Here is a 69,416-nt window from a genome sequence, read left to right as displayed (position 1 = left end):
GGGCCCCTGTGTGAGGCCCTTAACTGCATAGAGGCTCAGTTGTATGAATGAGAAAAGTGTAAGTCGCTCTGGAAAAGGGCGTCTGCCAACTGGCATAAATGTAAAGGTAAATCTATCGAACTGGAAAATCAGAAACATTCGCATCCTCGTTAATGACTGCTCTCTCAAAGCTTTTAACCGAATCATTTATTAGAACTGAATCAAAACATTGAAGTCACCAGGGCAAAAGAAAACTGACCACCGCTGAATGTATTCTCCATAAACGTTGCGTATCACGTTGTTCCCAGTCCCCATTACCTCCTAATAGCCCTTTCTGTATTTCCCCCCGAGTCCTATTTTAATGTAAATGACTTCTTAACTCTCCCGTGGGCTACAAAAACTCACCCAGGCTTTACTCTGCTCTGGTCCGGTGCGGCCATTACACAAAACATCAGTTCGCTAATGAGGCTTGTGCAGGTGCGTGTTTTTCTTTACGTTCAGAGAGTTTGTAGCCCGGAGGTCCGTGCTGTCACATGACTCGAGCAGGATTATGATTGTAAAAGCATTTAATAATGTTCTGCTGTTGCCATTAAGTTGGCGGAACTTAATATCCGTGAAACCGCTCTGGGTGAAGCTAAATGGCCTTTTGATTGGACACTATTACGTTTAAAAGCATTGCGTTTGTGACCCAGAGAAATTTGATTGGAAATGTTCATCTGCATTTCATCCAATAAACAAAATTGCTCCGGGAAATACAAGTGATCCGGTCCCTTTCGTCTTTCTGGACCTTCTTGAGGGAGGTGTTTTCAGACTGGAGAACGCTCACTGCTGCTGCTGCTGAACATCCTGTAGATCCATGAAGTGGAAGGTTAAACTCAAGTCTCTTTTATTGTGTGTAAGTGCACGTGTGTTTATGTGGAATTGCTCAAGTAGTAGTTGGTAGACTGTGATTTGCCATGTGTTTCGGCCATATTGGAAGGCTGTGGTGGCGGCTGAGAAGTAAACTGTTTGATTGTTCTCATTTCATCAGCTTGGATTCAACTTTAGATTTAAAGGTCCTGCTACAATAAGCTGCTACTTTCTTTAGCACTTTTCCTTTGGCCCCTTGAGCAAGGACTTTAACCCAATTGATGCTGATTTATATGAATGGAATAAATGTAAGTCTCTCTGGATAAGGTCGTCTGTCAAATGCCTTGAATGTTAGAGGTCGTAGCTCAGTGGTTATGGCATTGAAAGGTCACAAGTTACAATCCCACCACCAATCTGCCACTTGTGAGCTCTTGAGCAAAGCTTTTAACCTGTCAACTGCCTCAACTGCTCAGTTGTAATGGCATAAATATAAACCTTACAATACACTGTTATAAGTTTATAGCCTGCTTATGTCCTCCAGACCACCAGGGGGGGGCCTAGATCTATGAAAAAAGATACTGTTACTAATAATAATAATAATAATAATAATAATACACAGTCAGTATCATTTGGAAAAAGGTTTTATGGCGTATCAGCCAATCACAGGGGGCCACCTTGTGGTGTGAAAAGAGAACAAAAAGAAAAGAGTGATGTCAGATCATGATGTAGTCTGTCTTTTTCTCTTTCTCGTTCTCTCAAAATGCAGCTTCGTATATTTTTGTTCTGCATGAAAGAATAAAGCTCTCTACCCTGAAGATTCGATACTCAAACACGTCCGATCGAAAAAGAAATGACACCCTAAGAACCTTCAGCAATGATTAACCGTAGCATGAATCCTTCACCTCACCCACATTAACCTTTTCCAGCGAATTCATTTATTATCTACTACAACTTCAGGAGTGACCTTGTCTCTGGAACTTTTCTTCGTCTCTGGCTTTAAATAAAAACACATCAGACTATATATATGTATATATGTGCTTTTTTTTAAACATCCCATTCCACATTTAGTCATCATTTGCTGTTCCACGGTTCGCGGAGGAACCACATGTGAGAGGAAATTCGGGCGTCCCAATACTTTTGAACATCCACTATATATGTGTATCGAGACTTTTCCTGCAAAATATGTCCAAAAAATGTCCAACCTTTTCAATACAGCTGTATATGGAATGCCGCGGCCTGTGTCTCATTCGTCCTTTACGTGTCTGTTTTTTGCTTTTAGGTCAAATTAAACCTTAACCACTCACTGACACAGAACAAATCTTCTCTCCTGCTTTTCTTTCTCGCTCACGCGTTAAGGAAAAAAAAACGTCCGTAGTCATATGCCGAGCGTGATGTAACCTTTGTTCTCGTCTTGTGGAACGGGAAAACATTTTGAAAGACGTTCTTGGGTCTTTGGTAAACGTTTGACGAAAAGCTTGTAATAACACTGGCGTTTGCCTGAGAGAGAGAGAAAGAGTGTGTGTGTGTGTGTGTGTGTGTGTGTGTGTGTGTGTGTGTTTTACTGTTTATTTAAAAAAATTGATAAGTTTTAATTTCTTCATTTATATGTATTTATGTATCTATATGAACTAGTAAGAAGCTTGTGGACTCTCAACCATAAGATCCACTTGTGATTTTTTGAGCATATGCAGTTCCTTTTTGCTCCTCAGGAGGATGTTCTAGATGTCAGAAGGTGTTAGTAAAGTCAGGGACTGATGTAGGTGAGGAAGTCAGGAGGCCTGGGGTGCAGTCAGCGTTTACATTCATCCCAAAAGATGTTCAGTAGGGTTGGAGCTCCATAGCAGACCACTCAAGATCTTTCACACACATCCAACCAACATTCACATGTCCTGCTACTGCACCCGAAGACGTCCTGTACAAGTGTGTGCCTCCAACTGTGTGTTAACAGTTTGGGAAAGAAGAAGATCCAGGTGGAAATGTGGGGTGTCCCAATACTTTTGGTCACACCGTGTGCGTGTTCTTCCAAAATTGTATTTATTTATTTATTTTAAAAAAATTTTTTTTATCCATTTGCGGTTCCCTTTAACGCTGTCCTTCTCTCAACCTTCTTTTTCCAAAACTGGAGACTCCTTCCGAACATAAACATGTCCCTCCAGAGACCTGGACTCTACATACATTCATATAAACCTACGATTCGTATCCACTTTCCGCCCAATCACAATCGAGCACCAGAACAGTCTCGGTTTTAAAGATGCTTTAGAATCTGAAAGCTCTAGAAACACACTTCTAGAATCGTTTATCGGGTTTCCGTGTTCCTTCGATGGAGCAGTAGCAGAAACCAACATCCTGATTTGATCAAGGTGATACGTCTCACCTTGAATGCCCTGCAACCCCACCCTTTTTAGTGTCTCTCCTCCCTCTTGGACACACTTGGCATGTTTTTAGGGAGTAGCGCAGGTGAAAGCTCACACACTCCTTCACACAGTCGATACGCTGCAGCTTCTAAGCTTCCAGAATGGGCCACGGTAAGTTCTCCACGCTCTACACATGCGCGCTGATTAATGTTTTTTTCATCGAAATCTTTGCCCATTTTACTGCTTTTAGCTGAATTTTGGAAAGAAGAAAAGGGACGTTTTTGACGTTTCTTCCTGGTTGAAAGCGTCTGAGATCTTGTTTAATTCTTACACTCGCAATCAAACAGTTTGTAGATTTGTAGAACAATGATGACATGAACTAAGTGGTACACCAGGTAGCATTTCTGTCTCACAGGTCACACATGTCTATCGGGTTTCCTCTGGGTTCTCGGGTTTCCTCTAGCCTCCAAATAAATGCTGGTTGAAGAACTGGATACACTAGATTACCTCCTGGTCTGAATGTGTGTATGTGTGTGTGTGTATGTGTGTATGTGTGTGTGTGTATATGTGTTTGTATGTGGACTCTATATTCTCGCCTTCTACCCATAGTTACCAGGATCAAATTCACATTTCTCTTTCCTTTTTTATTTCTTTTTTCTTTTTTTTTCTTTTTTGCACATAAGTAGATGCACTACATGTCCATTATATGGCCAAAAGTTTACGGACACCAGAGAATAATCATCTCCAACCAATGTAAAGCAGATCTTCAAAGAGCTGTGCGCAGGAGCTTTGTCGTGCTGAAACAGGTCTGGATCTCAAAGTTCAAGTGAAAGGAAAAGTTCATATTTGAAGACATTTAATACAATTGTGTGGAAAAGGCGGGTGTCCCAATACTTTTGGCCATATAATAGCTATACATAAGGACACTAAATATTCAGTTTGATATTTGCCCTGTGTGTGTGTGTGTGTGTGTGTGTGTGTGTGTGTGTGTGTGTGTGTATATATTTATATATAAAACTGGTTATTGTTATAATTTCCTGTACAATTTTGTCTCCAATAATAAAACCAGTGCATGTAATTTCATACATTTCCAGCAGTTTGAGCAGAAACACGTTGTTTGAGTTCTGCAACAGTGACCAGGAGTTAATAGGTGATTTGAAGTTTCCCCTCGGGGACTGTTTTCTCATATACCTGCCTTTCGCATTCACGCTACATGATTTTGGTGCTACAACTTTAACATTCTTCAGTGTAAACCTGTGGAAAGGGGGCGTGGCCAAATAAACACCAGCCTGTAACAGGTGGTTTGTGGGACGTGAGGATGCAGCGACGTCGTTACATTTAACTCAATATTAGGAGTCGACACTGAGCCGCTCAGAGCCGCTTTTATAAACCAGGCAAAGCTCAAGATGTTCCAGATGTTCCAGATGTTCCAGATGTTTTCAGTAACTGATGTTGATATTGTTTCAGGAAATAATTTTTATTGGGAAAAAAGTCGTGTCACAGTCTAAATATTTATTATAGAAGAAAAAGAGCTCATGTTCATATTGTGTGCTGTTGTGTAATGGTGTTGTGTAGTATTATCTACATTTTTGTGTACTGTTGTTTGTTTAATGTTGTTGTGTAATGTGTAATGTTATTGTGTCATTTTGTGTAGTGTTGCATAATGTTGTGTGGTGTTATTGTGTTATGTTGTGTAGTTTTGTTGTGTAATATTGTTGTTTAGTGTTGTTTAATGGGAGAAGTCAAATAAAGTGTTGTGTAGTGTTGTGTAATGTTATTGTGTGGTGTTGTGTAGTGTTGTGTAATGATGTTGTGTAGTGTTGTGTAGTGTTGTGTAATGTTATTGTGTGGTGTTGTGTAGTGTTGTGTAATGATATTGTGTGGTGTAGTCTTGTGTAGTCTTGTGTAATGTTATTGTGTGGTGTTGTGTAGTGTTGTGTAATGTTATTGTGTGGTGTAGTGTTGTGTAATGTTATTGTGTAGTGTTGTGTAGTGTTGTGTAATGATATTATGTAGTGTTGTGTAGTGTTGTGTGATGTTATTGTGTGGTGTTGTGTAATGATGTTGTGTAGTGTTGTGTAATGGTATTGTGTAGTGTAATGTTATTGTGTGGTGTTTTGTAGTGTGCAATTATATTGTGTAGTGTTGTGTAGTGTTGTGTAGTGTTGTGTAATGATATTGTGTAGTGTTGTGTAATAGTGTATAGTGTTGTGTAATGATATTGTGTAGTGTTGCGTAATTATATTGTGTAGTGTTGTGTAGTGTTGTGTAATGTAACTAAACGTCTTTTTTCTGGTTCTGTTGCCGTAGAAACCGCTGAGAACCCGGATCAGGACTTTGTTTATGGTAAGAGCTCACAGATGAACTCCGACACAGAGTCCGATCGCACCAATACCAACGCCGCTGCTCAGTTCTGGATTCTGATTGGTTGGAAGGTGACGATACGTTTTCTAGCTCGTACAAACGACAGCAACTCGCTCCTGTAACGCAAACGTTCCGTGATGCGTAACAATAAACAGATAAAAACTACTTTTGAATTTCATTGTAAAATGAATGTAAAAAGTAGATTTTAATCTTTTTACTGGTTTTATATATTGTCATAGTTATTATAAGAAATGTAGTAATAATAATAACTAGCAAGAAAGAAAGAAAGAAAGAAAGAAAGAAGAAGAAGAAGAAGAATAGGATGAGGAAAATCAGCTCCTGATCACGTGACACAAAACAGCGCAGTGTCAGAGACAGTAGACTGAAACAGTCACAGCGAATCACATCAATGATTATGGGACTGATGTTCTGTTGTACAGTGTGGGTTACAATATGTTTAATCATGTGTGTGTGTGTGTGTGTGTGTGTGTGTGTGTGTGTGTGTGTGTGTGAGACTACGAGCTGGTCAGAAGAGGTGGCTTGATCTTCGCTGCAGTTGTGTTCTGTTTGGGCATGGCCATCATATTCAGTGAGTAAATCACACCTTTTTATTTCTTTACACCACTGATGCCCAAATTAGGGGCATGTGCCATTTATAACACAGAGAGAAGAAATATGAAAAAGAAAAAAAATGCCATTCACTTTGTGCATCAGGCTCTCAAACATTTGATAAAAATGAGTTTGGGTGCCTGTGATTTACAAATATAAAATATAAAATAACATCAATCAATAAAAATAATTCTAGAATGAATAGAACATGAATAATCACTAAAGTTGGTAACAAGTAATGATTAGAAAAGTTAATAAACATGATCAGTTACTAGTGAAAAGAAACAACTAATAATTATAAAAAGTAATAATTATAATAATGTACATTATCATATAAAACACACATTATAATAAACATAAATAGTTATTTTACTATTATAATTAATCAATTTAAACTATAAATAAATATGATAATTACATATTATTTAGATATCATTTATATTTCTAGAAAGTTTGTACATATATTACTCATTTGTAAGCGGCTGTTATCTTGTAATATATAATCTATAGCGCCACCTATGACAACAAATTATAATTTTTTATTGATTTTATCTGAATGTCAAAATTGTGTGCCACCAAGTTTGTGGTAACAGTTTGGGGAAGAACCACATATGGCTGAAAAAGTCATATACTCATATTAAGTCATAAAAAGCCAAAACTTTTGGCACCCAGAATTATATTATTATTATGATTATTATTATTATTATTATTTATATTCTTTATTTTTAATAAATGTGTTCATCATATGCAATAATATATTCGTCCTGTTTTTCTTTTGACAGGCAAAAGGCTCACTTGTGGCAGAAAACCAAACAAAAAGTAATGCACCCCAACACACACACACACACACACACACACACACACACACACACACACACACACACACACACACACACATTCACTCACATCACTTTTCTCTCCTCTCACAGGCCTGTGAATCTGGACGAAATTTAAATCCAGGGTTGGTACGTAACAATCTCATGATACTATTGGTTGTCGAAAGATTCTAAAAAAAAAAAGCAGCTTTTTATAGAAAATACACAATTTTTTAAAGTTTGTTTTGTATAAATTACTTTGTGGAATATGATTTTTAAAAAAACATTTTTTTTTTCTTTTTTCCTTTTACTTTCTGAAGAATATTTGACAGAAATGTGAATAAATGACAAGTTAATAAAAAACATAAAAATTGAAAGAAAAAAAAAAGAAAAAAAACACTGACACATGCTACACTATATGGGCAAAAGTATTGGGACATCTGTTTGTTTGGTTTTTTTTGTTTTTTTTTTGCAGACGTGTTTATTTCCCAAACTGTTCCCACATGGTTGGAGACACACAATTGCATAAGATGTCTTCAGATACATTAACATGAAATTTTACCTTCAACGAGATCCAAACCTGTTCCACCATGACAATTCCCCTGTGCACAAATCCAGCTCCATGGAGATCTGCTTTACATGGTTTAGAAGTGTGTGGAAGATCTCCTGATATAGAGCTCCAAACCTATTGAACATTTTTGGGAGGATTTTTTTTTAATGCTGACTGCACCCCAGGCCTCCTCACTGGATCTTCTGGAAAATCTAGTGGAACATCTTCCCAGAAGATTGGAGGTCATTATAACAGGAAATGGGGATGTGGAATTGATCTTATTGTCAGATGTTCACATATTTTTGTCCGTATAGTGCAGTTGTAATTGCTCAGAAGCTTTGATTAGAAGTTACAAATCAAGAAATCTGACCGAATGTGCTGTTGAGACAGTGATTGTGCTCTTACAAGATGTTCTCTTCACAGGTCTTCCTTCATCCAACCCTGTCACTAACAAGGACCAAATCTGCATCGATGGAAATCTTTTATTTTTTTATTGATTTGATTGAGTGATTTTTATTGGCAGCTGCTGTGTTTAATAAAGAATGTACAACATGACCATATTTTCGAATGTATAACTTGAAGGCGCACACACTACAGGACCGAAACTATCCGGACACCTCACCATTTCACCCACATGCCGACTTTTTCATTCCACCTTCATTCTCTCTTTGTTACTATAATAAGCATCACACTTCTGGAAAAGGCTCTGCACGAGATTTTGGGGCGTGGCTCTGTGGATGTGGGGTTATTTTAAGATACAAGAGCTTTAGTGAGTGTCAGGAGGTCAAGGAGGATACATTTTCAGTTCGGGGGTTGAGGAGATCAGGATTCTGTGGGTAGAGTTCACTGTGTGTACAGGAGCATCATCAAGTGTGTGCTTCAGACTCTGTATATGTATATGTGGGGGAGATAGACAGGGGGTGCACATACTTTTGGTCATATAGTGTAACTTTTGCTTTTCTTCTCATGACTGATAAATGGTAACTAGTGCACAAGCTGGTGTTAGAGTGAGACAGACAGACAGACAGACAGACAGACAATCAGACAGACAGACAATCAGACAGACAGACAGGTATACAGACAGACAGACAGACAGACAGACAGACAGACAGACAGACAGTAGATAGACAGACAATCAGACAGACAGATAGATGGACAGACAGACAGATAGACAGACAGACAGTAGATAGACAGATAATCAGACAGACAGATAGACAGACAGTAGATAGACAGACAATCAGACAGACAGACAGACAGACAGACAGACAGACAGATAGATAGATAGATAGATAGATAGATAGATAGATAGATAGATAGATAGATAGATGGATGTTCTGGTGTAACTGTGATTGGAACCTGTGGAAATCAAACACGTCACCCATGTGCCAAAAAAAAGAAGAACAGATACTTCGAAGTACTTTACGCCACACAACTCCGTGTGTGTGTGTGTGTGTGTGTGTGTGTGTGTGTGTGTGTGTTGCTGGATTGTGAAGTGTTGTTCCTGCGCCACAGGGCGAGTCTGTCTGTAACTCTGCGTGTGAAAGAAGGAGGAAGAGGGAGGGAGAGGAGGAGTGGAGAGGAGGAGAGCGGATCCGGTGGAGGGCCGCCATTACCGCGAAAGCAAGAAAATCCCACTTTCACCCACCAACCCACCCACTTGCGCGCGCGCACACACGCGCACACACACACGCTCGCGCGCGCGCACCCCTGCGCTCGTTCACGCCACGCTGCCGCACGTTTCTCTACGGGCTTTTTTAGGATATTTCCGCGGTCGTTTTTTTTTTCGCACGGAGACTCTCTCTCTCTTTCTGTCTCTCCGTCTTCATGTCCCCGGGATTAATCTGGATGTCATGCCGACAGTAGCAGCAGAAGGGCCGACGCCGATACCGACGACGGGCGCGCGCGCGCCTGCTCGCCCCCGCGCCGCATAGGATGGAGCCTCGGCGCATATTTATTACAGCTACAACAACAAAGGAGCACATCCTCATGATCCATCAGGAGAAACGTGGGCCAGCCTGAGGACGCGTCCGAGCCGAGGATTTATATCCGTTTCTACATTTATATCCCTTCTTCCTCTTCTTCTTTTTCAGCATTAATCCTCAATCCGGGTTCACCCTTCATGGATTTTTCTTTCTTTTTTTTTTTTTTTTCCAGCCGGAAATCTAAAATATATTTATAATATTTCCCATTTCATTTAATATCCATGAATCACATTTAATACGGTTTATACCCCCGAAAAAGAACACATTTATATTATTAAAAGTGTGAAGAATTTAATAGAGAAATAAAAGCGGCCTGGAGAAGCACGAAGAGCGGATACGGGCGAAATAATGGTATTTATTTTATATTAAATATCACATCTAAACCCATTGAAATGACTTAATGAGGGTATTTATATTAACGTGTTTGTATAAACTGCTCACAATAAGAAAAAGAAGCTGTGAAAGAAAGAAAGAAAAGCTGAAATTGTTGTGATGGAGCTTTTTCCCGGACACTCAGACTGAATGGGGGCTGAAGGTGTGTCACTCCGGGTGGCTCCGGTTTTTTCCTTCTCTCTCTTTTTTGCTTTCTTTCTTCCAGTTTTCTTTAACACACGACATTAAATCCTATACGAGTCAACCTTTAATGTCTGTCTTGATTAATATATATTTAATATTAATTTTAGTGAAGAAAAAAAGAGAGTCAGACACAGAACTAGCATGCTAGCATACAGTGATTGTTCACAGCCCATGCATTAGCCTATGACAAAACAGGGACATGGGAATAAATACCACAAAATAAATGCGTTTATTTTCTTATTTTCTTGTCGTAAGATATTCCTGAGACTGTTAGTTGTTTATAAGTGCATAAAGTATACATTTTGGGGATTTATTTATTTTAATTTTCTTTCAGAGGTTCACAGATGCCACTTCTTCCAGCCATATATATATATACACAATATAATATATAATATAATATAATATATAATATAATATATAATATTTACAGTCCTGCTACTGACAATTTTCTCTGAGGAACCACATGGTAAAAGTAGACATGGCTTGTATAGCCTATTAATTATTATTATTATTATTATTATTTGTGTTATTAAAGTTGTGTTACTGTTACTGCTATATTTGGTTTGTGATTTGCAGAGCTGCGGACACACCATCCGTGCATTCGACAAGCAGTGCCGTGTAAATGTCTGCGAAAGCTATTTTTGCGACCTAGAAGGAGAACCGAAACTCCGACCGCAAGGAAATTAAACCTTCAGGACGGACAAAAAAACAACAACTAAATTTCTTGTTCTTGTGAACATCAGTGAAAGTTGCTCCACGATCACAGGATATTAGTTACACTGTTACGATCAACCAGTTGAAAATACGTTGGTATTTTCCATCATACGTTGAAATCAGTGACGACTCGAAATGCTGAGTGATGCTCGTATTCATTAGTTGGTCAGGGCTGTAGTTTTGTTATTTCGGTAAGAAATTGTTCTAACCCTAACTCTTATTCATAGGAGACCTCATGTAACTTTTTCCTTGTGATTGACTCTAATGGACGTATGAAATTTCCATCTGCTGTAATCCAAAGTCCATGGATGCTTCGATTCAACTGCAAATAGTTTGCAAAGATATAATTTTTCATGTAATGATCCATCGAATGCATCCTGGACATGAAACTGGATTCTAGGGAACTGATAGGCGTTATATATAGAGCTATCTATTTCTATCTCATCTGGATTTTTCCAGCAGGAATGCATGACTTATTACTTAAAAAAGTGGCGTGTATGTATGTATATAAATATATATTATGGTTATTCAATTGCTCTGGTTTTCCGGATTATATTTTTTTACACTGGACCAGTCCTTGTGGTGTCATCGCTTTAAGAGTAAATGATCTGATTAGCTTAAGAAAAACCTCCAACAGGCTAAGCAGTACTGCGTGACCTCACGGGTCATGATTGAGAAACAGTGTTCCAGACTTACATTGTCCATCTGTGCAGTTTTGCTGTTTTTATAGCTGACTGTGCGTTATGTACGGTTACTTTCGATGTTGCATTGCACACTTTTTTGCATACTCTTTCACTTTTTGGTTAAATCCTGCCTGAGATCACTGGGTATAAATATATAAAAAAGGAACAGCGTTTTGGTGTGGTTAGGTAGTGCCTGTAAGGCCTAAATTTCTCACAGTTGTTTGAATTGATATTATGGGTTGATTGCTCAAGGTTGATGGGAAAAGTCAGCTAGGCACTTTACTGTCAAACCAGTCGCTTAGTTGATATTTTGTTTTTGTTTTTTGTTAATTTTGGAAAACAAAGTGAATTTAGTTTTCTTTCTTTTCTTTCTTTCAGAATGGACATCTGTAAAGAGCAACTCTGAAAACCCTGATATTTGCGATCAAGCCACGCCCACACGGTTATCAAGGTTGCTTCTGTATCCTAGGTTCTTTAATATGGGCAAGAAACACACCATCAATATTGGTCTGCTTTGAAGCCAGAGAAAACACTGTGCAGCAGAGATGATCGAATAAATTTGTGCTTATAAACAAGTCCACGAGTGAAGCCTGTGTTACCCCTTACTGCATGGCAAGATGAGTGCCTGCAAACGATGATGGCTAAAAAGCAAGATTCCCGGGTGCCTACCTACAACCTGGTTGTAGTTGGTCTGTCAGGCACTGAGAAAGAGAAGGGCCCATGTGGAGTCGGCAAGTCTTGCCTTTGTAATCGCTTTGTCCGCTCGAGTGCCGATGACTTTCACCTCGATCACACATCTGTTTTGAGTACCAGTGATTTTGGTGGCCGAGTTGTCAACAATGACCATTTCCTGTTCTGGGGGGAGGTGGAGCGAGTATTGGAGGATGGCAGCGAGTGTCGGATGCATGTCGTGGAGCAGACCGAGTTTATTGATGACCAGACATTTCAGCCACATCGTAGCACAGCTTTACAGCCTTACATCAAAAGAGCTGCCTCCACCAAACTGGCCTCTGCGGAAAAACTCATGTACTTTTGTACAGACCAGTTGGGCCTGGAACAGGACTTTGAGCAAAAACAAATGCCAGAGGGAAAGCTGCAGGTCGACGGATTCTTACTCTGCGTTGATGTAAGTCGAGGGATGAACCGCAGCTTCGACGATCAAATGAAGTTTGTTACCAACCTGTATAATCATCTAGGTAAAACTAAAAAGCCCGTTGTGCTGGTTCTCACGAAATGCGATGAAGGAGTTGAGCGATACATCAAGGATTCGCATACGTTCGCCATCAACAAAAAGAACTTGCAAGTTGTCGAGACGTCGGCTCGATCCAATGTCAATGTGGACTTGGCTTTCCTTACCCTGATTCAGCTCATCGATAAGGGAAGGGGCAAGCATAAAATAATCCCTTATTTTGAGGCTTTAAAACATCAAAGTCAAATAATTGCGACTGCAAAGGACCGGTATGAATGGTTAGTGAACCACATGGTTAAGAGTCACAGTGAGACGTGGCCCATCATAAGCCGCCGTATGCAGCCAGCACCTGAATACAAGGAATATGTGTTTTTAGAAGGTACAGCTAAAGCAAAAAAGCTTTTTCAGCAGCATGTTCACCGACTCAAACAGGAGCACATTGAGAGACGCCGTAAGGCATATTTAAATGCTCTCCGACTGGCCTTGGGTTCCTTAGTGTCAGAACTGTCTGAAATTGAACATTTAAGCTGGGCCGGGGTTCAGAAAGTACTTGAGTCCAAAAAGGACTTCGACCATTGGTTTGTGGTGCTCGAGGATGCACCATGGGAGGACACCCCACACCTTGACAATATGGAAGATGAACGTATACCCTTTGATGTGCTGGATACCACGGCTGCAGAAATCATATTCGATGCACATCTCGAGCATTTGCGTAACGAGTGCAAGCGTGCGGAGATGCGGCATGAATTCAAGATGAAGCTGGCGTCCTCACCTTTTGTCACCCCTGGTAAGCCATGGGAAGAGGCCCGGAGCTTCATAATGAACGAAGACTTTTATCAGTGGTTGGAGGAGCCGGAATATTTGGACATCTATAACAGGCACCAAAAGGTGATCATAGACCGGGCGAAAGAGGATTTCCAAGAACTTTTGCTGGAGTACTCCGAGCTTTTCTATGAGCTTGAAGTAGATGCTAAACCGAGTAAAGAAAAGATGGGCGCAATTCAGGAAGCACTGGGAGAAGAGCAACGCTTCAAGGCATTACAGAAACTGCAGGCAGAACGAGATGCCTTAGTATTAAAGCACATCCATTTTGTTTACCACCCAACCAAGGACACTTGCCCGAGTTGCCCGTACTGCATTGACAACAAGATTGAGCAAATATTAGCCTCGTGCTTCCCTATGCGCTATCCTTCCTTCGGAAAGTCTCAAATGCACGAAAGCAAAGCAGAAAGGATTAACCTAGTGATTCTTGGCAAAGATGGTTTAGCGAGAGAGTTGGCTAACGAGATTCGGGCGATGTGTGCTAACGACGACTATTACGTGCTAGAAGGCAAAATATATGAGCTAATACTCAGGCCTATTGAGGGTAATGTTAGGCTTCCTGTTAACTCTTTCCATACCGCTACATTTACCCCACATGGGTGCCTGTGTTTGTACAATTCCAAGGAATCCTTGTCTTATGTTTTAGAAAGTATCGAGAAGTTGCGCGAGTCCACACTCAGCAGAAGGGAAAACCACATAGCTCAGCTTCCTTTGTCGCTCTTGTTAGTCACTAAGAGAGGTGTAGGAGCTTTGAGTGACCTTGGTGGGGAGACGGCCCAACTCCTAATCGCACAGGGTCAGCAGGTAGCCATGAAACTGCAGTGTGAATTTTTGGAGCCGGCATCCCCTGGCTCGGGCTATGGGCGGAATGTGAACGAGAAACAGATAAACCAAGTATTAAAGGGTTTGCTAGACACAAGAAGGAATGCTATGTATCGTAGCGGTTCCCCGTCTTCACCCCCTTTACCTCCCAGTGTCAGAGACATGCAGCAGGATCAGAATCCAGAGGCAGACTTACGTATTGTCATGTGTCTTATGTGCGGAGATTCCTATGATGTAGACCAACTTCTCTCACCCTTCTTACTGCCTCGGCATTGCAGGCCAACCAATTCCAGTGGTAACTCAGTGGTGCTCGAGCAGACGATTGGGGACAACAGGCTAACGATAGAGCTGTCCCTGCTGTCATATCATGCTGCTTTTACCATGCGCAAGAGTCGACTTGTACATGGGTACGTCGGTGTTTACTCTGCTCGCCGCAAAGCCTCGTTGGAAACCTTGTGTGCCTTACTCTGTGAGGTTCCGGACATTGTTCCTGTCCAGCTCCTAGCTGTGGGAGAAACAGAGACAGAACTTACTGACTCGGAATCTGCTCGAGAGCTATTGGTCCAGGGTGAAGAACTGGCCCATGAAATCGAGGGTCGGTTTGCTAGTGTGGTCTGTGGACCGGGTGGAGTTGTGGGAGGACTGCACAGAATAGACCTTTTACAATCGTTTTTTATGGAAGTAGCAGAGAAGAAGTCTCTTGTTGAGGCAACTCATGTATACGATAATGCAGGAGAGGCCTGTAGCACAAATGAGAATGTGTATTCACCCCATTGTGGGTCGCCTAGCCCTGTAACTATGCTGTTAGATTACGAGGAGGACATGGAAGCTTCTCCGCCTTACTTCGATAGCACCCTCACCTCTCATAGCGGCTTCAAGCTCCCTGACTTGGACTCGGGTGACACGTTCTCTGTCATCTCTGAACTCAGTTCATTTGAAAACAAGTTGAACAACAAAGTCCCTTTACATACGAGACCCAAACCAAGTGTCACTTTTGATATCAGAAAGCACAACTTCAACCCCTACATGGACACTAGCCATCGGCGGTCTCTTACCTCCAACGTCACCTGGCCTCCCTGCGGGGACGGAGTGTACGATCCGTCTGACTATGCCGAGCCGATAGATGCTGTTTCCAAGCCTCGAACCAGTCACGAGGAGAACATATACTCGGTGCCCCACGACAGCACGCAAGGTAAAATCATCACCATACGAAACTCCAACAGAATGCACTCTAACGGAGGTGTGAATGGCTCGGATAGCGAAGGGGATGGCAGCTCTTTGGAGCGACACAGGAAGTTCTCGTCTGCAGGAGTAAAACCACGATTGTACCGAGATCGATCCAAGCGCCTAGGCAAGTTCAGCAGCTTCCGCACCAGTTTTTCCATCGGCAGTGATGATGAGTTTGGTGGTCTTCCAAAAACAAAGGAGGATGACGTGACGGTTTTGAAAGGAGAATCGCTGATCGAGGAGGGGGATGATAAGAAAAGGAACATTTTGAGGAGCCTTCGTCGACCAGGCAAAGTAATTACAATACATGCTTCTTATTTTTAATTTTTTTTGTATTCTAGATGCTGTAATGTACTCAAGTGTCTCTTTATACTCACTTTCAACAGAAAACCAGACTAAAGCCTCGACACTCTATCTCCAAACCTCTGGAGAGCACTTACTTTGGGGTACCATTAGTTAATGTTGTGTCACCTGACAGACCCATCCCATTGTTCATCGACAAATGTATCCGCTTCATTGAGGCCACAGGTAACACTGCATTTTCCTGATATGCAATCCTTCTTGTAATCCTTTATGTTCTTAGTTAGACTGATGTTGGGTGTGGGGTACTGAGGCACAGGAGGTGTTCCCCAGTACCCTCATCCAACATCAGTCCCTGATCTCACTAATGCTTTAGTGCCCTACGACATCAGCATATTCAGAAAGCATATTTGCGTGTTATGGTCAGCGTGTCTGCAAGCCTGCAGCCATACAGTCTATTTTTGTATAGTCTTTGCATCAAGACAAGTTGAGTCACTACATAATGCTGTGTGCACTGAGACTGAACTTGAGAAGATTTGAGTCACTGATCTGGAGGTCGGTAGTGTTGCCTTTCTGGCAAAGCGTCGGTGCGATTTCTTTAAAAAAATTCATCAGACTGGAAAGTTGCTGCTGTTGAGTAAAAGTAGTTGCAGTACTTACTTCCTTTTTTCTTTTTCTGTCTTCCACTCGCACATACTTTTGCTAAAAGTTCATATTTTAAAATTGATATTTACATTAAATTTTATATATAAAAAGCACATATTCTCTGGTAAATGGTTTCTTTTGACTAGATATATTTTTGTGTGTGTAAAATATATATATTACCGTAATTTCCGGATTATTAAGCGCACCCTTTTATAAGCCGCACTCACTGAATTTTACAAAGATTTTTATTTTGAACATAAATAAGCCGCACCTGTCTATAAGCTGCAGGTGTCTACACTGAAACTAATGAACTTTACACAGGTTTTAACGAAAGACAGTGTCTGTTACACGGCTTGAATCTAAACAGTAGCCTACTAAAGTCATTGTTCACTGTCTTCCTCCTTCCTTTCACAACTATTTCTCTCGAGAGTTTATCTTTTGGAATCCTCGTGCGTTTAAAAATCACCACCGGTGAATCTTTTCTCCCGATGCCGTGCAGCTCAGAACACAGGTGAAGTGTGTTTTCATGCCCGGTTGTTATCAGCGTGACGAATGATTCACATTTCCTGTAGACAGTCCGAGTGAGCGGCAGGTCAAACGTCAGAGGAACATCATCCATATTTATGATGTGGTGCGGCCCGATTCAGTGGGACCGCATCTGATTTAAATATAAAGAGTTTCATTGGTTCACCTGAACCCGTTTCGCAATTTCATTGGTCTAATGTTATGGGGTTCAGGTTTTTGGTAAAAGTTCGTGAAACCGGAAAAAAACCCAGGAGAAATCCATAAATTCAAAGCGTCGGAAAAAAGTAGCGGCTTATAGTCCGGACAATACGGTATACATTTGTTAGATGTCATTTGGATAAAACAGGTGTGTATATTTGTGTGTGTTTTACATTTAATATTTAATAAAGGTATGTTGTACTGATGATTTCAGAAAACCTTACCAAACGTCTGCATTTAAAAAAACGAGCAAATGATAGTATTTATTCATAAACTAATTCATTTATTCACTTCCTCGACATGCAGAATTGTCAGGAATTTCTAGTTTTATGGGAAATTCTCGAAGCGGTACATAAAACGCGATGATTTTCTATATAACGCTGTGATCTAAAAGCCTGAGACTGAAGAAATGTTTCTCTGTTTCAGGAATAACCACAGAGGGTTTATACAGAGTGAGTGGAAACAAGTCAGAGATGGAGAGCATGCAGCGCCAGTTTGAGCAAGGTCAATCTATTCCCACATGTCTGTTAGAGTTGTTTGGTGAGGTGGTGCTCACATGCAAGTCGGTTAACACCACATTTATTTCGCCTTCATACATTTTCGGTTTGAAGATTATTTCAGTCCACTTCTGAACGTGCATCAAGCCTGTCTGGTTTTATTGCACTCATGTTTTCGTTTGTTTCCAACTTTTTTCCTCTTCCCCTCCACAGACCACGGTCTGGACCTGGTAGAGAAGGACTTTCCAGTGAACACAGTAGCTGGAGCTTTAAAGAGCTTTTTCTCTGAGCTGCCTGATCCGTTGGTCCCATACAGTCTACAAGTAGAGCTGGTGGAAGCTTTCAGTAAGATTTTAAAACCTTTTCTCCAAGTTGTATAAAAAAATACAATATTATCGCCACAAGTCTGTTGTATGAGTAATCAGGAATCCCACACAATAACAACGCGAATAACGCAACTAAGGCTTTTTTTATTGTACACCACCAAATTTGTATCTGGTGATGATCACAAACAGTAAGAATAAAAAAATCTAGAATTTTCCTTTACAGTCAATTATAATGATTTCTAATCAGGAGATGAGCTGATTCGAATGATGTCTTGTGTGTTCTGCAGAGATAAATGACCGAGAGCAGAGACTCCAAACCATGAAGGATGTTCTGAGGAGATTTCCTCGAGAGAATTATGAAGTTTTCAAACATGTCATGGGCCACCTGAACAAGTCAGTTCCTCTGAGCTGTTATAGCTTCTGTCTTCACTGAATGATTACTTAGAAATGTATAGATTATTTCGTTATATGTCATACAGGAGATATGTGTATATATATATATATATATATTAATTGGCTTTTAATTGTTTTCTCTGCACAACCCATAGCTGTATAGAGTTAAAATTGTTAAGAGTGACAGTAATAGAAACCAGTAGTGAAGATAATTTAGCGGTTCAAGATCATTTTATAACTGTGCTTCTCACTATGGATTATCTGCAAGTCTCAACAAAGAATTGAGCAAAATTTTTTACTTTTTATTTATTTCTTTATTTAAAAGCGCTTTTCCTCTTAAACTAAAGTTCATTTGCATCCCCACTGTAAATCACAGCACATCTTCTCCTCATGTCTTCCAGAGTTAGCCAGTGGAACAGGGTCAATCTGATGACCAGCGAGAACCTGTCCATCTGCTTCTGGCCCACGCTGATGCGTCCTGACTTCACCACCATGGACGCGCTCACGGCCACACGCACCTACCAGACCATCATCGAGACGTTCATCCACCAGTGCGCCTTTTTCTTCTACAACCAAGGTCCCATCGAGTCTCCCACAGGCCTCTACGGCACCCCGGCGCCCTCTGCCCTGCCCCCTTCGCCCAGCACAGCCTCATCGTGCACCCCTCCGCCACCCCACTTCAGCCCGGCGCTGCATTCGCCCCCTAGCTCGCCCCCTCAGAGCCCCCTCACTATCCCGGCAGAGACACACACACTGTGAGACAGGGAGAACACACACACACACACACACACACACACACACACACACACACACACACACACACATACTAAAGCTAATGAATGCTCGTATCTGCTCACATATGCTGCAGTCTTTACATATACACTTAGCGCATAAACACGCCGAAACGTGCGTATTTAAATTTGCATGTAGCGACTGGAACCGGTGGCGTCTGAGAACCCGTGAATGATTTCCGTTCCGCACACACTCGAAACTGTACTGTGCCGACTACACACTTAGACACACTTGCACGCACACACACACACACACACACTCCTCCAGTCTCATTGGGGCCCAGGATTAAACCAAGTTTACGTCCTGAGTGTGCCGTTTTCCTGTTCTTGTCTTGTCTCTCCATTTAAAAAAAAAAAAATAATAATAATTCTTTCGCTCCCTCGTTTAACTCTATCCAGCCATTCGTCCTTTTCTGCTTTCCTGATCTCGGACTGTAGCTGATTTTATTTTTTTTCCTCGTTTTCAGACACATATGAAGGAAACCCAGTAGGGAGACGCACTACAAATGGAGATCCGTCCAAGCACTTATTCGAAACACTCTTTCATTAAGTTAAACAGACACTTGGAGAGAGTGCTGAGTTACGGTTAAAATAAAGAAATAAATAAAAAAAAAAATGTGGGAGGAAAAAGAGAAAAATTACTTTCGTTGCATGCTTTCGCAAAAGATGAACTTCTTTTTTTAGTTCCCGTGTTGATTAAATCTACCTGATCCCTTGTTAAAAGACGGCATGGATTTGAAGAAGAAGAAGAAAAAAAAAGGACATCCAAGATGTATGAAATTTCAGCTTCTTCTGCCCCCACACCCAATCTCCCCATCCCCCTCTGTAATAGTATGAAGCTTTGACCATTCTGCTTTTATCGGTTCCTGTGGATCTGTGCTCCTTTTTTTTTGATGGGATGTGATTGGAGGAATCTGGAACCACAGGGTTTTGATCGCTCCGAGACTTTTAATGACTTTTCACATTTAACTTCTAAACCTTTAACCTTTTAGTCAAGAACCCTCTAAACTTTAAAAATGGGATATGAGAGGAAGAAAAAAAAAACCACACGCATACACAAGGGCCTCTGTTTTTGTCACTAATATAAAGCACTTTGATTTGTTTTTTGTTTTTTTTTATTTAGGCCTGAATTTGTAAAAAGAGTAACACTGAATTGCATTTGGTGTAGCCTGTGTAGACGGGGAAAGTCGGTGATCCTCATCAAGCATTTGTTCATCTCTGTACTGGATTTTCCATGTATGTCTGTGACATTAAGACTAAACTGCAACTAACGTAGACACAATCTTCTAATGTTATCATTTTGAGCGGAGTCGCAGCGCGTGCACTCGAAGCTACGCTGCGGTGCCGTCACCCTGGTTCTCCAGTCCTCCGACTCGTCTCGCCGCATTCTATCAATCCGTAAGGTGTATAAGGTTCTGTTAACTGGTTTTGTGTAGAATGTAAATGACGTCTCTTTTGATAACACGAAGCCTTTCTAAAACGGACAAGGTGTCATTTTGTCTTAAATCCTAAACGTGTTCTGGTTTGGCAGGAGATTAAATAGGTGAATTCTACAAGTAAAAGCACTGGGATGCGATAATACTGAAGATACGGCGAGGAGAAGAATTCAACATCTATTCATGTTCACGAGGCGGCATCAAAAACGTTTCGAGACTCGCTCTGTTTACAAGAAATGCTTTGTTTATCTACGTTTACACACTTGTCACCTTCAAAATAGTCCCCTTGCACGGCAATACAGCGCCCCCTCTGGACAGCGAACGGTTCTTAAAAACGACTCGCATGTCAAAGGTCTCTGGCATATTTGCTCAGTTTCATGCTGGATTTCATGTTTGCTCTTTGTTCCATCTTGCTGTACATGACAGACGTGGAAACGCACGTGATCAGAACAGCGCCGTTAGTCTCGAAACTTTTTGACACCACCTCGTATACATACTAGGTAGAGGTCGACCTAAAAAAAAAAAGTAAATCATTACTGAACTTCCTAAAAATTTAAAAACGCAGTACATCATGAAAATGTGCTGAAGGAAATAAATATATTATACTGCGCAGGAGATCCCATTGTTTTCAGGTGTTCATATTTAACAATAGATTAAATGAAAAGGGACAATAGTAACCCTGAAAAACTATATCATATTAAAAATCTAAGCCTCAAGCATCGATTTAAGATCACGTTTTTTTAATGGAAAACATAACGAATGTATTTGCGGAACGTGTGTAAGCAGAACACACAAACAACATGCATTAAAAAAAAAATGCAGTATTTAAACAATTATTGTAATAACAAGTCACAAACACGTCCACTGCCGTAAAGCATTACTGCTCCAACCAAACATTAATCTGTTTCGAATGAACTTTAATCAAAAACAAACATGACTGGTAGAATATAGTGTTAAAAACAAATGAGCCCACCAAAGTGAAAGACATGCAGAAGCATCCACTCACTCTGCAGGTGTGGTGGTGGTGACGTTTCTTCTGCACCACCTATCATTTCAAACCGTTTATTTCCAGCAAGTAGCAGTGTGGAAACGTGATTGATGGAAAATGTAGCCAATAAAAGTGCAGGATTCTAATGATATATGGGAGATTTTTCTTCCCCACTCTCCAATGCTTGAAAAGTGTGTGTGTGTGTGTGTGTGTGTGTGTGTGTGTGTGTGTGTTGTTGGACACACTCCTGTCCATTTGAATGACCAGACATCAATATGAATGCAGTCTTTATAAATGGCTATAACTGTATAATAATAGCTTGTCTGGCAACCTGGCCATAAATATGAATGCAGTCTGTATAAATGGTCACCTGAGTCCAACAGGTGGCTCCTAAACTGGGGGACGGAGAAAAGGACCAACCACTGTCTCAATTTGTAGGCATCTCATCTTTCAACTTTTCTGTATTGCTCCAGGACTGATTTCATGTATTTATATATGAAATAAAATGTTCAATGAAGAAAATTTAAATTCAAGGCAGTTCAGCATCTATAACGTTTTTAAAGCAGAATCCACTCTGGATTATGAATTGTAAAGCCCAGTGTTTTTTTTTCTTCTAAAGATATCTAAATTGTGTATGTAGCACACTGTTGTGGGGTGTTCGTGCATCCTAACCTTTTGATTAAATTAATAAATATGAAGGAAAATAAAAGACATGCATTCAAACTGAAACAAAAAGTAACACTCCAAATGTATTAAAAGTGGAGACATCTAAAATGAATTTAAAGACACTTTAAATAACTGCAAGATTTGAAATGGTGGAACCTCCTAGTCCTGTTAAAGAACCTCAAGCGATTCAAATATATAACGTGGTCCAGTTCTAGTTCTAAGTTCAGAAAGACTCAAATTATAACAGAGAAATCAGTTGGTCCTCTTGGCATCATTAAGCATGCCCAACAAACAGCACGTAGTGACAGTGATTTGCCTCTAGAGGCCGCTCTTGCACTGTATAAATACAGCAGACCTTCTCAGCCTCTTACATACAGCATACAATGTATACAATGGATGATGTGATGAAGTCGATGAAGTGATGAAGTCGATTACAAGGTAAAACCAGGGGTGGGTATGGGCATACTTTTCCCTGCTGGTAAGTTTCAAGAAACCTTGACTTGTCCGCATAATGCATTGAACGGCATACCAATGCATGGAAGTTAACGTGTTGGGTCACTAGAACTTTCCCCACAATAGTTCTGTGTATACTGAAGTGACCCACAGACACTCGACACATTGAAAGAAAACAACTTGAACTCTTTGTAATGTTCCTCAAACTATTCCTGAACAAAGTGTGGCTGTTCAGGGAGCATTATCCTGCTGAAAAGGGCCACTGCAATTAGCAGGTACTTTTGATATGAAGAGGTGTACTTGGTCTGCAGAAATGCCTGTCCAAGTAACATCCACATGAAAGTCAGGAGCCAAGCTTTCCCAATAGCCCAGAGCATCACAATGCCTCCACCAGGTCCTCATGCCCCCTTTTTTCCAACAGGTCAGCAACACACACACCTGGTCCTCCAGATAATGTAATAGAAATTGTGATTTTTCAGACCAGATCATCTTCTTCCAATGATTCATGGGCCGGTTCTAATGCTTATATGCCAGATCAGCAATGTTTACCTTTGTGTCCAGTGTTTATTTATGTCACCTATATATAACATTATGGCTTTTTGTTGTATATAAAACTATCACTACTCAAACAGTAGATGGCGCTGCACTTGATTGTAAAGAAAAAAGAAAGTAGAAAAGAATTTGAATACCTTAAACTCACCTTCCATTTCCTTATCAGCAGCGAGAGACTCGGGTAGGAATGACTTGTCTTATCATTTTTTATCATTTTACAGTAAATTCTGCTTGTATTCTATTCAAAGACTTTCGTTTACATTATCCTTAGCAAATGTTTTTGCAACTTTAATGGCTATTCTACATAAACTATTAATTTGAATGCGATTTTAAAGTCAAAATTTATTCAGGCTATTTATCCCAACCCTCGTCATCTGCATTGCGCCTGTCAGCTTGTCACTTGACGTTTCTAACTTTTCCTTGCGTCATAAAACTGGTTTGTTCTGTCTGGTTTCTTTCGTCTTCAGCTTCACCTGGTGTCATTAAAGGAATTTGATGGGCATGATAGCACATTTCCTGGTTTCAACTTATTCATGACATTACACTCCGGTCCAGGTTATTTGTTGTTTTGTTTTTTTAGCAGTCTCTGGCAACCCTTATGTAATTTTTTTTTATTATCCTGATTTGCTATATAACTAGAGTACACTGTAGTTGTGTGAACGTAACGTGGTCAGTCATGTTATGAATTAATTCCAACTGTAGCTATATACAAAAAAAATGGATATGCAATGTCAATTCAGAGGTAGGTTGGGTCCATGTTGGTATTAGTTATTAGCATTGTGGTATGTGTGTGTGTGTGTGAGAAGGAGGGATTGGGGTAGTAGACAAGTTGAGTGTGAAAAGTGTGTAGAGCATTGGGCTCAGCACACAGCCCTGTGGAATTCCTGTGTTTGATTATTGACCTGGATGTGTAATTTCCAGTTCTAACTATCCGGGGTCTGTCCATTCGAAAGCCCAGAACCCAGTTGCAGAAAACAGCACTTAATCATACCTGTCCTAGTTTTCCATGTGTTTGAGCGCAGTGTGTGTTGTAGTGCTGACTGCATCCTGTGTGGATCTGTTCAGTCTGTATGCAAACTGTAAAGGTTACAGATTGTCTGAAATGATAGTCTGAATGTGACTCATTACAATTCCAATGTCGAGGTATGCAGTAATAGGTGCTTAAATGCAGAACTGTTCATGCAACTTGTGGTCCTGATTTCATTTTCCCAAAGATGTTTTCCACAACTCCAGATGAGTTTGGAAAAGGTGGGTTCATTGAGCTCCCTGCCAGCCATCTTAATATCTAGTGGTTTATTGTTGGGAACCTCAAAATGGTCAAAGAATTAATTGAATTCATCATTATAGTTGATAACATTATAAAATGGTATTAGCTGAGTCCTTCCTCCTGGGATCATTATGCTCCTATATAAAGACCCATGCTAATCAAATGTTGTAACTAGTACATTTCTGTTTTTCATTGCAGATCTGAAAAAGAAGTGGTGTAAAGATGTCCTCCAGGGACTCGAATTCTAAATCTGGTGAGTTTTGACCATGTGTAATTTATAAAAAAATTTAATTATGAATAAATTCTACATAACAAGTATGAGTTTGGATTAAGTCTTGGACTTCATGCATTTCCTCTTGCTGTAATTCTAAGGCTGTGTTTGATGACTGTGGTGAAATAAAGTTTTGATGTACACTTTGACCTGACAAACCCCTTTATGGTGTTACTTTTCAGACGCATTTCCTGTTCGTCGGCCTGCTAGGATTGTTGCCCCTACTCAGACTACAATTCCATACAATCCTGGTGAGTTAGTAAAGTGTTGAGTGGGGTGGAGAAGATGCTTTAAAAGTGATGTTGCTGAGGTGCCAACAACAAATTACTGCAAACAGAAAAAAAACAGTGAATGAAAATGGTTTCATCCAGGTTTTGTTTTTTGGACTTATGTGTTTTCGGAGTTGTGCTGAGGTAGATCTGTGTATTAATGGAAAGTTAAAGTTAATAAATAGCAGGGATCCGAGTACTGACTCTTGAGGAATGACATAAGTAAGAGCTAGACAGGAAGTTTTGATCTATTTTCTTTGTGATATGAGCTGAACCAGTCTATATTGAATCCCTCAGTGGCAACTAACCAAAGAAGAAGATACTCTAAATACATCTTGACACGCATTTAATGGATTATCCTCTTGGTTTATCTACCTCAAAAAATTCTGCTTTTGCCCCTGGGTTGCACCAATTTTTATACCACAGTACGATGAGCCAATTTCGCCCCCTGTAATACCCCTACAAATCAACAATTTGAATGAATTTTGCTTCATTCACACTTAAAACCTGCTGCAGTCTTTACTGTTCAAGGTACCAACAAAAAAACTGCAACAGTCAAAGACCAAAGTAGGCATAATGTTTTGAAAGGATACTATAGCACAAGAACTGTTGGGTCTCAAAAATCAGTGGTCTCTGCTTTTCCTCCGACGTGAACATCGCTTTAAATTTACATACACTTCGAGATGTTCTCTTATTAACTCAGCACCAAAATGTTGAAAAAGCATCGTGATTTTTCACACCCAGTTAGAATTGTACACATTGTAATGTGTTAAAAGTTTGTCTAAAAGTTGTTTTTATGTGTATATAGGATTGCCACTTAAAGGAGGAGGCATGTGCAAAACTGACCCTATAGAAGTCTTCCAAGTAAAAAGTGCTCTCACCTCCAAAAAACATGTCAGTAGGTTATCTGGCAGTGTTTAATAATAAGTTTGTCATTTTGTTTTTGTTGTTCTTCACACAAAAATAACATTTTATTGACCACAACATGAATTAAAGGGCACTACGTTTTACAGACATCATTTTATTTGATTCATTTAATACCATCAATGGACACTAACGTGACTATTTACATTTGTCCTTATGTTCAGCACCCAACAGACATTCAATTATTTACTCCAGAATTAGTTAAAAAGTGCACTGAGGAGAAGAACAGCGAAGAATACAGGTAATATACCTGTTTACTGAGGTAATGTTATGGCTGATCATTATGATAGTGGTTTATCTACAATATATAGTGTTGTATATACATTTTTATCAATATAATGATTAATTCAGTTGTATTTTTGTTCAAGTCCCATTTTTTTACCTCAGGTATTAGCGGGATGTGTACCACCAATAAGTGTTTGCAGTAGTAGTTTACTAATGATAATGTATTTCAATATTTAACATTCATACAGATGTTTGATCTCTGATGTGTTTTTTTCTGTTCTTCAGGTTTCTCTGCCCTCATGCTGGTCAGTTTAAGTGCAAGTTAACCAACCTTGTGTTTGAGATGGAAGCTAAAAGTGTAGTGAAATACAGAATAGTGTCCTGGGACAAACATCTGTTGGATGTAGTAAGCCAAATGGATCCAGCAGGACCTCTGTATGATATTGACTGCCTTGAAGGTTCAATCCGTCACCTGAGCCTTCCACACTGTGAGACTCGTAAGTAAAATGAATCTGAAGTCAAATGTGTACATTAAAGTACCCAACTTAAATAGTGAGCCTTTAATGGTGTCTTTGTCAAATTTTCGTACCAAGTGAAACCAATAGCAAGGATTTTATTTTGAAATTTGGGTACGTCTTTAGAAAATAAAAAACATTTAATAAAATCTAATTTTAAAATAGAATCCCAAAACAAACTTTCAACTGAGCATGTCAGGCTCCTCCCCCAGTCCCAAGACTGTCAGCGTATTATTATTATAGTGCATAAGTGTGTGTACATGTGTGTGTCCACTGATTTGAGTCTTTGTGGCTGGCTTAAAGGTTCCAGAGTGTCCAATGCCTTGTGCCCTAAGTCTCCCTGGGACCATGTGTAGGTTACACGTTATAAAAAAAAATGGGTAAATGAATCATTTTGTTTATTGTTTATATGTTACAGATAAAAAACTGGCCGTGGCACACGTAACTGATGGTAACATGGAAATCATTCAGCCACTGAATGTAACAAACACACATGTGATCATAAACATTCCAAGTTTCTCCCTCTTTGGTCTCATAAAATCACTGGTATTTAAAACGTATCCCATCTTAGCTCAAGTTCTACTATTCCATGATAAAATGGTGAATAAACTACACATCCATCTGATGCCAGAGAACGTCCCAGTTGAAGAGGTAATCGGCAACAATGTCTTCAGATTAATTTGGTTTTTATACTATTGATTTTAAAGTTGGGAACTGCACAATTTTTTGCCCTCGAAGGTTCAGAAAAGACACGAGAGCAACACATATATTACAACAACCTCCAAATGTCAGCTGAAACCTGGTGAAATCTACAGACCTTGCTGTAAAACTCCTGACTCCTGTAATAACATTGAATGCCAACCAGAGGTGAAGTAAATTGCTCATATTTTTATACAAAAGGTTGAACAACTTTTCAAAGACACATGGTTGACTGGAATGTTCTTTCTATCTACTGTTTTTATAGGAAGAGACGTTTGAACTTGATTACGGCCCCAACTTTCATCCTACATTTGAGATACTCTTTGATACTGAGATTAATAAAGTGACATTGAGCCTTTTGGATGTAGAGGCAAAGGAGGTGTGGAAACCTCGTGCAGTCAAACTTAGAAGTAAGCAAATGTTAACATGTTGGTAGAAATCATTAGGAGCAGCTTGTATCAGTAGATTGGCAGGGCTTAATCTAAGGGCTAAGGGTTTATTCCCCCAGAAGGGAACTCCAGTTGTGGAGTGATTACAGAGAATAAAGCATCCCTGCTGGTTAATGAATGATGAATGCATGATTAGGGCTATTTCCAGGAACTGTAGCTGTATTTACATTTGCCGCATTTGGCAGACGCCCTTATCCAGAGCGACTTACAACTGAGCAGGGGAGGGTTTTAGGGCTTTTGCTTAAGGGCCCAGCAGTGGCAACTTGGTGGTGGTGGGATTTGAACCTGTGATCTTCTGATTGAAAGCCCAATGCCTTAACCACTGAGCTACCACCTCCTGTGGCTGTATGTTATTGATATAATCACAGACTCGCAAATTTTGTTTTGTCTCTTGTCACATCAGGTACAGAGAGAGCCTCAGCCAGAATAGACACAACAGGTAAGGCTGTCTGAAAAAAAAACATACCTATTTTGTTTCACTGGGAACCCGTTTAAACATAAAAATATTTCTATGAACATATTGTCAGGTAATGAGGCAGGAGTTATTCAAATTCATACATTCTATTACATAAAACTCAAACATTCAAGCAAAACCTAGGCAGCTCGAAGTTCTGGTGCAAAAAAAAGCTTACAGTTCGATTAAAGTTTAAGGAGAGCAGCAAAACTCTACACTTTATGCGAATCTTCAGCTTTATTCTAATTTTATTATTCCAAGAAGATAGAAAAACGTCCTCAGCAGGACAACGAGGCAGAGCGAAGTCCTCAGCATGGCACATTCACTAAGCAACATCTTACAATGGTGGGAGATGATTGTATTAAGGTTGGCTGGTCTTTTCACAAAAAACTCTCTGAATGTCTACATGGTGTTAAGCCACTCCCCTTCTGTGTTGCTATTAAAACCTATAGTTCCTTACAACAAAGGATCCATGGACTGCAAAATATATCTGCTTCATCCATCATTTGGGTTTCTTGTTCTGTTTCCAAGATCAGACGTTTTAATTGTACAAAATTCAAACAATCAAAGAAACAAAGTGAACAGAAAGCTGAGCAAAATAAACCCAAATAACAACATGGGAAGACAAAACAACAGCCACAGGGTTCAATGAAGGGTTTGACGTGGTAATTGTAGAGAATGAGAACACGTCTGGAAGGTCATTTGATGTCACATTGCTGTGAACAATGAATAGAATGGTTTATGTTTTATGTAATGATTTGAGTATCTTCTATATTTTAGATGTGGAGAGTTTTGTGGATAAACACAGAGAGCAGCTCATTCAGAGAGTTTCTTCAGTAATGGAGATAGCAGACGGTCTAAAAAGCCGGAACATGATAAGTGATGAGATGTACAATAACATCCGTGTAGAACCATCATCCTATAAGCAAATGAGACTCCTTTATAATGCGCTCCACTCAGGAGGAAGAGCTGTGAAAGCTGAATTCTACAAAATCCTCAAAGAGAAACATCCTCACTTAGTGGTTGATCTGGAGTCTGGATCAAGCCGGGTTTAGTGGACCATGCACATCTTCATAAAGACCGCATTGGTTTAGACAGAATTTTACACTTTGTCTAGTCTTTGGCGCATTATTGGATTTTGTGTTGGTGGTTTGAGGAGTTTCCTGTTTTTAAGATTTTGTTCCACAAAGTGTGAAATGTTGATGTTTTTAACACTTATTCATTGTCTTCCTTTATTTAAATATATAAATATGTAACACTGACAATGACAACTGCTTTGTCTTTATTATACGGTAAATTGAATATTCTGATTCATTAAATATAAGATACGGCTTGTGAAATATTGCGAGCTTATGGCTGTGTGTGTGTAAAACGCCATTTTTGTTGATTTAGGAAATGTTTCACAAATCATCTTTAAATCATGATTTTGATCAGAAACAGTTTGTGTTAAATATTCACAATTCTTTCACAATAAAACATCAGGTATACTGTGAGTATCAACGGATCGAGTTTCCTCAGGTGTTTAGGAAACTACATATCACTGTATAGACCTGAGCGCCTGAAATGCCCATCCAGTTCTTCGAGAAGGTGTTTGGCTTGGAGAAGTGTTTGGCTCTACAAGATGCAGCTTTGCTTTGCATGTTGTTTAATGACTGATAGATTTCTCTCATCTTCCTAATCCTGGTACTCGCTGCAGTGATTTCTTCATGTGCTTCTCTGCTAATATGCTTTCACATTCATCCCAAAGGTCTTCAGGAGGGTTGGAGCTCTATTGCAGGATATCCTCCACTCCAACCCATGTTAAGAAGCATATCCATGGAGCTTTGTGCACTTTATGCTGGAACAGGTTTGGGTCTCCAAGTTAGTAGTCTCCTAGGAAATATTGAATGCTACCTTATCCAAAGACGTCCAATACAACTGTTTCCCACACACACACACACACATCACCGCACCACAATGAAGTTCGCCTCGTGCTTGTTTGCGCACCAGTTTCATGCTCATTAGAACATGAACGCATACGGTACACTCACTGTCCTTTCATTTTGTCGTCTGATGGGTTTTGTTGTTGCTCTATGATTTTTACTTTATTTTACGTTCAGGTTATGGTTTTTGGTACTTTGAGCATTGTTAAGTGTTTGGTTTTAATCTGTTGGTTTCATGTGTTTTCCCACCTTTCATCCGCTCTCCTCGTTAGTACATTAAACAACAAAAAATCATGTCCCTCATTGATAACGCCGCCTCCAACCCATTTCTTTGGCCAACTGGTTTGTGCTGATAAAAAATTCAGGAAACAAATCTATATACATGTTGTTTTTGTAGAATTTCTCTTGTCTGTGGAATGAAAAAAAAGTAAATTAGCTGCAGTTCAAAAAATATATGTAAAAAAGAAAACGAATGGAGTTCGACTTACTGATTACACAGTCTGTTCCGGAGGAAACGCACCAGACCACGTAAATCATCTGGGAGGTTTTTTTCACGATCATGTAAATCTGCAATCTGTAAATGTAAAATATATGTTTAATTATCTTATAAGGTGCACAAACTTTTGGCCATGGGTTAATAAAAAAATAAAAAAATTAATTAAAAACCTTAGATTTCCATTCATTAAACTTTTCATATTTTCTCAGAGCTTCTCGAAGCTTGCGAGATGTATTTTTCCATTTCTGCACTGCTTTAATTTCCCCGACGTTCCTGATAAAACTGTATCTCCTGGATGGAAACAAACATAAAATATCACTGCAGGGTTACAGTCTCTCAAGTGTTTCTACAAAATCAGTTAGTTGATTTCTTACATTTGTTTGTTCACCTGACCTTCAACTAGAATTGTGTTACTCTGAGGTGTAGATTGGGAGCAAACTGGTTTATGACTTTAGTCTTATGTTTGGTCATTTTTAACACAAATTCTACCCTTTTAAAAAGAGAGGAATGAAAGTGCTGATGACTGAATCCTACATTGTTTTAGAAATCCTACCTCTCGTCGTCCCAGAAATACGGATGCTCTAAAGCCTCCTTGGCCGACATCCTCTCTTCTGGTTTAGGTGCCAGCATTTTCTCAATCAGATCTTTGGCTTCCACATCAGTCTGTTCATCTAGGTGGTATTTTCCATCGTGAATATTTATATCTACTTCAGACTGTTTGCCAAAAGGATGATCACCACCAGAGAGGATGTAATACACCAGCATTCCAGCCACCTGCAACCACAAGCAGCTTTTAGAATTCAGTACTTGTGGTGGTTTAACCAGTGTTGGGTTTTTGCAGTTCAATAATGAAACCTGTGAATCGTTTTTAATGACTTTTTTCTGTTTTCTTACTTTCCACTGATTGAAACTTTTATTTAGGAGACAAACCTGAATGTCAGTGCTCAGCTTGTACCCACACGGTCCATCTACATTCCCATTCAGGATCTCTGTCGCCTCCCAGCCTCGGGTCCCAGCTCTTGTGGTGTGCGCTGTACTTGCATCTTGGCTTATTTTGCGACTTAGACCAAAGTCAGCCAATTTCACATTTCCATCAACATCTATTTAAAGGATTCATAATTATTTTTCTGGAATTATACATTGTGTTTACTGTGATCATGAGCTGAGCAGTTAGTGAGAAGTTTGCTAAATAAATAGGTAAAAAAAGAAATAAATACCAATTAAAATATTGGTGGGTTTTATATCTCGGTGGATGATACCAGCATCGTGGAGGACTTTCAATCCGAAAAGCACTTCCTTTGTTACTTTCTTCAAAGCATCCTGGTCCATTTCTTTAGTTTTCTTGTATTTTTCAAAATTATACTCACAGAGTTGGAGACACAGGTAAACAAAATTCTTGTCTTCTGTGAAATATTTATATTCAATGATGTTCTTGTGCTCCAGCTTTGAATCTTGCAGGACAGTCATCTCATCCTTCATTCGTTTATAGTTATTCTTTATCATGCGTTTAACAGCAACCTCGATACCATCATGCCTCATTCCAATATATACACGGGTTCCGTCGGCTCCACTTCCTATCTCGTATTTATTCTCTACACACGTGAAAAATATCCCGTTTTCTAGGCTCATCAGATCAGGATCTTTAAGGAGGGCCTCGAATTTGCTTCTGTATTTCTTGCTGTTTTTCTTCCACCATTCATTAAGCATTTGGCGGGTTTTACTGGACACTTTAGATGATCCTGTGCTTTCTGAGGAATAATAAAAGAAATCTAGAATACAGTCTCACTGAACCAAAACTTCATTAAACATTTCATCAAACAAATCATCTTTAAATCATGATTTTGATCAGAAACAGTTTGTGTTAAATATTCACAATTCTTTCACAATAAAACATCAGGTATACTGTGAGTATCAACGGATCGAGTTTCCTCAGATGTTTAGGTGTATGAAAGGAAACTACATATCACTGTATAGACCTGAGCTCCTGAAATGGCCATCCAGTTCTTCGAGAAGATGTGGTTCATGTTGCATGAGGGCTCTACAAGATGCAGCTTTGCTTTGCTTGTTGTTTAATGACTGATCGATTTCTCTAATCTTCCTAATCCTGGTACTCGCTGCAGTGATTTCTTCATGTGCTTCTCTGCTAATATGCTTTCCTTCTAACAGATAATCAGCCACAGGTATCATGGAGCAAACCTTGTGGATAAGCTCTTCCCTCATGGCATCATTAAAGCCAGCACCTGTGGTAAAGTTATTACATTTTAATGACGTTACAAGTTGGGAGAAGAACCGCTACAGTGTACATATGTAACATAAAATTAAACCAGGATTATACTAAAATATTAATATCATATTTCATAAATACATTTTGGCTGAATTTTGGTTTGTAAGTGGAAAATCACTAATGGTATAATGATACTGGGAAATACAGAGCTTGTCAAAAGTTTGGAAACACCTTTCAGGGGTTTTGAGACACATGCACATTCCTTTTGTTTTTATGCAACAAACTCAGTAAAATCAGTAAAAGTAAAAGAATCCTGAACCAACGTGGCTTCCATTCCATACTTTAACACCATGTAATTCCATCTGGACTGCGGCTCATTGGAAGCGACTTCACCGTACAATAAGACGATGAGCGGAAGCGTACGTCCGAGTTCTGTAAGTGTTGTTTAGAGAGAAAACAGTCGTCTGAAGTGATTTCTATCATTAAATGACCTGCCTAGTCACAGCACCTAAATCCTATTCAACTGCTCTGGGATGAACTGCATCACAAAAAAGTGCAACTAGTGAAGAATATCAGCTAAATGTTTGGAGAAACGAACTGTTCAGATGCTGAAAGTGTGTAAAGCTGGAAAAAAAAAATTTTTTTTGATGAAAATAAAGAGTAATATATCGATATTTATAGATTTGTTTGGTCAAACTATAATGATAAACAAAATATAAAAAATGATATGATAAACTCCTCAGTATACACACTATATAAGAATGTGAACTTTGACTGCACTCCAGGTCTCCTCACCTCACCTTCATCAGTACCTGACTTTACTAACACCCTTGTGGCCAAATGGACACAAATCTCCAGAAACACAAAATCTAGTGGAACATCTTCCCAAAAGAGTGAAGGTTATTACAACAGCAAATCGTGGCTTATAACAGCCTTACCTTCCTCTGTGCCTGAAAGACTAGACATATGAACAAGACCGGATACTGATGTCAGGTAATGCAAGTATATTTAGATATATAATCCATAAATATGCGCAAAATGCATTTATTAATCTTCAAGAAACCAGCAGGGGGCGTTTCTGTGTGTAATGTGTCACCTAACATTTGAAATGTTAGACGTGTGTCACTGTTAGGATACATGAACCTTCAGTGTCAATTCTACAGAGCATATTAAAAGTGTTTGTTTGTTAAATTTGTTAATTAAACTAAACAAATGACTTACATGGAAGGAAGATGTTCGGTGATGTCCACACCTTCTTGCCTTTTTCATTCAAAAGAGTTACTTTCACTTCAGTGTCATTGTTATTTAAGATCACATCAAATGAAGGGTGAAAGTTGGAGTCATAGTTACGATGAAACTTCACAATCTAAAACACCAAGTGATTAAGAGATTATTCCAGACTTCACAGATCAATCATACTTGGCCAAAATGTTCCTGATGAGTTCTTTGTATAAAGGAATACGCGGCACAATACCTCTGGATTGGGTTTGTATTTACGGTCAGTAGATTCACAGGATAATCTGTAGTTTATACCATTTACCATCTCACAATTGGAGACTGTCTCAATGTATGTGTAGCTTTCATGTTCTTTCTGCACCTGGAAAAGGGCAAGAAAAAGCCAAAATCTAAAATTCTGATCTTAAACTGGAAAACTAAAACAAATCTTTATACATGCTGTATTTATATATATTTATAATAAAAGTGATAAAAGTGCACATTACATCTCTAACTGGTATATTTGCTGGTAGCAGGTGGATGTGCAGTTTACTCTTCTGCTCTGTGTGTTTTTTATAGAACAGAAGAACTTGCGCTCGGTTTGAGTTTGTTACAGTCAGAGGCTTCATGATCTCCGTATTATCACCAGTCACATGTGCAACAGTCAGTTTATCCCTGTGTTTACCTGTAACATATAAACCACAGGAAAGTATTAAACAAACAATAAGAGTAAATTACAAATAAAAATATTAAAAATCATCATGATAAACTCCTCAGTAGAGACACGATATGGACTCCAGTGGATTCCAGTTAAATGTGGTTCTTCCTCAAACCATTACATTTATATTTATGGCATTTGGCAGACACCATCATCCAGAGAGACTTACAATTATATTATTTATACAACTAAGCAATTGAAGGCTAAGGGCCTTGTTCCAGGGGCCCAACAGTGGCAGATTGTCTGTGCTGAAATCTGATGTGGATGATCATCTTTCTTTTATTATATTGTTTCTATTTTTAATATATGATCCTTAATTTGTGAATAACAGTTAAAAATCAACCTACCGATCTCACAGTGTGGGAGATGCAGACGACGGATAGAATCTTCAGGACACTCAATATTATACAAAAGTCCTGCAGGCTCCATTTTGGGTAAATTCTTGAAGAGTTTATCATCCCAGTTCACTGTTCTGTACAGGACCTCACCTTTATCTTTCATCTCAAACACAATGCTGGTCAAATTGCACTTAAACTGACCAGCATGAGGGCAGAAAAACCTGAAGTGTAAAAAAAATTTGACAATCATGTACACAATGTATTTATATAAATATGCTACAATAAAGTTGTTTGTGGTCCAATGAGGTCCAGTGCAATAATAAAGAATGAAGGAAATCAACAATGAAATAAGTCATATGCTCTGCTCAAGTCTTTTTGATGTAGAAAGGTGATTCTCCCTCACTTGCTTCTACTCTGTTTTTCACTTCACATTAATTATACAGACTTTAATCTTAACTTTTAGTGTCTTTATTTTAACTTCATATGTGTAACCACAAAGTGTGTTAGTGATGACTGTAAGCAGACATTTTCTACTTACATGGCTTTTAAAGCAGTGTTGTGCTAGTTATTAAGAAATAGTAACTAGTTACAGTTACTTTGTAGATTATTTACACCAAAAAGTAATGCGTTACTGGTAAATTTTTAGTTACTTTTTTAAAGAACCTTCTTTAATGTTCTCATTAATGCCCTTTTATGCGTTATGGTCTACAAACACAAAACTGACTTAAACACAATCATTTTTAAACACTTTTATTAAAGTCAGAGCAGCACAAACTGAATATATCACAAGGATTTCTGAAATAAATAACAAAACAAGCTGAATAATATATTCACAATCACAAACTAAAGTGGCTTCTGCATCATAAAAGCTGTTGTGTTGAGCTCTTAAACATGTTCCTTTCACAGCTGAAAACTATCAACAACGTAGAACAGAACACAAACATTTTGAAATAAATTTTGAATTATTCAGAATCAATTTGGAGAAACTCAGCACCAAAAAACTGCTATTATACAACCATAAATGATACGCATTAAAAAAAAAAACATAAAAAATGCTGTTTAAAAATGAAATCTTTGAGCAATTTTCAAACTTACCACAAAATAAGAGTTGCAGGTCACACAATTATGTAAATTAAGCTGTGTGTATTCAAAGTGCAAAATCTGCTGTTGTATATCTCCATAAAAACAGCATTTTCTCCTAGCAATACAACGTAATGCATTTCATAATGCATAAAATTAGTGTTCTAAAATATAACAGAAATGTCACTGTGGCTACTAAACTAACCATTATTTTTAACAAACACATATTTTTCATAACAAATGTGTGCTTATTTGAAACATCAAAAGGTCCATATGTCCAGAAAACATAGAGCATGTTCGATTGCTAGCATAAGTGACATTTACAGAGAAGCTATTTTTCAGTCTTCCTCCACCACTGCGTGTGAAGACGCTTCCCAGAGCCCAAATGATGCAACACATAAAGCCTGTGAATTACCACAGAGTTTGGAATCCTTTTTCAGGACTGTGTGTTTATTCTACCTAAAATTGCAGGGGCAGCTCCTGCTTTCAGCTTCAACAATACAGACAAGTGTTCAAGAGATGCAGAATGTACACGAGTTGGGACAGGATTACACTTAAAGGAAACTACATTCACTTTTGAAAAATGAAATATGTCTAACAGATGATATTGTTAGGAAAGTCTGTGAATGTGTAAAGAATTCAGATCTTTTCTCTTTCTGTCATCAAGGACCATTGAGAACAACATATTCAAGGGCTCAACCATAAAAAAACAATACATAGAGGCATTATATATATATAAATTTATACAGCATGTATAAAGATTTTTGTTTTCCAGCTTAAGGAAGAACATGAAAGCTACACATACATTGAGACAGTCTCCAATTGTGAGATGCTAAATGGTATAAACTACAGATTATCCTTTGAATCTACTGACCCTGATTGCAAACCCAAACCAGAGGTATTGTGCCGCTTATTCCTTTATACAAAGAACTCATCATGAAGTACTTAATGAGCTAGAACCACATTTAACTGAAGTCCACTGGAGTCCATATCGTGTCTCTACTGAGGAGTTTATCTTCATGATTTTTAATATTTTTATTTGTAATTTACTCTCATTGTTTAATACTTTCCTGTGGTTTATATGTTACAGGTAAACACAGGGATAAACTGACTGTTGCACATGTGACTTGTGATAATACGGAGATCATGAAGCCTCTGACTGTAACAAACTCAAACCGAGCGCAAGTTCTTCTGTTCTATAAAAAACACACAGAGCAGAAGAGTAAACTGCACATCCACCTGCTACCAGCAAATATACCAGTTAGAGATGTAATGTGCACTTTTATCACTTTTATTATAAATATATATAAATACAGCATGTATAAAAGATTTGTTTTGTTTTCCAGTTTAAGATCAGAATTTTAGATTTTGGCTTTTTCTTGCCCTTTTCCAGGTGCAGAAAGAACATGAAAGCTACACATACATTGAGACAGTCTCCAATTGTGAGATGGTAAATGGTATAAACTACAGATTATCCTGTGAATCTACTGACCGTAAATACAAACCCAATCCAGAGGTATTGTGCCGCGTATTCCTTTATACAAAGAACTCATCAGGAACATTTTGGCCAAGTATGATTGATCTGTGAAGTCTGGAATAATCTCTTAATCACTTGGTGTTTTAGATTGTGAAGTTTCATCGTAACTATGACTCCAACTTTCACCCTTCATTTGATGTGATCTTATATAACAATGACACTGAAGTGAAAGTAACTCTTTTGAATGAAGAAGGCGAGAAGGTTGTAACGGGTAAAATATGTCGTGGGGTATTTAGGGAACAGTCTGCAGCTGGATTTTTCGTGAGATTATTTTTTTATTATTTCTGTTGCTAATTTAAGTTCTCTTCTGATTAGCAAGTAACGCTGTTGCGAGGAGAATAAAGCACGAGATGTGGAAGGTGACCTGTGTGTTTTTGGCTGATTTCTGCTGTAACTTGTGTTAGGCGAGCTATCCCATGAGGAGCTGAATTTTACAAAATCCTCAGCAAGAAACAGCCGTTTATAGTGGATGATGTGGAGTCTGGATTAAGCCGGGTTTAGTGCACCATGCACACCTCTGCTAAGTCACACTATATTGTATTACACTGAATATTACATCTGACATTATACTGATCTGCTTGAACCTCTTTTGGTTGGATGTAAAACTGCGGTTTACATCTAAAGGGATTGTTTTGTCGCCATTGTTGAAGATGAGGGTTTTAGGAATTTTGTGAAAATACTTGACCCACGTTACAGAATTCCAAGTAGGAAACAAATGATGGGGTAGAAAATACCAACACTGTATAAAGAGTGCCACTCAAGTGTGAAAAAGGCTATAGATACTGCAAATAGTGTTGTACTTACAACAGACATGTGGACATCAAGGGCCACAGAGGCTTACTTAACCGTTTCATGCCATATTATTGACGAGAACTGGCAAATGCAAGAAACCTGTAGTTTTGAAGGACAACACAGTGCTGAAAACATTTGTTGAGAATTGAAAAGAGTCACTGAGGAATGGGGCATAACAGACAAAGTTCAGGCTGTAATCACAGATAATGCTGCAAACTTTGTTGCGGCTGTGCGCAAAGCAGGTTGGGCACATTATCCATGTTTTGCACACACCCTAAATCTGGTGGTGAAAGACTCCATGAAGGCGCTCGCAGATCTTCTTCACGTGCAGCAGAAATGCAGTGCTATTGTATCTTTCATCACAGCACAAGAGCAGCAGAGAAGCTCAAGGAAATTCAGAACCAACTCATTCTCATTAAATAATAATCTTCTTTTCACTGGGTGTTGAATCCAAACCACACATCACCAGAGCATTTTGAAAGGACCGTTGCCAGGCTCTGACACTTTCTGGTTGGTCATTGAACTGTATTAAATCGGTGTTTATCTTGTCGAAGACGTCTGCCGTCTGCGCTGGTTATTGTCTGGCACGTCGTCAGAAGGATGACATCTGCCCGGTGCAGATTGTGATGGTTGAGCAGAATCTCTCTTCAATGGCGTGTGATGGAATTCAGCATCGTAACGGGTTTCTCTGAAAGGAGCGTTTGCTGCTGAATCTGTGGCTGCATGCAGATTCATCTCTTCAACATGTTCTTTGCAAAGCATCTCCAGGAGCTGTTTCGAGTTGAGGCTCGTGTTCAGTATGGACGCTGGAGTCGACAGCTGCATTCTAGAGCCTCTGCCTGGGAAACGGCAGACGCTGATTCTCTTTCCGACACCAGTTTTGCCTACAATTTGGTTTTCTCCACCTTTATTTTTTCCTCCTCGTCTGCAAACGTCAAACGTGCCTTAGCTGCTTCAGCTTTTGCTCTGGCCATAGCAGCTGCAGGACTTGTAGTGGAGCTGCACAATCGGCAACACGGCGGCGAGGATCTCGTTTTCGGTGAAGGTGGAGACTCCATCGCACACGCAATACCGTTTTCAACTTACATGAATCTTCTCACTGCTGCTGTACACTTTTCTTGCAGACATGTTTTGGTTTTTACTGTACCGTCCTCAGCAACGATCCTGTCAGACAGATAAACTCTCTTCCCACACACAACTCTGAAGATAGAAATTCCCTTTGCCCACAGGATTAATGGTCTTGGGTATGAAGTGAAACTACAAATGAACAAACATGATATTAATAATGTCGAGGAAATATATATATGTATATATATTCTTATGTAAATACAGAGCTATGACGCTAAGCGGAATGTGGCTAACACGTTAGCATGAAAATCATTAGCAATTAATTTCAACCGTTACAGTTTACATTTATATGCAGGTACAACACACATTAATGCAAATACTTACAAGTGATATTGTTACAAGCTCAGAGATTAAAGAGATACAGGACAATTAAAAAGAGCCATCGTGCCGCAATCATTACTTCCGGTTTCCCGTGAACACCAGAGAAAGCAGTTTGATGTAATATTTAAATAGCCGCTAGATGGTGCTCTAAACCATTAACAAAACGAATCGGAAAATGACTGCCACAATCACGTTGAAGATTTATTAAAAATTCGATATCTTATAAAATGACACAATAAACGTAAAATACGAATCCATTAAAATCGGATTGTTTCAGCACACTAAGCTTGATAGTACTAAATTGTAAATTAAAAGAAATATTAATATAAAAGTGTTTTGTGTATTTTTTAACACACGGTGGGATTAAAAGCAGCACTGCTTCAATATCAGTTCAATGAATTTTTATTTGTATTGCGCTTTTAACAATGAACATTGTCTCAAAGCAGCTTTACACAGATAATGTGGTGATTAGAAGTGAATATGTTCTTTATAAGTAAGTTTGTCCCTGATGAGCGAGCCGGTGGCGACTGTGGCGAAGGAAAAACTCCCCGAGACGGCATAAGGAAGAAACCTTGAGAGGAACCAGACTTAAGAGGGAACCTCATCCTCATCTGGGTTGCACCGAATGTCCATTTATAGCAGATTTACGATGTTGCGGGGTTCAGTGATGATGATCAAAAGAGAAAAGCAGTTCTAAATTAATGTAGCAGTTTGTTGACATTAACTACAGTCCAATCTATATCTATATTGCACCATGACCTGAGATATGTAAATATCTTTGATGCTGATTTACGACTCTATAACTCAATATGAGAAGACTTTTTCAGTATATATTCAACAGATAAGGGTTCAGCACATCTTTTGCTTTGTCATGGTCATAGATTCATGTGTCAGGATCCCTACGTATTACTTCCTCTTTAAAATACGTTATACTTTACGTCAACAGATCCGAACTGGCTGGAATGCTGTACTCCGCTTCTTATCAAATTCAGTGTGTTTTTTCAAAGTCAGGTGCAACTGACCAAAGTAGATCCTCCGATGATATGCTTCTGAACACACATTTGCAGTGAGTCATGTTTATGTCACGCTTACGGCTGCTCCAGTCACTGGCTGGATATTGAAAATAGAAACTGATCATAAACATGAAACAGAAAGAAAAGGGATTTATTTTGAATGGCGACCATTTTTTTTCTTTCTGTGAAACAGTTCTTTATTATGTACATATTGTTTGTGTCATTTGTTTGTCTATACTGTATATTATACTAATACTAAATCATTTCAAACTTTCACCAGAGCGGTATCTGTACTATGACCAGCTCTGAAACCGGATTGCAGTTTGTCCAGGAGATCATTCTCCTGCAAGAGTTTGAGTTTCTAACACTTTAGACAAAGCTGGTAGTTTGGAGGAGCTGATATAGCTGGGTTTAGCACAGAGTTTATTGTTTATTGGTTACTTGATATTGGACTAAAATTCAATCTGTTAATTCATAAGTACCACATCAACTCTTAATCATGTACATGAGTGTTTATTTAAAAGATCCATTTTGAGCACAGAAAACAGACTGAATGGATTTTGGTTTTTCACTGGGTGGTGTGAAAGCTGGAGTATGTCTTCTGATGTACCTTCTGATATTCTGATGTTTCAAGTAACTTAAATATCATCATGTGTCATTCACCAACTGTTTAAGATCTGATAATAAACACAGACAGTTCTTGTCTGATTGAACTTCAAAGTATTGTCGATGCTTAATTCTTTGCAATAATGTGAGCCTGTAAAGAAGCTCCTTATAAACATCCAACACACAGTGAATACTTTTAACCTTCTTCCTCCTACTTATGGAACGTGGGTTATATCACGGTTTTAATAAATGAAACACAATGCTTCAGTGGCTGTTTATAATAACCACATACATGTTCCTTTTGTTTCTATGCAACAAATAGTTTTAATAGTTTAAAGATTTGACCGAACAAATATATAAAAGTCCAGGTGTTCCACTTCATTGAAAAAACCTCCCTCAGCATGAACGACAGTTTTACACTCCTGTTTCTCCAAACATTCAGCTCAAATACTTTGCTATGCCTTTCGCAAAACTCACTAAAGGTGTTTTTTCACTCGTTGGAGATTTCTTTCTTGTGATTCAGTTCATCCCAGAGCCGTTCAGTAGGATTAAGCTGCGGTGACTGGGAAGGTCGTTCCATGATCTATATCACGCCAGACGACTGTTTACTCTCTAAACAACACTTACAGACCTTGGACGTACATTTCGGATCATTGTTGTGTTGTACTGGGAAATCAGTTCCAGTGAGGTGCCGTCTAGACGGAATTGCATGGTGGTGAAATATGGAATGAGAGCCGCGATAGTTCATTATTCCTTTCGCTTTCTGGAATAAGGCTCCATGTTGTTTGTATGTACTGAAAGCTTCCATCACTAAAACAAATTCCTTGAATGTGCAAACGTACTCGGCAATAAAACTCAATCTGGTTTAAATTCTAATTATTGAATGTGATTGAGTGTTACAGCTTTTGCTGGTTGTGATTTTTGGTTACTTGACATTGGACTAAAATAAAATCAGTTCATTGATAAGTAACACATCAACTCCTAATCATGTACAGTACGGACCAAAAGTTTGGACACACCTTCTCATTCAAAGAGTTTTCTTTATTTTCATGACTATGAAAATTGTAGATTCACACTGAAGGCATCAAAACTATGAATGAACACATGTGGAATTATATATGGAATTATATACATAACAAAAAAGTGTGAAACAACTGAAATATGTCATATTCTAGGTTCTTCAAAGTAGCCACCTTTTGCTTTGATTACTGCTTTGCACACTCTTGGCATTCTCTTGATGAGCTTCAAGAGGTAGTCACCTGAAATGGTCTTCCAACAGTCTTGAAGGAGTTCCCCGAGAGATGCTTGGCACTTGTTGGCCCTTTTGCCTTCACTCTGCGGTCCAGCTCACCCCTAAACCATCTCGATTGGGTTCAGGTCCGGTGACTGTGGAGGCCAGGTCATCTGGCGCAGCACCCCATCACTCTCCTTCTTGGTCAAATAGCCCTTGATGCCTTCAGTGTGACTCTACAATTTTCATAGTCATGAAAATAAAGAAAACTCTTTAAATGAGAAGGTGTGTCCAAACTTTTGGTCTGTACTGTACATGAGTGTTTATTTGAAAGATCCATTTTAAGCACAGAAAACAGACTGAATAAAGTTTTTTGTTTTTCACTGTATAGTGTAAGAGTGATGTAGGTCTTCTGATGTACCTTCTGATATTCGGATGATTCATGTAACTTAAATATCATCATGTGTCCTTCATCAACAAACACTGTTTAAGATCTCATCACCATCTGATAATAAACACAGACAGATCTTGTCTTGTCTGATTGAACTTCAAAGTATTGTTGATGCTTGTTAATTCTTTGCGATCATGTGAGCCTGTATATAAGCTCCTAAAAAACATTGCACGCACAGTGAGAGCTTACGGTAAGCATCTTCACCTTCCTCTTCCTACTTATGGGATGTGGTTTATATCATTCAATATTCTTTATTTAATGTTAAAAACATTTTTTTTTAAATTATTATTTTAAATCTGAATTTTATTTGCATTGAAAATTGTTTTAATTGTAGCAGGTTCTCCAGGTTAGGCTTGTTCCTTCATCTCCTACGTTTTCCTGGAAATAGAAATGATTTATAGTAAACTAAATGATAGTAATCTGGTGTAAAATCTGCTTCTAACATTGTCACACATTGTTGATTAAAACAAAAATTAAGACGGATGAAAAAACCCCACTTGAGCTGTGCCAGGGTGTGGCTGATGGATGAGAATATTCATACGTATGAGTAAAAATGATTTTATTAATAAAGAATACATTTTATAATACAAGACCAATATTTATACAGTTACATATGACAGTATATTGTGTATTATATCAAAACTTAATACAACTTTCTAATTATTTTAGCCAAAACTACATAAGTAGTAATTTTACCCACCAGGAACAAGAAGAAAACAAATGTCTGAGATTTCCCGGCTGTTCTGCCAAATCTTACACAAGCTTCTGTGAATAAATCAAGATAATTGATTTATTTACAGTTTATTAAAAAAAAATCGGATTGTTTTATTCTGTTCAATCTGATTATTTTAGTGGGTTTTTTTATTACTGATCTTTTGAACACTGAAAATGGATTTGAACTGTAATTTATATATAAAAATCTGCTTGAATGGTTTACATGAGGTGCCTTAGGCTGGTTTTACACTCAAGCATTTATCTGTGAACAATAAATAATAACCTCAGCAATGAGAGAACTACAATATATGAACATTCTGTGTTGAGAACGAGGACGGGTTACTTTGAGTCTTGTTCCTCACAAGGTTCCTTCCTCATACCTTCTCGGGGAGTTTTTTTATGCCACTGCCACCGCTGGCTTGTTCATTAGATATAAACATATAGGGACATTCAAAATGTATATTTAGCATTTATGTATTTATGTAAAGCTGCTTTGGGACAGTGTCTACTGTAAAAAGTATTTAATCCAATCCAAATACAATTTGGGTTCCAGTGTGAAATGGTCTTTTTTGTAAAAACCTCGTCCACTTTACTACTTTTACAAATGAGCCCTCAAATAATGAAGAAATTCAGCAGGAGTTTTCACCCGCCGTCATGGTTTTGTAAGTTGCTCTGGATCTGCTAAAGTTATTCTGCTAAACTCTAATTAATCTCTACCTCATTCTTTACTTTCACTTTACCTGTGCTTCTGTCATTTTCAAACATATCTGTAGATAGTTTTACGTCTGGTTTCGTTGTGACTGTAGTGATTTATCTTGATTTTGATCATGACGTAGAGGCAGAATGTCTTCATCTAGTGTCCATAGTCTGTCTTAAAGTTGGTGTTCCAGTTCATCCAAAAGATCAGTTTGTTTAAGGTCAGTGCTCTGTGTTGTTTCACACAAACGTCTGGAATTTGGGAAAGTAAGAGTGGAGAAAAAGAAGAACCACAAGAGAAGATCAATGGCAACGATTACACAGGTATTAAAAGTGGGAGAAGTTATTTAATCACACATGAACAAGTCAGTTGATGATTGTATCTATTTTTTCAGGACCCCTCGCTGAATGATGGCATTGAGTCAAAGTCAGTGCAGAAAATTCATCATGACAATGCAGGTTATTCATTTCAAAACCTGTATCTTTGTTGCGTTGCCAGAAATCCTGAAGGTAGGTGGTTTGGACACATTAAAACAATTAAATCAGTGAAACTATCTGTATATGTCTTTATCTGTATATGTCTTTCTGATTGTATGGATCCCTGGCTATAGAGTTGTAACAAGTGTAGAAAATGTATCATGATATATGAGGTTACTGATAAATAGTAGGTTCCAAAGAATAACTCATGGTGAAGCAACAGTGGAGGTGGGACTGTATTCTGTAAAATAGATCACTGTAAAAAAAAAAGTAATTGCACTTAGATTTAATATGATATTGAAGAATTATATGATGATATGAAGAATTATGAAAGTTCCACTGAATGGGGGTCACTGACTGTACAAAGTGGAAGTGACATAGTTTATTTAAATCCAGACTAAACAGGAGACTTTCTTGGTTTAGACCCAACATCTAGAAAATTGCCAGATCAGCGTGCAACTATTTAAGAACTATTTAACATCTCTGTCACACAAGTTTGTCAATGATGTATATGACTGTGTTTGTGTATTTTTCTCACATAGATGATTTTGGTGAAGACTATGGGAATAAAAATGGCACTGGCTCAATATCTAAATCGCACCATGACCTCGGACATGTAAGTACAGTATTACTGATGCAGATGTAACACTGTAGTGCTCAATATGTGAGTGGTGCATAAGTCGTTTTCAGTAAATATTCAACAGATAAGGGTTCACACATACCCACCTCTTTTGCTGTGTCATGGTCACGGTTATACTCCTCAGTATGTGTATGTTGTCTGTGTCTTGACAACAGACTCCACCATCTATATCACATTCTATTCATCACCTTTGTAGGTTAAAGGAATCACTAAAAGCGAAACAGACCCAAATATGTAGGCCAGCAGCAACACATATTTTAGAATCCTTATGTTTTACCAGCACTTTGAAATATGTAATGTTACGTATCTCAAACTGGCTGCCAGTCTGTACTCAGTGTCTTAGATTCTCAGATGATATACTTCTGAAAATACATTTGCAGTGAGTAATGTTTATCTCAGTGTTCTCAGGATAGATGTTTGGAATGCTAATGCCAAGCATTACTGATATAGTCAACATACGCATTGTGGGGGCAAAGACAATTAAATATTAAAACCTCTCCAATAAACAAACCAAACAAAAGGTGGACAAACAGTTGGAACCTAGAATGGGTGGGAGATTTCTTTCCTCAAGTAGTCAATTAAATCTGCCAGTACCCATTGGCGATCATCTGCCAGTCCATCATTAAATAAAAGAGAGCCATGCTTAACTGATGGAGTAGTTCATCAATGTGAGATACGGGGTATGCATCGAATTTAGACACCACGTTGACTTTCCTCAAGTCCTCACAAACATAAACTAGTCCATCAGCCTTGGGCACACTGCTGCTCCAATTACTGTGGGACTCCTTGATTACACCCAGGTCAAGGATATTCTTGAGTTTATTCTGAACCACATATTTTGCATTCAGTTATTGCAAAATATTGCAAGCTGAAATAAACTGTTTGATCAGCCCATCTATCTGTGGATAGTAAACACCGGTGCAAATGAACTTAATCCACAATAACTTGTACCACTGCAAAGAATGCATGAGGAAGGCAGTCGGGATCACTTTTAGGAATCCCCCCCTGACCTCCTGCAGCCCATTCTAAAGGCCTGACTAGGTCCATACCCAGTATTTTTACCACCATGCCCCTGATTCAAGTATGAGGGCACAATGACATCATCATTAATGAATGAGTGCTTTATCATACCACAAATGTATCAGGAGTGTTGTTTGTGCTTTTTTGGTTTGTCTCTTGTTTGGTTTCAGTGTCCTGAATTAATATGATATTCACTTCACCGGTCATAAAGTTATAATATCATAATCTTGTGCCTGGTCGGCGTATAGCACTGATTGTGAGTGAGTTTGACAAGGGCCAATTTGTGACGTCTAGACGACTGGGTCAGAGCGTCTACAAAACTGCAACTCTCGCTAATATGTCCCAAGTTTTAGTGGCGTGAGGGTGAGAACGACCCTCCGTCTTTATTTAATGCTGTTGAACTTGAAATAATAATGAATAATGACGCTCCAGTGGAATCATGTGAATATCCAGGTGTCCTGTAAGTCAGGTTCTGATGGACAAAGGTCTGGTTAGAAACCCGAGTCCCTCAAGGCCTGATATATATATATATATATATATATATATATATATATATATATATATATATATATATATATACTCTCTTGTATACACACTGACATGTGGTACATTCCTGCTCAATTGCAGAAGACCTGAGATGATCCAGGGGTTAAACTGCATTTCATTTAAGTGTACAGGGCAAGAAAAAAGTAAAAACTATTAATTGAAAGTGTATTTTGATTAGAATGAGTTTTTTTAATTACCACGTGTTCATGCAATAAAACTGTAAATGTGTAAATGTTTTGTACATGTCTCCAGCCCACAGCAGGACCTGAACTATTTGAACCACAATTTGTTGAATACTGTGATGGGAACAGGAAAACCGAGGAATACCGGTAACATACCTGCTTTTTACACATCGCCACCTTGTGGTTAAACATATGAAGTTAAAATAAAGACTCAATGATATTATTTAAGCCTGTATAACTTATGTGAAGTAAAAAAATAACGTACCTTAAGGTGAGAGGAATCACTGTACTACATCAGAAAAAGAGCATATGACTTATTTCACTGTTTATTTCCTTCAGTCGTTATTATTGCATTGAAAAGTATTGGACCACAAACAACTTTATTGTAGCATATTTATATAAATACATTGTGTACATGATTGTCTAATTTTTTTTACACTTCAGGTTTTTCTGCCCTCATGCTGGTCAGTTTAAGTGCAATTTGACCAGCATTGTGTTTGAGATGAAAGATAAAGGTGAGGTCCTGTACAGAACAGTGAACTGGGATGATAAACTCCTCAAGAATTTACCCAAAATGGAGCCTGCAGGACTTTTGTATAATATTGAGTGTCCTGAAGATTCTATCCGTCGTCTGCATCTCCCACACTGTGAGATCGGTAGGTTGATTTCTAACTGTTATTTACAAATTAAGGATCATATAATATCCTGGTTAATGGTGTCTGCCAAATGCCATAAATATAAATGTAATGGTTTGAGGAAGAACCACATTTAACTGGAGTCCACTGAAGTCCATATCGTGTCTCTACTGAGGAGTTTATCATGATGATTTTTAATATTTTTATTTGTAATTTACTCTTATTGTTTGTTTAATACTTTCCTGTGGTTTATATGTTACAGGTAAAGACAGGGATAAACTGACTGTTGCACATGTGACTGGTGATAATACGGAGATCATGAAGCCTCTGACTGTAACAAACTCACATGTGGCCGTAAACATTCAAAGTCTCTCCGGGTTTGGTTTAACAGTGCCATTTAAAGGATCTTCAGTCAAAGCCCAAGTTCTTCTGTTCTATAAAAAACACACAGAGCAGACAAACAAACTGCACATCCACCTGCTACCAGCAAATATATCAGTTAGAGATGTAATGTGCACTTTTATCACTTTTATTATAAATATTACTTTTGAATTGAAAAATCAGAATGTTTGATTTTGGCTTTTTCTTGCCGTTTTTTTAGGTGCAGAAAGAACATGAAAGCTACACATACATTGAGACAGTCTCCAATTGTGAGTTGCTAAATGGTAAAAAATACAGATTATCCTGTAAATCTACTGACCGTGAATACCAACCCAATCCAGAGGTATTGTGTCACTTATTCCTTTATACAAAGAGCTCATCAGGAACATTTTGGCCAAGTATGATTGATCTGTGAAGTCTGGAATAATCTCTTAATCACTTGGTGTTTTAGATTGTGAAGTTTATACGTGACTATGGCTCCAACTTTCACCCTTCATTTGAGGTGATCTTATATAACAATGACACTAAAGTGGAAGTAACTCTTTTCAGTCAAAAAGGAAAGGAGGTGTGGTCATCACCGAACATCTTCCTTCCACGTAAGTCATTTGTTCAGTTTCTGCTCTGCTCACTTTTATCATGCTCTGTTAAAGTGAGACTCAAGATTCATGCATCCTAACAGTGACAGTTAATGGCGAATTTTAGGTGATACATGGAAAAAAAATGATAAATGAATTTTGCACGTTTACATTGACTTCATATTTAAATAAACTTTTATTAAATAAATCTGATCTGGTTCTTTTGTCTGGTCTTTTCAGGTACAGGTAAAGGTAAGACTGCCTGACTATCTTGCTCCTGAAACTCTTACTCTTACTGCATTCACCTCACTGCATTCTTACCCCATTCACCTTACTGCATTCTTACCCCATTCACCTCACTGCATTCTTACCCCATTCACCTCACTGCATTCTTACCCCATTCACCTTACTGCATTCTTACCCCATTCACCTTACTGCATTCTTACCCCATTCGCCTCACTGCATTCTTACCCCATTCGCCTCACTGCATTCTTACCCCATTCACCTTACTGCATTCTTACCCCATTCACCTTACTGCATTCTTACCCCATTCACCTTACTGCATTCTTACCCCATTCGCCTCACTGCATTCTTACCCCATTCGCCTCACTGCATTCTTACCCCATTCACCTCACTGCATTCTTACCCCATTCGCCTTACTGCATTCTTACCCCATTCATCTTACTGCATTCTTACCCCATTCACCTCACTGCATTCTTACCCCATTCGCCTTACTGCATTCTTACCCCATTCACCTCACTGCATTCTTACCCCATTCGCCTCACTGCATTCTTACCCCATTCGCCTCACTGCATTCTTACCCCATAAGCTTGTAAGGTGCTTTTTGAACATCCCATTCAATATTTATGCCTATTTGCTGGTATAATAACCTCCACGATTATGGGAAGATGTTCCACTTGATTTTGTAGGATGTTTCTGGAAAGTCATGTACTGATGGTGAGGAGGCCTGAAGTGCAGAGTTAAAAATTCATACCAAAGGTTTTCAATAGGGTTGAGGTCAGAGCTCTATAGCAGCCCATTCAAGATCTTCATAACGTTGACTTTCCCAATACTTCATTGTATTGAAATACCGAAATTCTGCATATATTGAGTCCACTCTAGTCTATATAGTGTCTCTACTGAGGAGTTTATCTTGATGATTTTTAAATATTTCCATTTGTAATTTACTGTCACTGTTGGTTTAATACTTTCCTGGTGGTTTACAGATTTGAGATACTCTTTGACTCTGTGGTTAATAAACTCACATTGAGCCTTTTGAATGTAAATGTTAAGGAGGTCTGGACACAGTGTGAGGTTTTAATACACGTTCATAATTGTTACAATGAGAGCAGAAACATCCGAATCTAATGGTATTAATGGGTTGGGAGGGCAAAGCAAAAATTGTTCAATTATTATAAGCCAATCAGATGTACAGTTAGCCGATTGAGATAGCTGCTGAGTGTGGGAAGGTGTATTCACTAGTGGTCATGTTTGAAGGTCTCAGAAATTAGAGATGCATCTCTAACCAGCAACTGTGACAGTTATGGCAGGTAATACAATTGAAGTGGAACATCTGTACTTATTAGTGAATGATGAATAAATGATGTAGACCTGTCTTCAGGAACTGGAGCTCTGGGTGTATGATGTTGATTGTTGTTGTTTTCTTGTCATATCAGGTACAGAGAGAAACTCACTCAGTTTGCCCACAACAGGTAAGATGGACTGAAAAAGTTTTATCTCCTATGTATTTTATTTTTTACCAAAAACATTTCTATTAAACTCTATATATAGAACTTATTAGAACATATTTCTATAAAATCCTTCTAAAAATATCATTTCTCTATAGATTTGATCTGTAGTTTCTGTTTATGTTGATTGAACATTTCAAATAATTGAAGTATCTTCCACATTTTAGGATTCGAATGTTTTGCGGATAAACACAGAGAGCAGCTCATTCAGAGAGTTTCTACAGTAATGGAGATAGCAGACGGTCTCAAAAGCAAAAACATGATTAGTCCCGAAATGTACAATAAAATTCACGTAGAACCATTGCGGATAAACCAAATGAGACTCCTGTACGAAGTTCTCGAATCTGGAGGAGGAGCTGTGAAAGCTGAATTCTACAAAATCCTCAAAGAGAAACATCCTGCTTTAGTGGATGATCTGGAGGCTGGATCAAGCCAGGCTTAGTGGACCATGCACACCTCTGCAAAGGCACACTACATTATATTACACAGCTTTTTATTCTTAATTGTGAAATTCTACAGGATTGTATTGTTAGATTTCTTTCTCTGATTTAAAAAAAAAGGTTTATTCTGTAGTGTGTTGATTATAGAAGAAACATCTCACACTGTTGCACACTTCCTGCTTGAGGCATTGGAGAGAGCTGAAGACACCCAATGACACTTAATTTCAAGTACAAAGTATATATATATATATATATATATATATATATATATATATATATATATATATATATATATATATATATATATATATATATATATATATATATATATATATATATATATATATATCACAATCAAATACATATATCCAAAAGAATGATTGCCTCAGACATCAGCACTTGGTTTCCTCTGTTTTTCCCTAAAATATTGCTGAGGGTTTCGCCTCCTGTCCTTACGAAACATTATTTTATATAATTTGTCTTCCTACTGTTTCACTTCGTTTTGCTTTTTTAATTCACGTTCTATTAATATCCTGTTCTGGGATCATCTGACCCTTACTTGAACCCTCAACCTTCTGATCAGTAACCCAGAGCCTTAACCACTGAGCTAGAAAAGAAAAACTGATTAGAACGGATGGTAAAAATGGACCAAAAAAATGAGCCATTGGGATTCTTGTGAATTAAATAACAATGTTTTCATATATGTGTGTGATTAATTGGGGTTTAGAGTCTGTAGTGTGTTCCCTTTAGCTTTATTTTGTATTTCTAACAGAATCATTAATACACTTGTAGAATCTCTAGTGATTTTATGATGTGCATAATCCTTATAAGAATCATTGAATGATTGCATTTTTTTTTGCATTGCTTTATTGAAATCTTCAAAGCCAATATTTATTGTCAGCTTAAAATGGATGCATTTGTATCATCTTTGCTTTAAATGGAGAGTTTGTAATCGTTATCTCTTTTCTTTTACTCTCCTTTTTATCATGGATTTGTCTTTTAATGAAAGCTTTAAGCCTTTGTTCATGAACGGAAAATAAATGGTGATCAATAACTAAAGATTGGCGGTTTAGTGTTTTGAAAAAAATGTATCTCAAAAACATTCGTGTTGTGACTGAATCTTCAGATGTATTGGTAGGAGAATGCTGAGGATGGAGACACCAAGAAGGAGGAAAAGGAGAGACCAAGGAGGAGGTTTATGGATGTGGGGAAAGAAGACATGCGGGTAGTTGGTGTAAAAGAAGCAGATGTAGAGGACAGAGGGGTATGGAGACGGACGATCCGCTGTGGCGCCCCCTATTGGGAGAAGCCGAAAGACGAAGAAGAGTCTTTAGAAGTAAAAATTACTTCAGGACAATGGACAATTGCCCCTGAGACCACCATAGGGCACTGTCACTCACAAGATTTTGGAATCTTTCTTTGCATGTCTGTCTCATTTCCTTCCATTCCCTTGTAATTAGTAATGTATTTTGGGGAAATATTTAATAGTTACTACAAAATATATAATCTTATTAAATGTAAATAATATTTGCGGCTCGTTTCTGGTACTTCATTTTAATGCCCGAGACTTTGTAGCAGGTATCGATGGGTATAATGAAGAGATGTTTACATGGTCTTATAGTGCATCTGCAATATATATGATGTTGTAATGTGTGAGACTGAGATCAGCTGAATATGCACTGATTAGATATTACTTTAAAACCACCTGCCTAATATTGTGTAGTTCCCCCTTGTGCCGCTTTGACCCATCGAGACCTCAACTCCTATGTTGTCTAAAGGTGTGCTGTGCAATCACAGACTTTTTCTCAGCACATCTCACAGATTCTCTTTTGAATTTGGTGGCCGAGTCAATGCCATTGTTATGTTACTTTAAGTATTCCTTAACAATCTGTTGTAGGATGGATGTCCAAGGTAAATTATCATGAAGAAAGAGACCACCGCATCTAAAAAACATTACACGCAATATCATATTTACAACAACTGTCACTACGACATTACAAATATTTCATATTTCTACATCTTAGCAGTTGAGGGTTGAAAGCCTTGCTCAGGGAAGACCCAGCAGTGACAGCTTGGTTCTTCTAGGATTTAAACTCAACCTTCCAATCAGAACATCTCATCCACTGACCATCCACTTGGGATAATGCTAGCAGATTAGACATTCCAGAAAATTGCATGTCAAGTAATGACACTTGGGTTGCACAGCGTCTTTACATTCTTGTGGGCGTTTACCTGCGTAGAGGTTAAAAAAAAAGACTCTGGAAATGAAAGCAGACTTTGTTGAACTGCTTCTCTGGTATTTCCTGAACAACAGCAAAGCGTAAGGTAGGAATCATCCGTTCTGCTGCTCAAGCAAATGTGCTTTTCATTTTCAGAATTTAATCATTGTGTGATTCATAAGTCTGAACTTTTTTTTTTTGTTTGTTTTACCTCCAAGCCTGCGGTTTCGTGATGGTGCTCGTAAAAGTTAGAGTTGGTTTGCAGAAAAGCTCCATTGCATTTGCAGCAGGAACGTTGAATTTTATATTGCACCGAATTTGATGGTTTTATCTGGTGTGTTCTTTGGGTAGGTAACAGCTGAAAAAATGTAAAAACAACAAATAAATACAATAAATACCTTTCTGTGATATTTTTTGAGAAAAAAACGACATCATTATTGACAAAAACAAGCCATATAACTGGACTGAAAAACACATTTTCAGTATTTTTAGACAGCAGTGGACTTCTGGTGCAACCAATATACGACTTAAGGATCAGACTAAAGGAATAATCAGCGTAACATACTGGATTGTGTTCGAGTCGCTCTGTTTTTTCTTCCAACACCGTGCTTTAGTGTGTGTTTTTGTAAATGAAGCTATAGCGAAAGCAGTTCTACAGTGTCTGTAATTGATGTTTCAGGAATTTTGGAGATATGGAAACTGGGTCTCAGGTTAAACATGCAGTTCTGTAGCATTGTGTCTAATGTATTTTGAGATCCTTACGCCAGGTAGATATCTCTGTAATTCTATTTCAAGTTACCAGGAATTGTTGTGTTCCTGTGGGCCACTACTTGTAGTGACTTTATTACAAATGAATAAGCAATAAAAAATGTTTGTTGTGTAATGTTCGTAATGTTGAAAGAAATTAGCTTTATAACATAAACAGCTCATGTGATTGTATTAGAAAAGGTTTTAACTGTTTAAATAATTAATAATCTTTGTCACGATTAGGTTATGAACCAGACACTGAACATCACAGGACCATATCATGTGTCTGTTAGTGCTCCTGATGTATGTTTATGCTATTAGCACTTGTGTATGTAACCACACTGTTCACACTGATTGGTGAGTTTAATTTCATAACTGGTTTGGCTTTTGGTAAAGACCACGTTCTTTTGTTCTTAGTCACTGTTCTGTAGGTTTTGCATACATAATGTTTTTGCACCCACTTCCCTTCTATTACATGACATTTATTATATGAGGGTTTTACATGCTTGATGCCTTGAAGGTAACATTAATATTGTCTTTTTACTTCACTGGGTGATTCCATCTGCTTCATGTTGCGTTACAATTTTGGTGTAAAATCATACTGTCTTCCTCATTCCTTAATCCTGCTTGACCTGTTATTGTTTTTTAGTTTCCTCTGGTTTGATTGTTCTGGGGTTTTTTTCCTGGTTGTGACGTCTGTACAACATGACACTAAAATATTTTGTATATGAAATGTGTTTTACTTTTGCATTGTAGATCTGAAAAAGAGGTGGAATAAAAAACATTGGAAAAATGGCCGTCACTCAACCCAGTTACAGATCTGGTAAGATTTTTGGATCATGGTTTTTCCAATTTAAATCAATTCTTCCTTACTAAGACCTGCTTCTGTACAGTAAATCATAACGAGACAAGCTTTTGTTCCTGGATAACTCATTCACAAACCTAAATATTCTGGGTCTTTTCTGGGGTCTTGTTCTCTGGATCTCACACTGCAAGTGAATAGAACAACTGAATAAGCTACTTAATGTAGTCACTGCATCTAAAATGAAATCAGAAATGATATAAAGTGGTGTCAAAAAGTTCTGAGACTCGCTCTGTTTACAAGAAAGTACTTTTTTTTATCTATGTTTACACACCACCACGTTTAAAAAAGCGTTCTTCTGGGATATGTCCAGGAATCTTCTCCTCAAAATGTGTCAAGCATCTTCTGCGATTTGCACTGAATCTCTGCAATCGTGTCAAAATTGCAAGGTGGATCTTCATCTTTGGGAAGACTGTGAAGTCCAAAGTAGCCAAATCAGGCGAGTAGGGTGGGTGTGAAAGTGAGATCATGTGGATTGTTGTTTCACTATCATCATACATAAGCTGCAGAATGGTTTCGATATTTTCATGGGTTGAGCTCGTTGAAGGTCTTACTGATCTCTCGTCATCATCCAGCGATGTTCTTTTGCTCTTTAGGGCCACTCAAAACAACTCAAATGTTGCAGCATCGTCACATCAAACATCTCTGTAGCAGATTTGTCGTTTCACGCAGAATTCCATGTTTGCTCGTTTGTTCTGATTCGCTGTCTGTAACGAAATCGCAGACGTGGTAACGCACGTGATCAGATCAGCACCAGTTCCCTCCATTACTCTCTAAACCTTTTGATACCATCTTGTAATGCCGTTTCTGATCATTTTTTGCTTGAGAGCGTGTCTGTGAAATAAACATATAATCTTTCATGGAAGATAACATGCTTCTATTTGTTGTAGTATTGAACCGCCCTCAACCAGAGCTGAGCATTTTGCTTGTGGGAAGTAAGAAATCAGGGAAAACTTCAGCAGGCATCACCATATTGGGCGGTGACACATTAGATATCGATGGAACTGCTAAGTGGGAAAAGAGACAAGGAACTGTGGCAGGGAAGAAGATCACTGTGGTCGAAGCTCCGGGATGGCATCCTGATAGTCCTGTCGAAGAGAGCGCCAAAGTTCTTAAACAAGCGATTGTCCTCAGTGTGCCCATGTGTCCTGCAGGACCTCATGCAGTACTTCTGGTTGTACGTTTGGACCTTATTTTTACAGATATTGATCAACACATATTAGAAGGGCATCTGAATCTTTTGGGTGACAAAGTCTGGAGTCACACCATAGTTCTGTTCACCTTTGGAGACTCGCTTGGTGACAGAACCATTGAACAATACATTAATTCTGAAGGGAAATCTCTTAAACAGCTGGTGGAGAAATGTGGCAACAGGTATCACGTTTTCATGAATGCGAATAGGAATCTTACGCAGAATACAGAGCTTCTGGAGAAGATCAAGAGCATGCTAAAATCGAACGGTGGTCACCGTTTCGAAGTTGACCCCAGGATCTTGCGAGACGTGGAAGCAAGTGGAAGAGCAGAAGACCAGAGATCAATTCAGAGAAGACAGAAAGTGTGGATGCGGAGAGCAGACATCAGAAAACGCATGCGTGAGTCAATAAATGAATGAAAATAAGCATTCAGTTTACAGTCTAATCTTTTTTAAAAATAAATGATCACATCATCTTGTTTGTGTTCGACAGATCTAACACACCATCATCCGGAGGTGTTTATGTTGCTGGTGGGCGACAGGAATGCTGGAAAAAGTTCAGCCGGAAACATCATCCTAAACAGAGACGCGTTTAATATGAGCCGAGCTGTGGAGTGTGTGATGAGAGAGGGAAATACAGCAAATACAAAATTCACTGTGGTAGAAGCTCCAGGATGGAGGCCTGATAGACATGTAGACGAGAGCACTGAGTTACTCAAACAGGAGCTTATTCGTGGGGTGTCCATGTGCCGTCCAGGTCCACATGCTGTTCTGGTGGTAGTACGTGGAGACAAGACATTCGCAGAGAAGGACAGAAGTATATTAACAGGATACATGAAACTTCTTGGTGACAAAGTGTGGAGTCACACTATAGTTCTGTTCACCTTTGGAGAGTCTCTAAGAGACACAACTATAGAGAGACACATTGAGAGTGAGGGAGAGGATCTACAGTGGCTGGTTGAGAAATGTGGAAACAGATATCATGGTTTTAACCTTCAAAAGTCGGACAATGTCCAGGTGAAAGAGCTACTAGAGAAGATAGAGGAGATGATTGCAGAAAACCAAGGCTGCCATTTGGAAATGGATAGGAAGATCTTACAAGAAAATGAAGACCGTAGGACACAAGAGTTAGAGAGATCAATGGAGAGAATGATGAAGGTCTTCAAGCACAAAGAAGACATTAAATCACAAAAGTGTAAGTCATATTGTGCATTCAGTGTCCTGTATTTCAGATAGGAATTGTTCCAATGAGATCAAAGAGTTTGAGGTTGATGACCAGATTGTTTTTGTCCTGCAGATGGCCAACACCATTTCCAGGAGCTGAGGGTTGTAGTACTAGGCTTCAAGAATTCTGGGAAAAGTTCGACAGGAAACACAATCTTTGGGAATAGTTATTCTGAGTTCAACATTCAACATGAAAAGTGTGTCACGATTGAAGGAGATGTTTTAAGCAAGAAAGTCACTGTAGTCAAAGCTCCAGGATGGTTGCATGAACAACCGGTGGAGGAGAGTACAGAAGCTCTTAGAATAGAGATTTTCCGGAGTCTGCTCTTGTGTCCTCCTGGTCCACATGCCGTATTGTTGGTGGTAAATGTGGACAGGACGTTCACCTCGAACGATGCAGAAATATTAACAGGATACATGAATCGGCTTGGGGACAGAATCTGGAGATACACAATAGTTCTGTTCACCTTTGGAGACTACCTGGGAGACACCACTATTGAGAGACACATCGAAAGTGAAGGAGTTGCTCTGCAGTGGCTGGTTGATAAATGTGGAAACAGGTATCATGTTTTTAACAACTTGAAGGCAAATGATAACTTTCAGGTTACTGAGCTGTTTGAGAAGATGGAGGAGATGCTCTTAGAAAACCACTGCTGTCATTTTGAAAGTAAACGAATAATGTTGGAAGTAGCCGAAGAGAGGATGGGAGTAGAGAGCAGGAGCAGAATCTTACAACAGCTCAGTCAAGGAAAGGAGTGTAAACAAACGTGTAAGTGGTCCTGCAAATGCAATCAGCCTTCTGTTTTCAGTACAGCAACTTTTTTAACGTTCGAATGATGAATCTCTTTTTTTCCTCACAAAGACACAAAATTAGTACAAGAATGGAGAAGCAGGACAGAAGAAGAAAAGGTGCAATTGAAGTGCTTGAAAGAGGAGTCGATCAGCTTCCAAAAACATGTCGGTAGGTAGACTGACTACCAAACCTGTCTGTCCATCCGTCCGTCCAGACCTTTTGTATGTAGCCCCTTGAACTATTGTTTTCATGCTGGAAAGAAATTGGCTACGGTCCCTTAGCTCCAGTTAAATAAAATGTTAAAACTACAGCATACAAATACTTTCTGCACAATTATGTGCTTTACAGGATGGCAAAGAACCGAATATGAGTCTTATTGTTTGGTTTAAGTGTGTAAGTCTGTAGCAAAGCCATGCAGAGCTCTCTTCAATACCACCCCCCATTGTAAAGACCATAACTGCTAAACATGGAGCACAACACTTTTCCCTACACTGATTTGAACCAGCAGGTTGGACGTTCTCTCTATGATCCTCATGCCTCGTGCATCTGAATTGCAGTTGGACTTGGATCAGAGTTTCTATTCTTTGATTTCTTTGGGGGTCAGCAGCTTAGTCAGAGTGTGTTTAAAGGCAGGGGAAGGAATAGATGCTATTGGAAAAGCCTCAGTATCATTAGAGACTGGAGTCAAAATCTTACTGACTCCTAGACTCAGGTGGCACTAGTCAGCTTCAGTCTCTAAAGTTTCCTACACGTTTACTTTGTCAGTCTGGGTTTCGTCTGGCTTTTTCACACTTCATTAAAGCATGCTAGAAGATGGCTTCTAAATGTAAATTACCCATCGGGTTGTGAAAGTGTGTTCATGTGATGTATCCCGTGCTCGAGGTAAGTACGCGTATTCCTGCCTGGCTACTGGGTTCTAAACTCTGAGTCTACTGATACATGGGGACTTTTTTTACATTGTTACATTGAGTCTCCTTTTTTTGTAGATACAGAAGTAACCACACTTACATCAGATGAAATAGGTAAGACCTTGTCCACATTTTCCATTACCACAATACCATTATCATCATAACGTCAGATCAAACCATCGTACCTCAGGGACCGTTTGTATCCATATAATAATAATTCAACTCTGTTTTACTGTAAAAGAAATGAATGATTTGTGATGTAATTAGTGTGAACACCATATTGTGTGAACGCTCATTCTCACGATGTCTATAGTGTTGAAAAAGTGTTGCGTTTTAGGTGCTGCCTTTGTGGATCAACACCGAGAAGCTCTCATTCAGAATGTCTCTTCAGTAATGGAGCTTGTAGACCGTCTGCAAAGCAAGAAGATGATAACGAAGGAAATGTACAACAGCATCAATGTGGTGAAGATCAGTCAAGAGCAAATGAGAGTCTTGTACACGCATCTCGACTCAGGAGGAAGAAAAGTCAAGGGCGCGTTCTATGAAATCCTAAAAGATAAAATGCAATACTTAGTCCAGGAGCTGGAGTCTGGATCAGTTTAGGATCAACGAGTGCAAGTGCATCATTTCATAATCAGACTTGATCACAACAAGCACATTCAATTGTCTGTTTATTTTTTCTTTTCTTTTATTGCCTTAAATATATTGAAAATAATTTTTTTTTGCTTTTGTTTGTAAAAATGTTCCAATTTCAAATAAATTTTATTGCAAATGCCTGTTTGATTAATGTTTTTTTTTCCACCTATAATAACATAAAAATCTTTATTTACAGAAAACTTTAGAGAATTTTTCAAACCTTGTATGGTTTGGTGTGTCGTATCCTCACACTCTCTCTGTATTTTATATATGTTGACTCCCTTTCAGGTTTTTATATTCCTGTACTTCAGTCCACCATTTCCTAGAGTTTGTTCCATCATCACCTGAGGGGTTATTTAGGGGGTCCTCATAAGACTTTTACCCAAATATATACCCAAATTTGGTCAGAATGTTTGTTGGACTTTTCTTCACCAATATGCCACATTTCACACCTTTTTTTACTGTATGGCTCTACACACATACATTTACATTGTGTCTTACATTACTGAACTCGCTAAGTGTACTGTACAAAAAACAATAGGCTCAGATCTCAGCTGTGGAGGATTATAGACCAAAACTAAGTGCACCCTGTTAGTCTTGACCCCCGAAACACATTTTGCAGAAAAGGTTATACAATGTGGTGTCCTTCACCACCAGGGGGTGCTAAAACACCTTTAATATTAACATTAATAGATGTCAGCTGTCCAAATGCAGGCCAATATTAAACCTCCCCTTTATATCCAAAATTTTTGAAAAGGTTGTAGCACAGCAGTTCTGCTCACATTTACTGAGGAATAACATTTTTGAAATGTATCAGTCATGATTTAGGCCTCATCATAGCACAGAGACGGTTGCTAGCTAAGGTGGTAAATGACCTGTTATCAGGGTTTTGTCTCTTTACTTGTTTTGCTCGACCTTAGTGCAGCTTTTGACACTATTGATCACACTATATTGCTTGCTAGACTTGAGAACGTTGTAGGAATAAAGGGAACAGCTCTCTCTTGGCTCAGGTCTTATTTGACTGATCGCTATCAGTTTGTTGATGTAAATGGTGAGTTCACCACACTCTCTGAGGTAAAGTTTGGTGTTCCACAAGGATCTGTCTTAGGCCCACTGCTTTTCTCTTTATATATGCTGCCTCTGGGTGAAATTATACAAAAACATGGTATTCGCTTCCATTGCTATGCTGATGATACACAGCTGTATATTTCAGCAAAGCCAGATAAGAGAGATCAGCTTAACAATGTTGAGAAGTGTGTAAAGGACACACTAGCTGCTTGATAACCTTTTTCTGCTCAACTCAGATAAGACAGAAGTACTTTTACTAGGACCACATGCAGCTGGAAGCAAACTTTCGGATTCTGTAGCATCTCTGGATTGTGTTTCTGTCTCAGTGTGTACAGAAGTCAAAGATCTTGGTGTGATTATTGACCCAAGTCTTTCCTTTGAGTCTCACATGAATAATATCACCAGGATTGCCTTCTTTCACCTTAGAAGTATTGCTAAAATTAGAAATGTGATGTTGTTTGTCTAAGTGAACTTCTGTACCAGTATAATCCTCCACGCCTACTTAGATCAAAAGGTGCAGGCTATACCTCCAATTTTGTTATGGAACAAACTTCCAATCAGTGTTGAGGACTCAGACACAGTCTCAGTGTTCACGTCGAGGCTGAAAACGTATTTATTTAGTCGAGTCTTTTATCAGTAGATTTTTCTTAGGTAAAGGCTCAGATCTGGAGGGATCATGGACATCGAGTATTTGGTGAACTGGGATATTTGTATGCTGTCGTCCCCTCACTCTCACACGTTCACTCAGGTTTGTTGACACATTAAAATAAGGGGAAATGATATGCAGTGAAGTGGGGAATCATCAAAATCTAGAATTTTAGAATCAGGTCCTTTATTATTAAATGCACTCTGCCAAATGTTTCCAATAAAATAAGCACAATTTGAGTTCTGGAGTTAATTGGGGATTGAAGCCTGATAACACGTTAGGTTTGATATCGGACTGAAGAAGAAGAAGCACAATGCAGTTAAGATTCATTTGATGTACCATTTATTTTCTAGGAAAAACAAAACACAAAACCCAAAATCGAGTAGGCCCTTGTCTCATTTGCAGCAGGTGAGGGGGCGGGGGATGGGGACCAGACAGACTGCGGTGGTTGGCGATTTAATTGCAGTAGTTTTGCAGGTCATGTAAGCTGCAGGGTTTGTGGCAGCACAGCTCCACGATGCCTCTTTTCACCATCAGCTCGTTGTAGTCTTTATATGGGTATTCGGCCGTCTCGCCCTCGGTGGCGGATCTAGCCGGGAGGAACCCTGGGAGTGAAGGAAGAAGGAAAATATATATGAAATATATTACATAGCAAATTTGCGATAGGAAACGTGAGCAGCTTGTGGGAAGTGATTGTCCTCTGTCAGACGAGCGTTTGATACAAGTCCAAATTATTTTCTAGTGTCAAAGTTACAATCATAAATTTGTAAAAATCAAATGTTGCTATTTTTCGTTACCCAGCAGAGGATCCACGTCTCTTTTAGGGTTATAGAAGAAGCCGTTGGGGCCACAGACCAGGTACAGGGCGTCGACCAGGTGAGAGCCACACAGGTGTTGAGGTGCTGCTGCATCAGCTACCGCGGAACTGTAGAACGCCAGCAGGAACATTAGAGAACCAGCCTGCAGTAAAAGAGCCATTATCTGGCAGATAAACAGGGGGTGGAAGGAACAAAGTGGTTACAATGGAAGTAATGTTTGGTAACAGGCAAGACATGATGTTAAAGGAAAACAATCTAGAATGAAGTGATGAGAACCTTGAACTCAGAGACCCAAAACTGTTCCTGCATAACAATACCCCTGTGCACAAAGCCATCTCCATGGAGATCTGCTTTACATGGGTTGGAGTGGAAGATCTTTTGCTCTAGAGCTTTTGAACCCTACTAGCATGAATGTGAATGCTGACTGGACCAAAGGTCTCTTCTCCTCACCTACATCACAACCTGACTTTACTAACACCCTTGCAGCTGAAGGAGCTGGATCTCCATAAAATCTAGTGGAACATCTTTCCAGAAGAGTGGAGGTTATTCCAACAGCAAGATACTTAGATGTCCACTAATTCAATATTATCCAAAAGTATTAGAGGATGCTGATATTTGAGCTCCACAACCACCGAAAAAGAATCTTATAAAGCAATACAGAGAATTTTTGAATTCTTACCTTTGTTATTAGCTGGACGAGACGCCCTACGAAGATGGTCAGAGATGCTGAGAGGGATGAGGGACGCTTGAGGACGAGCAGCGATTCTCCTCCACCTTTATACCCGAGCAGGTTGGATTTGTCCGTGTCAGCGGAAAAAAACACGCAGCCTGTAACGCCGCTAAGTGGCTGTCCAATCACGCACGCCACATTAGCTGCGTTTGTTCTAGCTAATTCAGTTTTTACGCATGATCAGACTTGCGCAAACGGTTCAAACTTTCAGATGAGAACTTTGTCTGAAATCAGTTTGAAAGTCAAAAAATTGTAAGTGAAAAATGTGAAAAAATTAAAAAAATTAGGACGGAATGCTGGAAGTCTGGATCCAAAAAAGTGCACCAATTGTTTTTTTTTATAGAAATAAATTACTGATTTGTTTAAACACTGATTATTATGCAAGGTGTTTGCATTAGAGGTCACCAGAAGGTGACAGCTGGCGGAGATCATTTGTGAAGGTGTTTTTTTCCTGATGCGGAGAAGAGGCAAAGCGTTAATGAGCTTCAGTGGCACGAGTATACGTGTCAGAGTGTTTCCTGCTCTCAGCCCAAGGGCCGAAACGTCAACTTTATCTCCTGACGAGACATTATACCTTCAATACATATATTACTGCTACAATTCTACTCTAAATTCATCAAAAACATTTAGGTTGGATCCACCAGACACAGTGAGGCGCTCTCCGTTATTTAGATTTTGTTGTTTTTTTATTTATATTGTGTTGAAATGGTGAAAGTCACAGCACAAGGTTATTAAATCTCTTTAGTATTGCAGCTGAATTAATATATTTAATAGTTTAATTGAATTATACTGAGCTGAATTTAAATTGTAGTTTAATCAAACTGAATCAAATCAAATCAAACTGAACTGATTTACATTCAATTAAATGGTATTTAACTGCATAAAACTTAATTGAATTGAGTTCACCTGAACTGAACACAGTTGAACTAAGATGGATTTAATTGAACTGAATTGAGTTGAACTGAACTGAATTAAAAATAATTTAAACTGAATTAAGTTCAATTGAACCAAACAGTTCAAATTAACTGAATTAATTGAGTTAAACTGAACTGAACTGAGTTAGTTGAGTTAAACTGAACTGGATTAAACTGAACTGAACTGAATTAAGTTATTTGAGTTAAACTGAACTGAACTGGATTAAATTGAACTGAACTAAATTGAGTTAATTGAGTTAAACTGAAGTGAATTGAGTTAGTTGAGTTAAACTGAACTGGATTAAGTTAATTGAGTTAAACTGAACTGGATTGACAGTGAGAAGAGGTTTGACCTCACACTATTAAAAGCCTCTGACACTGAAGACAAAAGTCAAAAGGGACGCAGTATAAACACGTTTATTAACATTGCAGTAAAATAACCTCAGAGTCATTACAAATATTTAAAAATCAATAAATTAAATGTAAATAAAAATAATAAAAAACCCAATCAATAAATAATATAATAAACAAACAAATAATAATCATCGTTGTAATAAACATAACAAAAATTGTAAAGTAAAATTAATTAAAAGAAATGTTAAAAAATAAATATTGCTGATAAGAAATACAGGAGGAAAAATTCAAATCATCCAAATAATATTTTCGATCTAAAAACACTGTTAACAAAAAACAATCCATTAGTGAAAATATTAAAAGGTGTTTGTGTGTTTGTGTGTGTAACTATGGTTACTATGAAGATACAATACAATAATACAGTAACAAATACGTGTGTTAGCCCTTGGACCTGGAGTCATGATGAGTGTTAAGTGTTAGTGTTCATACTGAAGGTTTCTGTAATGGTCTCTAACACACACACACACACACACACACACACACACACACACACACACACACACAGGTCATGAATCTGAGGGTTAATGTAAATGCACTGAATATTTCATGATGATCATCATGCAGTAATCTGTAGTATACAGAGTCTCTGTACTGCCTCTAATCTGAACACTGACCCCCTCATGCTTTATTAAACAGGATCATTCAGCTCAGAACATCCACACTTCTGTACAGGAAAGAGTGGTGGGGTAGATTCTCTCTCTCTCTGTATCTCTTCTACTCTCTTATTCATTTATTCGCTCTCTTTCTCTCTCTATTTCTCTCTCTGTCGCTTTCTTACAGACCCAAGCTGCAATAAATGAGTATATACTGAAGACTCATGCATACATTCACTCCTTTCTATAGCAAAAAGTGTAAAACATGGGCACACTTCCGTTCATTCATTCATTCGTTCGTTCGCTCAAACAGACACCCAAATTGCAATGAACAGTAGATACTGAAGGCTCCTGCATACATTCAGGGCACATTTTCATTTATTCATTCACTCGTTCACTCACTCACTCTCTCTCAGACATTTCTCTGTCTCACATCCTTCCCACAGCTGCAGCTGGATTCCCTCTGTTGCCCATCCTGTATCAGTACGGCGGAAACATCTGGAAAAAAAAAAGTCGCACATGTTTTTATGATGATACATTGGAGGAACTTCCCCAGAACATCCTGTGAAACCGTTCTGACCAATCAAAATCAAGAGTTCAGTCCAACCCTGCTCTGGTCTACATATTCTTACCCTTAATCTGTGGCACCTCTGCGCCCTCCTTACTGTGAGCCAACTGATCGCCGCCATCCACCTCGGACGATAACCTCCTGTCCACCAAATCGGTCCTGACTTGCCCGAGAGTCCTCAGGATGCACATGGTGTCGAGCTTCTCATTCTCGTTGTCTTTCAGCAGCTCTAAGACCTGCACGAAACACCGCAGCCGTGAGTGGAGAATACTTATTCTGACATTAACTGTAGGTCCTGGATGGTTTGTGTTATTAAGGAACGCACCTGCAGGCATTTGTAACTCTTCAGCTCGCTCAGGTTCTCCTCCAGGAACAGCAGGTAGATGCTGAGGTCGTCGTAGCGCCGAGAGTGTTCGTGCAGCCCCTGGGAGCTGCTGAAGGCCGGGAGCAGCCTGTAGGGGTGAAGCAGATGGTTTTGGTGGCTCGGCCATGCAGGACGGAGCGCTGCAGCGATCACCACGGGAATGAGCAGCAGGTACACCACGACGTTAATGCAGCTGAGCAGGCGGAATACACCCATGGCCACCAGCTTACACTGCACCGGCGGGAGCGTGCTCTCATTCAGGACCACACCTGGAGTGGTGCATAGTAAAGATTCATGACAGTTACAGATACTTTTATTATTTAGAAAGTGACCAATCGTATGTGACCAACATTTAATACATAGATTGTTTTCTCCTCGCTGAACTGTTTCTCAAACGCGTTCTCTCAGCACCACTCTCTAGTGTTCCTAAAATACAGATTAACATGGCAGAGGTAGAGCTGCGTCTTCCTGGAGACACAACAGAAAATGAACGTCTGGTTTTATTTCTTTTTTTGAAATAAACTGAGGACTGAGGAGGCATATCGTATCACATCGGAGATATGGAGATGCACATAACCGGCAACCGTTAAAGGTTAAATAAGGTCAGACCTACTGGTTTGTAAGTAGCAAGAAAACTGGTCGCTCAGAGACACCAGGCAGATGTAGTAGAGCAGATAGATGCACGCCAGCAGCAGCGTGAGCAGAGTGAGAACCCGACACAGCAGGTACTTCCACGCCATGGACCGTGTCCAGCACTTGGTTCTTAAATACTGTTCCACCAGAGGGTATTTAAAACAGCCTTCTGTCACTTCCAGAAAGCTGTGTCACACACACACACACACACACACACACACGCAGAAGGTATTTTCATACAGAGTCTCCACTGGTGTCCTAGAAGGCTCATCCTAGTTCCTCTCAGGGTCTTCCTCAAAACTAGGAAGAAAAGAATCTAGGAACTTTATGGTTATGATCTAAAACACAGGTGAAATTATTTTTCTTCCAACTCTTTGAAAATAAAATCTGAGCCTCTCGTTTTTTCTTACATAATAAACAAACACATTAAAGCGCTCAGATCTCCGCTATGGCGCACGAGTGGACGAAAAAGTTAGTGTTATAAAGGCCATATAGTTTATAATCCCTCTATAATCCCTGGAATCTCTCGGGTTGCGTGCTCACCTATGGGAATCCTCTTGGGAGTCCTTGGCCTCAGGCTTGCTGGACGCAATGTTCTTGGCGTGCTGGATGGCCCTGTTGTAACAGCGATCCAGCTCCTCCATAATGAAGCTGAGGTCTGAGGAGAGTTGAGGAGCAGCGGTGAAGCGCCAGAACAGAGCAGGAACATACACCAGGATGGCCAACAGCAGCAGGATGTAAGGAAAAAACTGGGAGCAGAGAAAGTGTAATGTTTCAGGACATTCGGGGATGTAAATATAATACTTGGTGTTTGAGATTTGACAGTGCGTTACCTTGTGTAACCACAGGGGGGAGCCATCCTCTGTAGTCTGGCTTTCAGTGACAACCCAGCAGAAGGAGTCGACGAAGGCGGCCTGGCGCAGGCTGAAGCCGGTCGGTGGAAAGCAGCTAATCTGTGAACCTGAGAGAAGTTTATTAGTGTATTTACCTGCGAGACTCTGTACAGAGCAGCGGCATGAGGGCATGTGCTGGAGAGCACTGATTTACACTGGATTAATGGAGGTTTCAGGAGGAAAGTCAAAATGCTGTACAGCTGATGGACAGATGGGCAGACGCACCACTGGAGCACAGAGGGTACAGGGCCTTGCTGAAGGGCCCCAAGAGTGGCCCTCAACCTTCCACTGAGTTACCATAGGAAGGAAGAAAGGATGAATGGAAGCAAGGGATTAAGTTAAGAAAGAAAGAAAGAAAGAAAGAAAGAAAGAAAGAAAGGAGGAAGGAAGTGCTAGAAGAAAGAAAGAAAGAAAGAAAGAAAGAAAGAAAGAAAGAAAGAAAGACAGAAAGAAAGAAAGGAAGAAGGAGGAAGGAAGGAAGGAAGGAAGTGCTAAAGGAAAGAAAGAAAGAAAGAAAGAAAGAAAGAAAGAAAGAAAGAAAGAAAGAAAGAATGAAAGAAGTGCTAGAGGAAAGAAAGAAAAAAGAAAGAAAGAAAGAAAGAAAGAAAGAAAGAAAGAAAGAAAGAACAGTCAGTAGGGATGAGGAGGATCAGGAAGTCAGGATGCTCCTCATGATGCACCTCTGAGATCATGCACTAGATTGTACTCGTGCACGCGCACAGCATCCCCGCTGTGGGCTGATGGAGAAGCGGCGGCGCGCACACGCGGTTTCGCTTCTTTGTCTGCATCCAGCGGCTTCCTGTCGGGTTTTATAGTAAGAAAAGCCTCAGATGAACGCCGGGGTCTGAGCTGCAGCGGTTCCTGGGCTGTGGTTATGGCCCAGCTCGTGTTACAGCTTTTATATTGTGTGTCCAGTTTGAGGCAAATGTGCTCGATCATTCATCCCTGCATCTTCTACATCTCTTTGTGAAATAAAAAAACAGCCACTTACTGCTTCTGATTACATCTCCTGCACTCTGGTTAATACGTTAATAAACACCACACACACACACACACACACACACACACACACACACACACACACACACACACACTTACCCACAGACACTTCCTGAGCGAACGCGAGGGAGATAAGGAGCAGGGGAAGTCCCACCGCGATGAAGGTGACGAGTTTGTCGGCAGTCAGGTCTAGACGCACGCCTCTGTATTTTCCCTCACTGGGTTCCTTCAGCAGAAAATCTGCAAACACGTACTCTGTAGCGACGTGAGCGATCGCCATGGTGCAGGACACACACCCGCTCTGTCTCTGAGAGAGAGAGAGCGAGAGCGAGAGAGAGAGAGAGAGAGAGAGAGAGGGAGAGAGAGACTCGAGGCTCGACCCCACCACCCCGTCCTGTCAGGAGAACTACAGTATGAATCCTGATGTGTTTCTTCTCTCATGTATTGGAGGCACACAGTTGAACAGGTGTGGAAGCATAACATTTTCCCTTCACGTGAACGAGGAGACCCAAACCTGTTCCAGCATGATAATTCCCCTGTGCTCCATGAAGATCTGCTTTCCATGGGTTAGACAGGAAGATTATGAGTTTCCTGCTATAAACCCTATCAAACACCTTTTGGATGAATGTGAACGCTGACTGCACACCAGGACCTTCTCACCTTCTCACCTACACCAGAACCTGACTGTACT

General features: G+C 39.1%; 7 protein-coding genes across 20 annotated transcripts in view; 4 read left to right on the top strand and 3 right to left on the bottom strand.

The window, feature by feature from the left end:
* The first annotated feature begins 9,057 nt into the window (after window positions 1-9,057).
* Window positions 9,058-21,780, top strand: arhgap35b (Rho GTPase activating protein 35b). The gene is made up of 7 exons (XM_046839400.1): window positions 9,058-9,853; window positions 11,854-15,829; window positions 15,922-16,063; window positions 17,630-17,707; window positions 17,914-18,045; window positions 18,314-18,419; window positions 18,821-21,780. Exons 2-7 carry the CDS (start codon window positions 12,110-12,112, stop codon window positions 19,176-19,178), a joined length of 4,536 nt encoding a protein of 1,511 aa, XP_046695356.1. The 5' UTR covers window positions 9,058-9,853; window positions 11,854-12,109; the 3' UTR covers window positions 19,179-21,780.
* Window positions 21,781-23,424: 1,644 nt separating this feature from the next.
* On the top strand, window positions 23,425-30,804 carry LOC124379247 (NACHT, LRR and PYD domains-containing protein 1b allele 2-like). Of its 3 annotated transcripts, XM_046839484.1 has the most exons (12): window positions 24,035-24,047; window positions 24,520-24,553; window positions 24,771-24,825; window positions 25,026-25,094; window positions 25,921-26,006; window positions 26,201-26,277; window positions 26,547-26,758; window positions 27,195-27,427; window positions 27,515-27,643; window positions 27,741-27,885; window positions 28,328-28,363; window positions 29,159-30,804. In XM_046839484.1, exons 3-12 carry the CDS (start codon window positions 24,795-24,797, stop codon window positions 29,431-29,433), a joined length of 1,293 nt encoding a protein of 430 aa, XP_046695440.1. In that variant the 5' UTR covers window positions 24,035-24,047; window positions 24,520-24,553; window positions 24,771-24,794; the 3' UTR covers window positions 29,434-30,804. The 3 variants fall into 3 exon arrangements, with proteins under 3 accessions (XP_046695441.1, XP_046695439.1, XP_046695440.1); XM_046839485.1 differs by lacking the exons at window positions 24,035-24,047; window positions 24,520-24,553 and adding an exon at window positions 23,425-23,486; XM_046839483.1 differs by lacking the exon at window positions 24,520-24,553 and having other exon boundaries at window positions 23,524-24,047.
* A 541-nt stretch (window positions 30,805-31,345) lies between these two features.
* Window positions 31,346-32,503, bottom strand: LOC124379492 (serine/threonine-protein kinase/endoribonuclease IRE1-like). Its single transcript, XM_046839859.1, has 3 exons — window positions 32,014-32,503; window positions 31,727-31,896; window positions 31,346-31,570 (listed from the first exon to the last, which is right to left on the bottom strand). Exons 1-3 carry the CDS (start codon window positions 32,501-32,503, stop codon window positions 31,346-31,348), a joined length of 885 nt encoding a protein of 294 aa, XP_046695815.1.
* Window positions 32,504-43,640: 11,137 nt separating this feature from the next.
* On the top strand, window positions 43,641-51,741 carry LOC124379244 (NACHT, LRR and PYD domains-containing protein 1b allele 2-like). Of its 2 annotated transcripts, XM_046839476.1 has the most exons (11): window positions 43,641-45,184; window positions 45,256-45,370; window positions 45,880-45,953; window positions 47,796-47,872; window positions 48,170-48,381; window positions 48,623-48,867; window positions 48,962-49,084; window positions 49,193-49,337; window positions 49,557-49,568; window positions 50,993-51,028; window positions 51,232-51,741. In XM_046839476.1, exons 1-11 carry the CDS (start codon window positions 45,167-45,169, stop codon window positions 51,504-51,506), a joined length of 1,332 nt encoding a protein of 443 aa, XP_046695432.1. In that variant the 5' UTR covers window positions 43,641-45,166; the 3' UTR covers window positions 51,507-51,741. The 2 variants fall into 2 exon arrangements, with proteins under 2 accessions (XP_046695432.1, XP_046695434.1); XM_046839478.1 differs by lacking the exon at window positions 49,557-49,568 and having other exon boundaries at window positions 49,193-49,340; window positions 50,990-51,028.
* A 2,033-nt stretch (window positions 51,742-53,774) lies between these two features.
* LOC124379226 (GTPase IMAP family member 8-like) lies at window positions 53,775-60,199 on the top strand. Of its 10 annotated transcripts, XM_046839432.1 has the most exons (10): window positions 53,836-54,070; window positions 54,714-54,827; window positions 55,227-55,293; window positions 55,646-55,771; window positions 56,223-56,924; window positions 57,018-57,719; window positions 57,822-58,517; window positions 58,611-58,709; window positions 59,528-59,563; window positions 59,787-60,199. In XM_046839432.1, exons 3-10 carry the CDS (start codon window positions 55,263-55,265, stop codon window positions 60,050-60,052), a joined length of 2,658 nt encoding a protein of 885 aa, XP_046695388.1. In that variant the 5' UTR covers window positions 53,836-54,070; window positions 54,714-54,827; window positions 55,227-55,262; the 3' UTR covers window positions 60,053-60,199. The 10 variants fall into 10 exon arrangements, with proteins under 10 accessions (XP_046695395.1, XP_046695391.1, XP_046695386.1 ...); XM_046839435.1 differs by lacking the exons at window positions 53,836-54,070; window positions 54,714-54,827 and adding an exon at window positions 53,779-53,829; XM_046839430.1 differs by adding an exon at window positions 53,787-53,829 and having other exon boundaries at window positions 53,942-55,293.
* Window positions 60,200-62,124: 1,925 nt separating this feature from the next.
* Window positions 62,125-63,383, bottom strand: ins (preproinsulin). Its single transcript, XM_046839543.1, has 3 exons — window positions 63,297-63,383; window positions 62,597-62,780; window positions 62,125-62,404 (listed from the first exon to the last, which is right to left on the bottom strand). Exons 2-3 carry the CDS (start codon window positions 62,775-62,777, stop codon window positions 62,256-62,258), a joined length of 330 nt encoding a protein of 109 aa, XP_046695499.1. The 5' UTR covers window positions 62,778-62,780; window positions 63,297-63,383; the 3' UTR covers window positions 62,125-62,255.
* A 1,278-nt stretch (window positions 63,384-64,661) lies between these two features.
* The window catches only part of panx1b (pannexin 1b), a 5,270-nt gene continuing 515 nt past the window's right edge, over window positions 64,662-69,416 (bottom strand). The window contains exons 1-7 of one of the 2 annotated variants that reach the window (XM_046839474.1): window positions 68,825-69,416; window positions 67,667-67,794; window positions 67,377-67,582; window positions 66,814-67,019; window positions 66,162-66,469; window positions 65,901-66,072; window positions 64,662-65,766 (exon numbers count right to left, since the gene is read on the bottom strand). The exon at window positions 68,825-69,416 is cut by the window's right edge and continues 515 nt beyond it. In XM_046839474.1, coding sequence (XP_046695430.1) covers window positions 65,681-65,766; window positions 65,901-66,072; window positions 66,162-66,469; window positions 66,814-67,019; window positions 67,377-67,582; window positions 67,667-67,794; window positions 68,825-69,005 — 1,287 coding nt within the window. In that variant the 5' untranslated portion in view covers window positions 69,006-69,416 and the 3' untranslated portion in view covers window positions 64,662-65,680. Of the gene's footprint in view, window positions 65,767-65,900; window positions 66,073-66,161; window positions 66,470-66,813; window positions 67,020-67,376; window positions 67,795-68,824 lie in introns of both variants that reach the window. The other variant, XM_046839473.1, reaches the window with a different exon arrangement.

This window comes from Silurus meridionalis, chromosome 25 (assembly GCF_014805685.1).
Source record: "Silurus meridionalis isolate SWU-2019-XX chromosome 25, ASM1480568v1, whole genome shotgun sequence".
NCBI lineage: Eukaryota > Metazoa > Chordata > Actinopteri > Siluriformes > Siluridae > Silurus > Silurus meridionalis.
Note: the sequence above shows the minus strand (reverse complement) of the source record. Positions and strands in the feature narration are given on the sequence as shown.

What these genes read in the sequence shown, in the direction of transcription:
- LOC124379244 (XM_046839476.1), top strand. An exon ending in CGTTGCCAGAAATCCTGAAG is followed by an intron (nt 45,371 to 45,879) that starts GTAGGTGGTTTG and finishes TTTCTCACATAG; the next exon opens with ATGATTTTGGTGAAGACTAT. An exon ending in AATACCAACCCAATCCAGAG is followed by an intron (nt 49,085 to 49,192) that starts GTATTGTGTCAC and finishes TTGGTGTTTTAG; the next exon opens with ATTGTGAAGTTTATACGTGA.
- LOC124379226 (XM_046839435.1), top strand. Translation starts at nt 55,263, where the DNA reads ATGGCCGTCACTCAACCCAGTTACAGATCTG. An exon ending in TCAACCCAGTTACAGATCTG is followed by an intron (nt 55,294 to 55,645) that starts GTAAGATTTTTG and finishes GGATATGTCCAG; the next exon opens with GAATCTTCTCCTCAAAATGT. An exon ending in AGACATTAAATCACAAAAGT is followed by an intron (nt 57,720 to 57,821) that starts GTAAGTCATATT and finishes TTTGTCCTGCAG; the next exon opens with ATGGCCAACACCATTTCCAG.
- LOC124379247 (XM_046839485.1), top strand. Translation starts at nt 24,795, where the DNA reads ATGTCCTCCAGGGACTCGAATTCTAAATCTG. An exon ending in TACAATTCCATACAATCCTG is followed by an intron (nt 25,095 to 25,920) that starts GTGAGTTAGTAA and finishes ATGTGTATATAG; the next exon opens with GATTGCCACTTAAAGGAGGA. An exon ending in AAGAACAGCGAAGAATACAG is followed by an intron (nt 26,278 to 26,546) that starts GTAATATACCTG and finishes TCTGTTCTTCAG; the next exon opens with GTTTCTCTGCCCTCATGCTG.
- LOC124379492 (XM_046839859.1), bottom strand. Translation starts at nt 32,503, where the DNA reads ATGCTTAATGAATGGTGGAAGAAAAACAGCAAGAAATACAGAAGCAAA. An exon ending in ACCCACCAATATTTTAATTG is followed by an intron (nt 31,897 to 32,013) that starts GTATTTATTTCT and finishes TCCTTTAAATAG; the next exon opens with ATGTTGATGGAAATGTGAAA. An exon ending in AGCTGAGCACTGACATTCAG is followed by an intron (nt 31,571 to 31,726) that starts GTTTGTCTCCTA and finishes TTGTGGTTGCAG; the next exon opens with GTGGCTGGAATGCTGGTGTA.
- arhgap35b (XM_046839400.1), top strand. Translation starts at nt 12,110, where the DNA reads ATGATGGCTAAAAAGCAAGATTCCCGGGTGCCTACCTACAACCTGGTT. An exon ending in CCGCTTCATTGAGGCCACAG is followed by an intron (nt 16,064 to 17,629) that starts GTAACACTGCAT and finishes TCTCTGTTTCAG; the next exon opens with GAATAACCACAGAGGGTTTA. An exon ending in AGAGCTGGTGGAAGCTTTCA is followed by an intron (nt 18,046 to 18,313) that starts GTAAGATTTTAA and finishes TGTGTTCTGCAG; the next exon opens with AGATAAATGACCGAGAGCAG.
- ins (XM_046839543.1), bottom strand. Translation starts at nt 62,777, where the DNA reads ATGGCTCTTTTACTGCAGGCTGGTTCTCTAATGTTCCTGCTGGCGTTC. An exon ending in AGACGTGGATCCTCTGCTGG is followed by an intron (nt 62,405 to 62,596) that starts GTAACGAAAAAT and finishes CTTCACTCCCAG; the next exon opens with GGTTCCTCCCGGCTAGATCC.